The 72,089-nt window shown below is 37.8% G+C and overlaps 1 protein-coding gene across 1 annotated transcript; it reads right to left on the reverse strand.

Annotated features, from left to right (window-relative positions):
• Nucleotides 1-14,569: 14,569 nt before the first annotated feature.
• MTPN (myotrophin) lies at nt 14,570-54,814 on the reverse strand. The gene is made up of 4 exons (XM_012744740.2): nt 54,436-54,814; nt 31,170-31,283; nt 30,170-30,253; nt 14,570-17,852 (listed from the first exon to the last, which is right to left on the reverse strand). The coding sequence occupies exons 1-4, from the start codon at nt 54,505-54,507 to the stop codon at nt 17,766-17,768; spliced, it is 357 nt and encodes a 118-aa protein (XP_012600194.1). The 5' UTR covers nt 54,508-54,814; the 3' UTR covers nt 14,570-17,765.
• Nucleotides 54,815-72,089: the final 17,275 nt, after the last annotated feature.

Below are 72,089 nucleotides of genomic sequence, written 5' to 3' on the forward strand. Positions count from 1 at the left end.
GAGACAAATTCCTGCTTCCTCTGCCTTTTGTTCTCCTGTTCAGGCCCTGGACTGGACCCTGTCTGCCCACATGGGGGAGGGAGACCTGCCTCACTGAGCCCACTGATCCAAACGCTCATCTCATCCCAAGCACCCTCATAGACAAATCCAGAAACAGTGTTTCATCTGGACACCCCATGGCTAGTCAAGTTGACATATAAGATTAACCACCAGATATGTCAAAGAAAAGCACCCATGCTCTCTCTTCTGGAGTACGGATGAGGAGTCCAGGAATGACCAGGAGAAAAGCCCAGCACATTAACAACGACCATTTGCCCGAAAGACAGAGACGAAGATTAGCTTGTGCGTGAAGAAGCGTTTTAATGAGAATGGGACGCTACGAAATGGCGCCCATGGTAGGATTATAATTATTGCAAATATTGATACATACAGATAACATTTGGAAGGGAATAAAGAAACATGAAACTAAGGAAGGTGGGTAGAGTTTATGAGTGAATATCCTACAAAACTTCCTTTCTTGATTTTGTAGTATTGTTTGATTATACTTCAATCCTTTGTGAAAGGGTTTTCCATCTTCATGGAGAACAAAATGAGCTGGAATTTTCCTGGAGGAACTGAAATCCGACATAAGGGAGAATTTGTCTGCGGGATGATTAGACTCTAGGAAGTGCTTATGGGAGAGCTGAGAAACCACCTCCAAGAATGGGATCCCTCTTTTATCACGGGGAGACCACTGGTGGCCCCTGGCGCAGGGGATACGCCAGATTGCTGCTGAAGGAGTCTCCCATCTGGAGATTCTCACATTATTCCCCTTTCACAGATGGGGGTCCCGATTCATAGATTAACTGAGATGAAAATGTAAACAGTCAGATTTATGAAGTAGGGAAAGTCCAGTTTTGGTGATGGCTCCAGATCCTAAGATGTGCTCCCCACCCCTGTCACTGATCCACGTCACACTAGCAGCCGCAGCAGTTAGGACCAGATTCCTCAATCCCTGCCCAGGGGCCGTTCTAACAGAACTTTGCAGACATGCGTGCAGTCATAAAAATCTTAAACAGCCTAAAGAACACCTCTTGGGTGCGGGGAAGACATTGGGAGCAGCTTTCTAGGGGGAAAGGGCTTTGTTGACACCCCAGGGAGGTACCACCTCTGTGCCCCCACCCAGCCGCTCTTCTGCTGCAAGTCGTGTTCTCCAACAAAAACTCCTTTTTTCCAGATAGGAAAGTTGTTGCTGCTTTGATAACTTGGATCGCACTGTGGATGTATCTGGTTTGAAACACATTACGATTGACCTTTGAACAATGCACATGGTTTAAGAGGTGCCAACCCCCTGTGTGGTAGGAAATCTGTGTATAACTTCGACTCCCACAAAACTTAACGACTAATAGCCTATTGCTGATAGGAAGCCTCACTGATAACATAGACAGTAGGTCAACACGTTTTGTACGTTGTATTACGTACTGTGTTCTTACAATAGAGCAAGCTAGGGAAAAGAAAATGTTATTAAGAAAATCATAAGGAAGAAGAAAATACATTTACAGGACCATATCGTATTCAGCAATGCCGTAAGTTTATGCTGCCTGTTTACAAGATGAATTGTCCATCTGAAATGGCAGGCAGCCGCAGCTGCACACCTCAGTATATGCTACATAGCAAGCCATTCAATTTTTTATTGTGATGTCATGACTTTTGGGGAGCACTTCCAGCATCACTGGTGGCACTTTGGATAGGTCCACTGGTGTTAGTTAAGGCTTACGGTGTGGCACTGAACACGGTGAAAAATATACGAGAACTGAGAGAGATCACTTTTTACTGATTCGTAACTTACTGGAGAGACAAACTGCTCACATGGAGATGACAAGTGTCACACAGCATTTCAAGATACAACACTTGGGCTCACTGTTACAGCAACAGGAAGTGGCTGTGCGATTATTACAGTGGTGTAGTATGTGCTACAGTTAATTTCATACAATTTTAATACTGCATCTTTGTATTTGTTGACATTTCTCTCAACTGAAATGGTGCCAGGTATGGTCTGTAAGTGTTTGTGGGCTTACATTTAGACAAATTTTAACTTTTCATAATAGATTTGTGTATATTTTATGCTAGTAAATGAGAAAATAGACTAGTTAATCTACATATATTTAATGCATTCATGACATACCTTTTTCTCAATTTCTTTCATATTTCTAGGCTATGTGGATCATCTGCAAGTTTTTTCAAATTGTCACAAATCTCCAAAAAATTTTCCAATATATTTATTGAAAAAAAAATCCACATATAATTGGACCCGTGCAGTGCAAACCAGTGTTGTTGAAGGGTCAGCTGTACTTTCCTGAGATACGAGTTTCTCTGAGAGTTAAGGGACTCTTCTCTTCCCATAAGCCACATTTGTGTAGTCGCAGGTTCATGTCTGAGCTTAGCAAACAGACCCAAGTTGAAGCTGGGTGTCACCACTTGCCGGCTCCGGGGAGACTCAGTTTTGTCCCTTGCAAAGTGAGACTGTCAATACTACATCACAGGGTTATGAAGATGAAGAGCCTTGAAAAAGTGGCCCCCTTAAACCTCAGTTGCCTTTTAAAATTTTAAATGCATGTGGTGCTCTTGCATTGCTTCCTGCACCCAGCGACTCATTCTCACTGTTGACCAGCACGCAGAAGGTGTCAAACAACAGACCTCACCAGCTCTGGAAAGCTGCCTGTGTTTTGGTGACTGGCACCCTTCACGATGACACTTGGGTTTAGCCACAGATACCACCCAGCGCTGTTTGAAAGTAGGCGAAGGGCCTTCTCCTCAGGAGCCACCGCAAATCCTCCCCACGAAACCCCGGCATCTTCTTCTTGAACGTTCCTTTTAAAATGCCATGTTCCGGCGAGCGGAGCTCCTCACGCCCTGCAGGATGCACGCGTGTCCAGGAGCCATGCCGGTGCCCGGCCAACACGCTCACAGCCACAGGACAGAGGGAGCAGTGACAACACGCTCCTCATCGGGTGATTCCAGGTGCCTGCCAGGTGCTGGGCTCTGCTCGGGTTCAGGGAACACAGCAGTGAAGTCAACAGACAAAAGAAAATCTCCATTTTCCTGGAGTTACCATATTCTGATGGCAAAAAACATAAAGTAAGAAAAATCTATGGTATATTTAAAATGACAAATCCTAGGGAGAAAAAATAAAGCGGGAAAGAGGAATATGAATATTGTGGGCATTTGAAATTGCACAGGGCGCGGTGTATTCGTTTGCTTGGGCTGCCAGAGCGGAACGCCACAGGCCGGTGGCTGAAACAACGGACACGTGCTGCCCCCACGTTCTGGAGGCCAGAATCTGAATCAAGGCGTGGCAGGGCTGGCGCTTCCTAGGCTTCTGTCCTTGGCTTGCAGGTGTCTGTCTCTCCTGTGTCTTCACCTGGTCTTCCCGTGTGCTTCCCTGCGCCCTAATCTCCTCTTCTTCCAAGGACACTACTCATACTGGATTAGGCTCCACCCACAGGACCTCATTTTGCCTTAATCACCTCTCCAAAGAGGTGTCACTTCAATACAGTGATATTCTGTGGCCTTGGGGGTTAGGATTTCAACGTGGGAATTTGGGGAGGTGGACACAGCTCAGCCCATAATAGGTAAGACCTCACTGATGAGTCACTTTTGAGTAGAGGCCTGAAGGGAGTGAGGGAGCCGGTGGGTGACGCCCTGGTGGAAGGGCATTCCAGAGGAAGAGGGGACAGCAGCAGGTGGGAAGGGCCTGAGGTGGGAGCTCGCCTGGCTCGGTCCCTAAACAGTGAAAAGGCACCGAGTGAAAAGGGAAGACAGAAGTGGGAGAAGTCATAGAGGCGGCCGGGGCAGATCATAGGGGGCCTTTGTGGGTCATCATGAGGACTTGGCCTTCTCTTCTGAGTGACACAGAAGCCAGGGCAGCGATAAGGTCTAACTCCCAGGGCCCTCTGGCTGCTGCATTGAAATAGACTGAAAACGGGGCAAGGGCGGACACGGAGCCAGTGGCCCCGGTGGCGGCGGGGCTGGTGAGAAGTGCTCAGATGCTGTGTGTACTTCGGAGGCAGAACTGCCAGGGCTGCTGCTGGGTCAGAGGGGAGTGTTGTGAGAGAGAGAAAAAGTAAAGTCAAGGATGACAGTAAGGTGTTTGGCTTGCAAATGAAAGGAGTGGCCATTTATTAAAATGGCAAGACTGGAGGAGTTTTTCTGGGGGGAAGATGGGGAGCTCAGATTGGAATATGTCAGATTTGAGATGCTTATTAAAATTCCAGCTGGAGATACTGAGGAAACAGGTGAATATTGAAGCCTGGATTTCAGGCGAAAGGTTCTGGTGTGGGGAAATGCATTTGGAAGCCATCAGCATATAGGTGTTATTTAAACCATGAGACTGGAGGAGATAACAAAGGAGAGAGTAAATAGAAAAGATGAGGGATTCCTTAAGGGCGAATCCCCAGGGTCCTCCTGACATTTATAGAAAAAAATCCAGATTAAAGAAGGCTCTAGATCTCACTCCTCTGGGGCCTCTAAGTTGTCAGCTTTAGCTGAGGCACTTATTGTTATAAGTCAGTCCAGGAGTGACTGTTTTGTTTCTTGTTGACCTAGAAACACATCTCCTTGGACCTCTCCTTGGTCTCCTGGCAGCCAGACCGTGCCATACCTGTCTCATGGCTGGAGTGGGTCATGGACGGCACACGGGGCATGCGACAGGGGCTCTTGGGTCTGAGATCTGGCTTAGCCTTGCCAGAGAACATGCTGAGCACGGGATTAATATTTATGACATTGCCCATCTCAGTCAGGGTCCAGCAAATCTTCAGTCTCTGGAGGCCAGTCCCCATGATTGTATCAACACAGAGGAAAACCACAAGTGTGGCTAGAGGCCCGGAGAGGACCCTGAAGCTACGATTTACATGTCACCCGAACCCTGCCAGGGAAAGGGCCTGCGGAGGCCACTCCAAGGTAACATTTGAATATCTTGCAGGTGCAGAGAGGGGGTTAAAGCAAGCCCTGTTTGGGGCCCCTAAGAGGAAACCTGCCCTTTTGCAGGAAGGTTTAACAGCTTTGAAGAGCAGAGAAGGGCAGGTTTTAAAAAGCAAAATAGGGTTGAGTGATCCTATCTGATCTTTGCTGTTGGCCTCGGGAGGTCTCAAAGCGCCTAGTGCTTTTCTCTACAGAGACACAGGCCACCTTGTTGTTCCCAAGACTGTCTAGGGAGTGGGACATGGCCTCTGCCTGTCCTTTCAGTGCAGCGTTTCCAAGACGAGGAGCGGGTGGAATGGCCGGGGGCGTGGGGTGTAGGTGGTGCGCTGAGGTGGCATTACATAATGTTGACTCATACAGACAATTAGTCCTTTCAAATCTCGATCTTTCTGATTACATCAGAAGGCATACCAGGCAGTGCTGGTCTCTGACACCTCTCTTCTCCTTGCTAATCCTCCTGCGTGAGACAGAGAAAGCAGGCTCTGGGCTCAGAGCTTTGGGAAGCCATCAGGAGCCAGCAAGAACTGGATATCATTATTGTATTTTATTTATTTTACTTTATTTTATATTTTCACAGTTACTTTCTATTGATCACAAGGGATAACTGGTTTTCCATAGTGAATTCCGTAACTAATTTATTTAAGTAAAAAAAGACTCAATTTGAGACAAAAGTTAATAAAAATAGTATTAGTGTTCTATGGATATGGCAAAAATCTTCACGGTGACACGTGAATGCCTGAAGCTTTGGGGAACCTGCTCTAGTGACATTTCACATCTGAGTGCGTGGAGTACAAGTGCCTTTAATAATAGTAGAGATTTCTAGGTTGGAAATCATTGTCCCTAAGAATTTTGAAGACACTGATCCATGGTCTCCCAGCTTCCAGAGTTGCTGGGGAGAAGTCAGAAGTCACCCCGAACCCTGACCCTATGTCAGCAATTTTGTTTTCCTCTCTGAAAGCTTGTGGCATCTTCCACGATGACACGCCTTGGCACGGGCCTGCCTTCATCCTTCCTGCTGGACACTCGTGAGCTGTTTCTCATGTGCATCTGCTCTGGGACATTTTCTTGAGTGTCATAATAATTTATTTTCTGTTATTATTTTTCTGTTTTTAAAAAATTATTTAAATCAATAGAACTTCTATTTGTATGGTCTCTGGTAATCCACTTCAGTGTCTGTCTCTGTTTCTCTTCTCTTGTCCCTCTGGTTTTACATCTCTTTGTCTTAATTTCTATTTTGTATATAATTTCCTCAATTTTTAACAATTTATTTATTGAGCTTTTTATTTCTGCTCTCATATATTGATTTCAGTGCGAGTTTCACCAAACCTGCTATTCTCAGTATGGCCAGCACTTTCACCCATGCCTGGCGTCCTCTGGTCCAGAGACCTTCTGCCTTACCTTCTCCGGAACACACACTTACAGGCTGCCCCAGGCGAGGGGGTGGGGGGACCCCTGGCTGTGCAGAGGGGAAGGCACCTGAGGTCCAAGTGCTTCCTAAACTGACTTTGAAGCATTCCTCCTGTCTTCAGACCTTTCTCCATCCTCACTTCCTACAATGTTCAGATCTATTGTCCTGAAATAAAAACCAGGCTGCTTCCCAGCTGTCCCCACTGCAACTTAAGATTCAGATTTTTGTGAATCTATATACATATATATTTAAATTTTGTCGTTTTGATGAGACATAATTTCTTTTCTTTTTTTTTTTTTTTTTTTTTTTTTTTTGAGACAGAGTCTCACTTTGTTGCCCAGGCTAGAGTGAGTGCCGTGGCGTCAGCCTCGCTCACAGCAACCTCAAACTCCTGGGCTCAAGTGATCCTTCTGCCTCAGCCTCCCGGGTAGCTGGGACTACAGGCATGTGCCACCATGCCCGGCTAATTTTTTTATATATATATCAGTTGGCCAATTAATTTCTTTTCTATTTATAGTAGAGACGGGGTCTCGCTCTTGCTCAGGCTGGTTTCGAACTCTGACCTTGAGCAATCCGCCCGCCTCGGCCTCCCAAGAGCTAGGATTACAGGCGTGAGCCACAGCGCCCGGCCAAGACATAATTTCTTTAACCCACAACTTATATGTGGGTTAAACCACATTAAGTTTAAAACAATCTTTTAATAGCTGTTTTCTAATTTTATTGCATTGTGGCCAAAGATGTGATATCTATAGCCTCTGAGATTTCAGGAAACTTGTTTTGTGATCTACTGCATGCTCATCTTTTGTTGAATTGTATAATTGACTTTGTAAGAAGGCAAGATGGGATTATTATCCCCATATCATAAGTATTATAGGCAGCTAATCAGGGGCCCAGAGAATGTTTAAGATTTTCCCAAAGACCCATGGTGAAGCTGAGCCAGAGCTGAGGAACATGGAAGAAAGTACAGTGTAATGTTAAGAGCATGGACTCAGCCCAGTTACTGGGTTGGCATCTAGTCATGCCATTTGCCAGGCACCTGACAGCTGGAGATGGTAATCGTTACTACTTGATACAGTTGTTGGGAGGTTTGCATAAATGGCATACAGCAAACACTCAGAGTCTGTTATTATTCCTATTTTTATGATGCATCTTGTATAGAGGGGTCATTTCATCAAAGATTATGTCTTTAGACATGTCTTTGCTACTCCTCAGCCCTCCAATTTATATTATATCCTGGCCACTGTGTGCAAGAGAGATGATGGCCATAAATGACACCATCTAAACATACAAAAGCTTCCTGGAAATAATCCGTAGAAAGAACATTCAAGTCAATTTGGCAAGCTCTGTACTGAGGGCCTCTGTGTGTCAGTGCTCCATTCTTATCCAAGAGTCATTTTGTCTTTGGGGGCCCATTTACGGCCTTTAACAATGTATATGCTCAAAAACATTTTGGGTAATAAACAAAAACAACAAAAATACTTAGAGAAAATGTTAAAGGTGGGTGGAAGAGTTATCTGGGCTGGCCAGACGGTTGGGTGCTAATCCCTACAAAGCTCTCCAAGCCACAGAACTCACCAGCTGGAGGGAGCACAGCCAGTGTAGATGTCCATCGGGCTGTTCGTGTTGAAGCCGAGTGCTCTTTCTTTTTTGTGAATGCAAACAGCTGACAATCTTAAAATAAAGGTGCTTTGCCTGCTTCTGAGCTGGACGCCTGGAAATAGGCCAACCCCCATCTCCCTTAATGCAGACCCTGTGTTCCACATCTGCCTCCCTGAAACTGGCTTTGAAAATCTGTCCTTCACTTTGAATCTTCCCAAGTTCTGGAACAAAAAGAAAACATAGTTGATGATTTATTTCTCTACTCTCACTACTATTTCAGGGACTGTGATATGAAAGGATATTTAAAAAAATTTTATTTTGAAATAATTTTAGACTTAGAGAAAAGGTGCAAAAATAGCACAAAGTATTTTCCTATACCTTTCACCCAGCTAATGTTAAAATCTTCTAGAACCATAGTACAATGGTCTAAATCAAGAAATTAACATTGGTATAATCCTAATAACCAAACTCTAGGCTTTATTTGGAATTCACCTGCTTTCCCATTAATGTCCCTCTTCTGTTACAGGATTCAGTCTCCTTCCCATGTTACATTTATTTGTCACATCTCCTAGTCTCCTTCAGTCTATGCCGTTTCTTAGGTCTTTCCCTATCTTTCATGACCTTGACACTTTTGAAGAGTAATGGTTAGTTGTTCTGTAGACTATCCTTCAATGTGGTGTGTCTAATGTTTTTTTCCATGGTTAATCATGGTTGTGTATTCTTGGCAAGAATATCTCAGAAGTGATGTGCCCTTCTGGGCATCATACCAGGGGGTACCTGGTTGGTATGATTCATTCCTCACTCCTGGGGCTTTTTCTTTGATCAGTGGGTTAAGGCATATCTCAAGGGGTTTTCCTCTGTAAAATTATTATGCTTCCTTTGTAATGAATAAATATCTCAGAGGAGAAACTTTTAGATTATTAGAATATTCTCTTTTCTCAATATTTTGCCAGCTAATTTTGGCATCTATTGGTGGATCTTGTCCACAAAAATGATTATGTTGAGTTCTAATGGTGATTTTATATTTCTTTCCTTTCCTCTACATTTAAATTACTTGAAATTCTTCTATAAGGAAGAACTATGTTTTATGCTCATTTTTTTATTTATTCAATTATTTATATCAGAACGGATTCATATATTTTTTATTCTATTTTATTAAAATTCAATGGTACTGTTATTTGGTTGCTAAAATTGTTTCACCTTTGGCCTTTGAGCTCTTCCAGGTTGCTTTTCTATGACCTTTCAAGATGGTCTCATCCTTTTATGAGCACTCCTCACTTTCTAGAACAAGATGTTCTAGGATCATGATGTGGTGTTCTTGCCCAACCCAGAATCAAACACTTCTTCTAGAAGCCCTCATTCCTTTTGTTGGAGAATGGTGTTTAGAAACCAAGATCTGGGTGCTGGTGCACTCATTGCTACTGGGGTGCCACTGAAAAAGGGACACTTTTTTCCTTCCAAAGATATTTCTCTTTGCTCCCACCTGTATAGTGCCTGGAATTCTGGGACTCTTAGAAACTTGTGTAATCAAAACCAAGTCACCCTGCAACACTCCAGCTACCTCAGAGATGGACTATTGAGTCCAGAAAATCGTGCAGTCCTCTGTTAGAACACACACATACCTGAACTATAGGATGATGTGATCATGGACCACTAGGTGAGAAAGTCGGTTCCCTGTGAAGGAGGCCCAGGAGTAGCCCATGGCCGAGGACAGCCATGACCTCGGGAGCAGGAGAGGACCACTGAAGGGGAAGTGGGTAGTCACCAGTGTACCAGTGGCTGTTCCAACTCACTTACCAGTACATACTTCCTTGAGGCCAAATCTACCCTTCATCCACATTTTCATGTTCCCAAAGGGAGTAGGCCTCCTTCTCTGTATCTTTTGAGAATGTGCAAAGTGTCGTGAGTATTTTGGGTGAGAAAGTTGCTGAGGACAGAATATTGGCAAAAATATCTAGGGAATCCTTCAATAACTTATTCTGAGCCACCAGAGGCCTTAACATCCATTTTCTAAAATGATTTTTCCTCTAAGTCTCCCCTAGACTTGACCGACTCCTAGAATTCTGATTCTTTAATTGATCTCTGCTCTTTTCTCCTCCAGTGCATTTGATCAACTATCAACCTTCAGATCATCCCTATTCCTGAAAGGCTTCCAACCACCTTCCAAGATTGGACTTCCCCACACTGCATCCCTAAGCCCCTGATGTTCAACAACCCACTGGATGTTCAGAGGCCATTCTAACCCTCTGAACACTCAGGGCTGGTCAGAGCATTTGTATTCTGAGGGTTTAGGTCAAAGCCAAGGAAAAACCTATATGTCTACCGGGAGGCTCACCCTGAGCTTCAGAGAATGGGAGTGGAGGGAGAGAAAGGAGGGGCAACGGCAGGCAGACAAAACTGGAACAGTAATCATCTTCTGGGCTCCTTTCCTCATTCTGATGCCCCAGAGTCACACTGTGGCCCCTGCAGGCTCCCTGGGTGCTGGCATCTTGGAGATCTGAATGGCATCCCCGCTAAGCAAAAGTCCTCCGCCCTGCTAAGGCTTGGGTTGTTTGAGAAGCACACTGCACAGCTCTCTTGCCTGGAGACTATGACATCACCTTAGTCGGTCTGACTCTGCTGGAGAAAGTTGGCACTTTGAATTATCAAGTGTCTTAATGAATAGGAGAGGGCAGGGGGCTCTCCACTTGGCATTTGTAGTGGCAAATCATGTCTTGGAAAGCTGTCAGGATTCTCAGCATTGACAATGTCCTGGGGAAAGAAGACCAGCCAGCTATCATTTATTTATGCTTTCAAAGAGCTCTGGAGGCACAGGTAACAATGGGGGTGAAGGACAAACCCTGTCATGTATGAATAAACAGGAAGCCTGGTCATCGGGAGGAAGGCTCTCCTTTAGATGGGTCACAGGGACTAATAAGGTTCCCTGAGGCTCTGGGCCTGGTCCTTCTAATGGCTTATTAGTGAGGCTACTGGAGAGAGAGAATGGCATTTCTCCCCCCTCTTCAGCCACCTTTGTCTGAAGAACTTGAAAGTAATTCATTAGCAAGTTCTTTAAAAGAAGGCAGATACTGCTTTGCCCTGGGATAGATGGGCCAGGCATTGGGACACAAGGATTAGAGTAATGGTCCTTGGCGCAGATCACAGTTCACTCAGGTATTCCAGGTCACGGGCAAAGTGTGTGCAAAGGTGACTAGATCAATTCATCTACAAGTACTTTTAGAGTATTTGTGCACTCAGGGGAGACTGAAAATAAAAAAAAAATAAGTCATAGGCCATTTCTTAAGAGGCTTACAGACTGGTAGGGAAGGCAGAAATAAACATACATGGTAGTGACACACTTTAGTGGAGACAAAGGCAGTGGGACTTTGAAGAAGGGAGAGGTAAGTGTGGGCTGGAGTTTGGAAGAGGTCATGAAGAGTGAATTTGCAAAGAAAGGGTGAGATGGGAAAGTACAGGGCCTCCAGAGCTAGGCCAGAGAATTGAACTTGTCAAGATGGGGGGAACTGAAAGTTTTAGAAAGGAAGAGGGACACATTAGTTTCCTAGGACTGCCGTAACCAGGCACCACAACCTGGGTGGCTTAGTACAATGGAAATCTATTGTCTCCCAGTTCTGGGGGCTGCGAGTAAGAAATCAAGGTGTCAGCAGGACCATGCTCCCTCCTTCCTCTCTCCTCTTCCTCCCTAGCTTCTGGAGATGGCTGGTGCTTCTTTACATTCCCCGGCTTACATTCCCCATCACTCCAATCTCTGCTATCCTGCCTGTACATCTTCTTATAAGAATGCAAGTCACACTGGATTAAGGGCCCAGCCTACTCCAGAATGACTGCTTCTTAACTAATTACATCTGCAATAATCTTATTTCCAAATAAATTCACATTCTAAGGTTCCAGTGGTGTAGGACTTTAATAGCTCCCTCTGGATGGTCCAAGATGGCCCACTCACATGTCTGGTGGTTAGCTAGGACTGTTGGCTGGGAACTGTTTTTCACATGGCCTCTTCTGAAGTATGACAAGTGTGACTCCAGACTTCGTTCCATGCTGAGACCCAACAGGGCAAGCCCCAATGAAGAGGTACTTGTCAAGTTTCTGTTGGTTTCATGTTTGATGTCCCATTTGGGCCAAGCAAGTCACGTGGCCAGACTCAAAAGTCAATGTGGAAAGTGATTATGCAAGGTTGTGGATACCCATAGGCATGACTGACTAGGATCATTAGTGTGACTATCGACCACAGAATAAAGAGAGGTGCATTATTTACAGCCTTGGCCTTTCATTTGATTTGACTAACTCATTACATTCACCCATGACTTTACTAATTTCTCTGTAACAAGCTGCTGGCCAATGCTAGAGGGTATTTCTCAACTTATGCCATCTAAACATCTATATCTGGCTTGGCAAACTTTTTCTGTGAAGGACCAGATAATACATATTTTGGGTTTCATGAACCATATTCTCTGTTACAACTAGTCACCTCTGCTGTTCAAGTGTGGAAGTGGCCATAGATAATATGTAAGTGAATGGACATGGATTGTTTCAATAAAACTTTATTTACAAAAACAGGTGGTGGGCAGATTTTGTCTGTGGGCCATAGTTTGCCGATTCTTGATTACATCATAATTTTCTAGACTGTCAAAGATTTATATATTACACTCAAGTATTGCTACTTCTCAAACTTGAAAATTAAATGTCTTTGCACCATTTGATTTCATCATGATAAATGACTGATCAATGCATGTTACACAGATTTTCCATGTAGTTGTTTAAAATCATAAACAAATCCATAAAATGTTTTTCTAAGTAATTTTCTAAAAGTCTTAGAAAAAGCTGTGTTCCTAAAAAATGTGAATTGGTTGAGTGAGAGTTGAGAGGCAATAAAATAAAGGTATAGAATGCACAAACTTTACAGCTAGACTGCCTGGCTCTACCAATAACTAGTTGTGTGACTACAGGCAAATTACTGAACTTCTCTGAGTTTAGTTTCCTTATCTGAAAACAGGGATGACAATATTAACCACCTCAGAGGGTTATTATGAAGATCTAATAATAAGTCAGTTCCCATAAAATACTTAGAATGGTCCCCAGATCATAGTAAATGCTCATTAAAATAGTGAAACAAACACCAAATGTCACAAAACTCTAACTCCCTTAAATGAGAATTTTTCATATGAATGGGAATATGATAGTTTCCAGGTTCATACTGTGGTGTCATTACAAGAACTTTTAATTAAAAAATTAACAAATTGGTTTATATCTGAATGCTTTCAAGCCTACTAAAATTTGACTAGCAAATCACAACCCATGGCAATATGGTTAGATTTGGCAGCCTGCTGTAGGGGATGTGCATAAACTTATGGATTACTAGATATCAGGAAGAGAACATATAAGTATATATTTTCAGATTTGTAAGTAAATTAGAAAAATACAGCTTCTTTAAAAAATTTTTTGGTTATCTAGTAGTATCCTCAAGTCCAGCATCTGGTGGCTAGGAATCGTCTATGTATTATTTTCCTTTGTGTGACAAGATGCTGTTGCTATCAATGTTGTCAGACGTGTGACCCATTGTTTCATCTGAACAGTGTAAATAAGACCATCCTTGCTGCTGCAGCTGCTGAATGCATAGAAGCTGCTAGGGTGGCCAGACAATCCTTTGTTTTGCTCCACCATTTCCAGCTATGCTTTAGTATATGCCACAATGGCTCACAGTGACCTGCATGTGACCTCATGGTCAGCATTTCCTCAATGAATTGTTGGGACTCTGTGATATTTGTCTTCCCCTCATTGATTTGGGCTTGCAATCAATATCAACGGTACTTGTGAGGCTACCTGGCTAATATTTGGGTACACTGACACTCAGGTAGCCTCATAATTCTAATAGCCAGTCTTTACTTGAGTAGGAGTTACTGAATCAAAGCTGCACCCTCATTTTACTGTATAATGGTTTGACTTTGACATCAGTAGTTCAGAACATAAACAGTACATGTCCATCATGGGTCAGGTGCTATTAAAGATGCTGCTAAATTCTCTTCTCAATCAGTAATTATATTTCAATGGAGTAAACGCTTTGAAGAAAAATACCCATGGCTGATGTGTGATGACTTGGCTAGTAGCCGTGGAAGACAATTGATCTGAAACAGGAAATGGTTAGGTGGCACAGCCTAAAAAGTGCTTGTGGTCAAGTGAGTTTGGGAATTGTAGATCTCCAAGAAATGTGTAGCAACTTAAACGAGCAATGAAAAAAATCAGAGGTTTACCATGACTGTTTTCTTCAACCCCTCCGAAGATCCTGATGTCGGGATGTATTAGCCACACCTTGCGCCTAGTTGGCCATGAGGGTTACTGAAGAAGTTATATTAAAACAATTTGTATCAGGAGATTAATACAAAAGCAAAACCTTCCAATGACTAGTCTGATTTATCTCAATTAAATTTTTGACATTTTATTTTTCCACTCATTTTTAAAAGAATTAATAAAAATTAATCAACCTAAATAAAGTAATCTAGGTTAATTAAAAGTTTGAGTCAATCAAGATTCTGGTATAGTTGCAGAGAAGACTGAAAAAGGAAGGTGATCATAACGGAGGGTGAAAGATACTGCTGACACATTAGCTGTAGCACAATTCAAGTTTATTCCATTTGTTCTTGCAACACAAAACTTAAACACGGTATTATTTAGCATTCGGATGTACATGAACTAGGATACTTATGAGAAACCCAATTGTGTCAAAAATATGACATTGTGGAAAAATGAACTCAAATATATCAAAATGCACAAAGCACTAGTCTTCCTCCATTACTGCTTAGAAAGATATGATTGTTTCTCCATTTACAAAATAGAATCAGGACAATTTAAATTTTTTAAATTTTGCATGCAAAACACTGCAATTGCTTATTTATGTAGGAGGGCACTCTCACCAGCTTCTTCTATACACAAATGAGTATATAATATTGCATGGAAGAAAACAGCAGCTCAGTTTAAGTTTTAGAAAAAAAAATCAAATAGGTACATATAGATTTGAAATCCATTATTTGGGGAAAGAAATCAATGAATAAAGGGCCACTTGTTTGCAGCTTCCATACACTGCGCCAACCTATTATCTCTCCTTCATGTCCAACTGGGTGTAGAAAGATGAGCTATGCATAGAAGAACTACTTGGGATATTCAGGTACTGTTTGAACTATAAGTCTATAGATACCAGTCTGAAGCTGCAAGGGAGAATTTGTTAGTTCACTACTTTAAACAGGTAAACCACCTGTTTGTACTTGATATGGTGCATAAGAAATGACTGATTTAATATAAAACTACAGAACATGCAAGATTTTCTCTGAGATGTTAAATATTACTTCAGTGGAGAACAACTTAACCTTTTGCTAATGCATGTGGTACCAAAAAGCAGACATAGTTTTAGCTTTCTTTACTCAAAATATGAACATTAAGTGTTGTGAATTTCTCTGCCAAGTGGTTCAGAAATACATTATAAATAACCTAGTTAAAAAAGAAACTGTAAACCATCTTGGTCAGTCTATTCTATTCTATGTTTATATGTTATTTTCTCAAGCAATCGCTTCATAATCATGGAGTTTACAAAATGGCTGAGAAAGAATAGGGAAGGCGCAATAGCCTCTACTGCATTACAAGGAACATCAGGATAAACTGTACAAAGAATCACATGGTTTCTCTACCATAATGACTGTAGAAAGCAGACCAGGTTTAGGAAAGATAGGACAATGCACTCTCTGCAATAGCCAACTACAACAAAACACTTTGAAAGTAAAGGTGAAAATTGTTTAAAGAGAAAATTCACGCCTTTTAAATAGCATTATGCCAAGAGGTGAAAACAAAGATATCAAAACACCCTGTTGCACTACGTTGTTAGTTATAGACTGATAGAGTGCCCTCCATTTTCAATGAGGATGTCTCTGTATTTTAGTTCAGTGATGTAATAAAGTACTGATTACTGGCTTTTAATCCAACTCTAACAGGCTGCATTAAGACAGCAGAATTAGCCAAATATAACAAAGTATTCAAACCACAACTTTGTGATTGTTTTCTTGGACACAGGAAAATTAGAGGGTTAGGCTAGTTTTAAGTGAAAAAGCCACAGGATAAAAAAAGGGTTCACAGGGAAAGATATATACACGCACGCACGCACACACGCACGCACGCATGCACACACGCACGCACACACACACACACACACAAACCCACACGCCAACCAATCAGCAACTGATCAATAAAACTTGTTATTAGCCAGGGCAACTGTTCTTGATAATCATTTCACCCTGCTGTAGAATGCTACAATGCCTTCAAAAACCATCATTAATTCTTTATTATCCACAATCTAAATACCAGTCCCTAACCCACCCTCCGCTTCCTCCCTCTTTAAAAATTTGAGGTACATTCAATTATTGCATGACTTGGCTGAGAAAAAAACCCTAATATTTTTAGTAAGCTTATATAGATGGCAAGTCAAAGGAATCTTAATATTTTATCAAATTTAAAATTATGTTTTAATTAGTTGTACTGCTCATGAAATAAACATTTAGAGAAGTATCTAGATATTTTCTGTAGGTCATACGAATACCATTTTAGGGCACTGTATTCTAAGAACACAGAGTATATTTTGAAGTTGTCACACTTTATGCAATGCATGATTTATAAAAGAAACAAAAATATATTACACAGGTGGGTTGGCATATGTTCAGCAGAAGCATATCAACAATGCAGGGAAACCTGGTAACAAGCATATTTTAAAAGGAATGAGGCTAAATTCGTCCAACTAGTAAATCTCACCCCACTGATAGCTTTGGTGCAATAAGTAATCAGCATCCAAGATGGGTCTGAGAGAAGCATTCCAAAGAATGTTCCTTGATTCTTCCAACATAACAAGTCTATCCGTTCAAATAGAAAATAAAGAAAATTCATAGGTACTAAGACAACTGTTCTCTCTTTATATGATACTAACAGGCTTATGGCTATGATTCTATTTTTAAATCCCCTTTTACTACCAGCAGGAGTTTGAAAGTGTTTCAATGTTATATAAATGTCTGAATCTAGAGGAGAAAAAAATATGCATACTGGAATGATTTCTCCTTTAGATTTCCAAAATTTAAGATTTTATAAATAAAACTAGTCAGTTTTATCTAAGCAAACATGAAATCCATGTGAAAGGGGAGAGAAAATCCAAAGTTCAGCCATCCAGCAATTTAGGAGTGTGCCCCTCCTCACCTTAACTAAGCTTCACATAGAGCTTAAAGTCACTGAGGAAAGATTTGGTCACCAACCACAGGCAGCGCTCTTAACTATGCCAGGAAACCCCCAGTAGAGTGCATTCTTAAGGCAGAAAGGCTAGAGCTAATTGCTTATCTCAGCACCCTAAGTTTACATCGCAGTAGCCACTACTGCTCGCAGTTAGGGCTACCAAATATGTAGAGTTGGCCTTTGTAGAATCGGACCTTCAACACAATCTAATGAATAAATTAGCTGGGGAGCTGTAAAGGTCAAATGTTACTGGTATATTTTGTCTTTGCTCTCCCTTGGGTATAAGCTGTATATTTTATAAGAAACAGGAAAGAGGCTGACTTGATCAGGAATCCCAGTAAAAGCCTGATCATGTTTTTTCCCCTCTCCTCTAAAATATTGTTTTTTTTTCTGGTAGTCTGATTTGTTATGAATTTCTCTCTCCCCTCACCCCTCTTTAAGTATTTAGCTGAAGAAGCTGGCAGATAGAGAGTGACAGACAGACAGGCAGCAGTGTGAGGCCACAGGAGAGTCATTCTTCCCGAGTTATCAGTCCATCCACCCATCACTGGAGAAGAGCTTTGATTGCCTGGTTGTCAGTGGCTTCCAAGGCGGTCAGTCCATCTGGACCTTTCACAGTCTTATCAGCACCCTGGAAAAGAGAGCAAAGGGCCCTTATCATTAAATGAGCTCACTATGGGAGAAGAGAACACAAGACTACATTGCATGGCGTAGGTTAATGTTTACATTGAGAATTAAAAATTCCTTTACTGACAGCCCATTTTACTATAAAAAAAAGAAACGAATAAAAAAGTTGCCAAGGTTATGGATTAAAGTTGTAAAAATGCCACATTATTTTCCAGGCACTAGAAATTGTAAGCTACAAAATTAACAGAGGCAATGATTGGCTTTTATTTATACTATCATATATTTACCCAATTAATTAAGCTTTAAAAGATAACATCCCTATTTGCAGTATGAAATGGAAAAAAGGTAATACTTTCACTAAAGAAGTATTCTTGTGACAAATTTTTCTTTTTTCTTCTCTGCAACATCTTTTGTAGAGTGCACAGTAGGACATGTATAGTACTGGTCACTTTACTTGTAAAAACTTAGCAGTAAATGCGTGTGATACAGGTAGTTCCCTGCTACACTCTATGGAAATCTTTGGCGCAGACACTAGATTGCTCTGAATACTTAACCTGGAGAGTGGTGTCCTGGAACATTTAATATGCAACGTGGCATTTTAGTTGTGAGAATTTGTATGCGTACTTTCATGTCTTTATGTTGCTTTATTTGTCTGCCCTTTATTAGAGTGAAAGTTCCAAGCATATAGGAATGTTACTCACCACTGTATTCCCAGCACCTAGACAAGTACCTACTGTGTGTAGATGAATTTGCTCTCAAAGCAGTTCTGACCCTTTTAACTCCCAGAGACAAGAATATTTTGCCATCTGGGGTTCTCTTCGTTAGCTCCAGCCCAGCCAGCATTTATTCACCACACAGCCTCTTGCAGCCCTCTCTGCTTTCCTTGCCAAATCTCTCATTCTTCTGCAATCCTGAGGCCTACAGAACTGTCTAAGCTTGGCACAAATGGTCCTCCAGAGTCAAACACTGGTCAAATTTACCAGTTTTTTCTTTCCATGCTCTAAATCCACAGAGTTTCTCACCAGTTCCTGAACATGCCATGTGTCATGTCTTGATACATGCAGGGCTCTATGTGGAATGCCTTACCCCCTTTCTAATTTCTTACACCACTACTCCACATCTGTCTGCATGATCTTTCTAAAATGGCAAGTCTGATCATACTACTCACCTATCTAAAAGCATCTTCACAAAAGAGATGAAGATAAATAACATGACACACAAATGCATAATCTGTTCACTACTTATACCTCTGTAGACATATTTCTTGCTAAATCCTTTCTATCATACATGTAGCTATGCTGAACAAGCTACCATACCCAAATATATCACAGTCTCTATTTCTTGTCCCTGTGACTTCTCTCATTATTTCTTCTGCTTGGAATGGTACCCTGATTCCTTACCAAACTCTTAGACACTAAGTTTCTAAGGTTTGGCTCAAGTGTGAACTGCTTTATGAAGTTACCATGGTACCTGAAGCTGTAACGACATCTTCATTCATAAATACAACTACCTTCTTGACTCCCAAGACCACATGTGCCCTCTTTTTCCCTCAGATCCTAATGTATTATATATAACTCCTGTCACAGCAACCACAATGCTTGATGTACTGGTTGTTTTACATATTTGTTTCCCTTTACTAAAGATGTTGATGGCAGCAACCAGGCTTATTAGTCTTTGCATTCCCAAGGCCTTGAAAAGGGCAAAGAAGAGGCAATCAATAAAAGTTTATGAAATTATTTAATATAGACAGGAACTAAAAATATGTACTTAGGGATTATAGTATTATCCATTAAAGACACACTGCTGTGAATAGATCAACAACCTATTCCATTGTGAACAGGTTGCCAACTAGCACACAATATAAAATATTTAACTTATTTTCAGGTAATTTTAACACTGAAGACCCTTTAGTTTTGACATCTGATTAGAAACAGGTCTAGGTTCATTTGCCTATATTTAGAGCATGATTCAGAGCATAAAGTTTTCTGGAGGAAGAAAAAGTTGCTATGGTCATGTTAAAGTGGCCCAGATAGACAGACAGGCTGTTTGTCATTCTAGGAAGTACAAGTTTTAAGGCACTCCAACAAGTAGTTCATTGATTTTTAGAAGTCACGCTTTTAGATTATCAAGTAATATTTGATAGCATGTGGTAGAATATGTGGAATGTTAAAAAAAAAAAATTTCAAGTCTTGCTACCTCTGCCCATGAATAGTTTAAAGCCTAGCTGGAAAGATAAAATATACAAGCATGAAACAACAAGAGTATATCTTTACCTACTTGTTACTTTTATCTACTCCTTATTTCAGATAGCCTAATTCCACTGTATACTATCAGTTCTCAACATGTACAAATAGGCCAAAAAAATTAGATTAGTAACACTTTAAGAATGAAACTCTTAAACTTCTACTGAGGTTATCTGACATTATCTTGACAAAAGGCTTTTGTCAAGGTTTTGAAGATGCTGATTATAGTTATACTCATCTGACTGTCAACATAACAAGAAGCTTTGTTTCAATAAAAATTTATAAAATTAGTCAAAAAATTAGGACTTGAATTTATACACACAGCTGTCCCTTGGTATCGGAGGGGAACTGACGCCCCACCTTGGGTACCCAAGTTACTGATATAAAATGGTGTAGTATTTGCATAAAAGCTATGTACACCCTCTCGTACACTTTAAATCATTTCTAGATTACTTATAGTACCTGATACAATCCAAATGATACATAAATACGGTTGACTCTGCAACATGAGTTTGAACAGTGTGGGTCCAATTACACACAAATTTTTTTCAATAAAATTTACAGCAGTGTGCCTGCTTCTCCTGCCTCCCCTTCTAACTTCCTCCACTTCGTCCACCTCTGCCACCCACCCCTGAGACAGCAAGACCCACCCCTCTTCTTCCTCCTCTTCCTTAACGTGACAACAATGAGGATAAGGACCTTTATGACGATCTACTTCCACCTAATGAACAGTAAATACAATTTCTCTTCCTTATAATTTTCTTAATAATTTTTCTCTAGCTTACTTTTTGTAATACTATAGTACAAAATACATATAACATACAAAATGTATTAATCAACTGGTAATCAGTAAGGCTTCCAGTCAACAGGAAGCTATTAGTTATGTTTTTGGGGAGTCAAAAGTTGTATGTGAATTTCTGACTGTGTGTGGGGGTCAAGACCCCTAACCTCACATTGTTTAAGGCTCATGTGCAGTTATATATATACTGTATTGCTTTTTTTACTGATATTTTTAAAATCATTGTATTATTTTTTATTTATTTTTCCTCCAAATATTTCTGATTCACGGTTGAATCCGTGGAAGTGAAACCCATGGCTATGGAGGGCTGACTGTGTATGTGTGTAATGCGTGTATATGCATCTACCTCTTTATATAGTCACACTCCCTTAGAATATAACCAATTACTTAAAAAATTTTTTTTAGCAATCATGGTTAGGAAAAGTTAGTTCACTTTGGAAAAAAAGCAGTTTCAATTCAAATACAAAATGATTGTCTGAAAGGACTAAGACTGCAGTTTAAGCCAATTCAAGGAACATTCACAATGTTTCTAGTTTAACATTTTATGACAGATACTTATCGGGTCAGGATTCCAGCAAGCTCATGTTGATGTGAACTGATAGGAAGTGAATCTAAAACTTTTACAAACCATTGAAACAGTTTTCCAGAGTTAATAATAACCTCTTTATTATTCCACAGAAGCAAGCTGAGGTCCTTACTCAGAAATTTATAATTCAAACATGGATTCTCTCAGTCCAAATAAAATCAGAAATAGAAAACAGAAAAGGAGAGAAGGCTTACTGAAGATGGTCACACTAACAGCAGTAACATATGACAAGAGCAAGAAAGTAATTGAGATGGAACCACTACTAAGCTTAGCAGTGAACTAGTTATTAAGTGTAAGGACAATTAACCCAACACTTCAACAGAGCCTAGAGTGTTTGACACTGATTAAGTTTTCAAGAAAAGGTTTACCCATGTCTTGTTTATTCTGCTTAAGAGAAAAGTATGTAATACCCTAAGAAATTTTGTATTCAAAATAGTTAAAATGTTGTTATCCTTACAGAGGTTTCTTATTTTTTTTCACAGTACTTGTTACTACCTGAAATTAAATTACATTTAGTTGTGTATTTGTTTACCCTGTCTTCCCTCTAGAAAATGAGATCTCTAAGGGCAGAAGACTTGTTTATCTTGTTCACTCATATATCCCCAATATTTAAATGAATACAATATACTTCTCCTTTTATTTGATATTAAATATCCCATAAGGACTCTAAAAAATATAAAGGAATAAAGAAATTCTTTGTTCTTTCCCTCTACCCACCCAATCGTTACATTCTCCTAGAAGCCCTTCTGGAATTTCCCAAGCAGCTGGTTCCTCCTTCTCCTTCTCAACCTGCTGTGAATCCTGAGTAGGTAGATCCTGTAGCTTGGCTCACTCAGTGCTCAGTGCAACCCCCTTTTCCCTTGCTTTCCTCTACAACAGAGGTTGTAAAAGAAATGGAATCCTCAGATTCCCTCCTTAAAGCTGACATAATTTTGGCCTCTTCCTGTGGAGGGCTCTCCTCTTGCAGGAAAGCCATGGGAGGAGAATGTCCTTAGCTCTTTCCCCTTCATCCTGTTCTAAACATACAAACAATGCCCAAAGGTTTAGGAGTCATCTTGTGACCATAGGACTGGGAGAAATGGGGGGTGGGAGCATGAAGTGTGGGACACTAAGGATATACATAGTGGAGCCAGTCATTCAGCTCTGGACTGCACACCTTCAGACATCTTGTTAGGAGCCACTCTCTTATTCAAATCACTGCATTAGGGGTTTTTGTTACTAATGGCTGGATTCTACTTGTCTCATAGCATTTACCCTGGTCTGTAATTATCTGTTAACAGATTCGTCTTCTCCAATTAGGCTGAATTCCATGAGGGCAGAGACCTTGATATAGTCTTCTCTGTACCTTTAACACCTAGGATAATGGCTGGTATGTAGTAAATGCTCAATAAATATGTTAAATAAACGAAAAAAATTCACATCTGGGTCATACTATAAATGTATATTTAGTTAATATCATATAAACCTTATTCTTAGTGAATACATGCATCCAAATTAAAAGGAAAAAGTACCTTTCTACCATCTTGTCTAAGTATGTACCACTATTTATCACTGTATTAGAAAGAACAGTGCAAAATATTTATTTTGAATTAATTTATATGCATTTTAACACAGTCTTGAGAAACTATGCTGTGCTCATAAAGAACTCCATTATCTCATGATTTGGGGGATCTGTGTTCCATGGTATTATGATAAAATGTTCAGAATATGAGAACTTTGAACAGTTTAAATATATACTTAAATATCACCATTACCATTACCATACAACTTACACATACAATTCAATTTTGGAAACTACTAAAAATAGATTTGGTATTTAGTGACATTAAAAAATTATCCAAATACCTACAATTATACATATTGTGCAATTTTATCTATGGGTGCAGGACTTCATAGCACATTTAATTTCATGTTTAATTTACACATTGATACAGGGGACAAAGTAAAAATAAGATATTCCACAGCATCTAATATAAAACACAGTTTTATGTCACAGTTTGTTATGTCTGTTACATTTTTGTAGCAGTTTTGAGTTTTTAACATAATACTGCAGATACATAATCTTATTTTTTCTCACAGCAGCCATGTGAAGTTGGCACTGTTAACTCTATTTTACAGATAGAGGTTCTCAAGCTCAGAGACATTAAGAAACTTGCCCAAGGTCATTCAGCAAATTATAGAAACTAGAACCTTCTGATTCCAAATCTCGTGTTCCATGGTGTCTTTAATTGAAAATTATCTATAGCCTTTCCCTCAAAAATGTTAGGAGAAGACCCAGATTTTAGAATTCATTATTACCTTTAGATATCTGCAACTGCCTCTTATAGAAACTGAAGAACTTTGTGGAATGGCACAAATACAACATGTCATCTGTGGAGCACTTTGACGTTAGAGAACATTTTCACAGACATTCAATTTATAAGATAATTCAACAAATATTTACTGAGTATCTATTAAGTGCCAGATGTAGTTTTGGTAAATAAAATTTTACTGGAACACAATCTCACTCATTCACTTACATGTTGTTTATGCTCCTTTTGTATATGACAACAAAGATGAGATGCTATGACAGAGACCATATGGCACGCAAAGCCCCAAACATTTACTACCTGACTGTTACAGAAACTATTTGTTCACCACTGTTCTGGGCCATTAGGGAGAATGAGAAACAAGTTCTCACTGTTTCACAATCCAGCTGGCACAGAGGAAGGGATCACATACGTAAATATTATCAGTGTGGCAAACACTAAAAATAGAGGGACAGACCATAACCTTTTTTGATCCTCAGAATAATCCTGAGATATAAATACCAATAATCCCATCAAGTTCAGATGTAAAGTGATTTACTGGCTATTAAGTTATAGAGCCAGGCCTTACAGGTTTTCTCATTGCCAAGCTCTTCTATCTGTACCATTCTGCCTCAAACAATGTGCTAACTATGCAATGGGAAATGACATATATGAACTATAGCATTTGCTGAGAACTTTAATTTACCTGGTGGGCTAAGAATTGTTGTTGATTGGTCTCTTTTACTGTTTTAAAAATTCGATTCTTACAATCTCAATGAACCCTAAAGAGACACGTACTTCAAAACTTTTCCAACTTACTCATATAACAAATGAGACCCACATGTATAAATGGGAAATTAGACATATTTTTATTTCATTTTATTCTTTATTTGGATATAGTGACTAAAGTTCATTTTCAGCTGCATATATAATGGTTTTGGATTTGTTCTTATGTTACCCCTAGAAAAAATATGATTTAACATCTCTAATGCAATCATATTCAGCCAAGAATAGAAAGATCATTTCAAGGTTTCAGAGAAAAATTCATCATAGAAATAACAGGACAGGGTTAAGAACTGAGCCTTCAAATTATTCCTCTCCAAGGACATTCAGATATTGAGCTGTTATATTACTGATAAGGTGGTACATCATAAGTTTTAGATGAAAAAGTTTGTCTACACTTGAAACAGAGTTATTTTCATAAAGCTTATTTTTTTTTCCAGGAACCCTCATTCCTGTAGTAAGTCTTCCCTTTTCTGAAAAATACATCAATCCTAACTAGTCTTGGTACTTGCAGAGAATTTATAATGTGCTGGGCATTGCCACAGTGGCTTATACACATTATCTCATTTAATAACTCCTTGGCTATACTGACAGGCAGTATAATGTAGTGGTTATAGACACAGGCTCTGGAGGCAGACTGACTGGTTTTTGGATTCTAATTCCCCTTCTTACCGGCTGTGTGATCTGGGAAAATTTCCTATTTGCTCTGTGCCTCAGTTTCCCCAATGATAAAGTGGGGGATAAAAATCATACCTACTTCATGGGATTACTGTGATGATTAGATGAGTTAATACACATAAAGCACTTAAAACAGGATTTGTACATGAGACTTGTCATTTAGCTGTGAGTTATTTTATCCTCTTATCTACTCTATGTGATAAGTACTGGCCCATGATACAGAAGAGAAAACTTAGGCTGATATATTAAGGAACTTGCTCAAAGCCACGAAGCTTTTATGAAGAACTGAGAACTAAATTTGGAGTGTGGTGTATGGTGCCACAGAGTACAGTCACTAACAGAAACTATATAAAGTAATGATGTACTCTAGTCTAAAAGAGCTAAATGGTTAAAACAAGGAACTTACAATAGGCATGCTTGTGTTATGATATTTTTGAAACCTATCAAAACCATGCTGGTATTCAACTTCTTCTTCTGGTTCTTCAGTTATTTATGGGGTAAGTTTTGTAGTTCTATCATTCTGCTAGGCCCTTTATAATGCAGTTTCTTCCTAAAATAAGGTAATTTGGTAAAGCAATTCTGAGTTCTTTGAGGATCACCAGTCCTATATTTTTTGAAACTCAACTTGTCCATATTATATAGAATGGAATTTTAGTGGTTTTGAATAATCATAAATGTGTGCTTGAGACTATCTGAAGCTATTTAGATTTTACTGAAGGGAGTGTAGTAATTTGAGTAACAAATGTTGCTTCTACCTGCAAGTACGCTTATTTGCTTATGCTGAAAGGGGCTGACTCCCAGGACTAATAGCTTACGTATCTGATTCTCAATTCAAGCAGCAAATTCTGCACCACAGACATTTCCCTGAGGACTTGACAGTGCTGATACTTGAGACGGGCATTCAAATTTTATTAACTGGCTACTTGATTAAAAACAAAAGAAAACCACAGAAAATACATTTATCAAAAACATCAATATTATCAAAAAAGATGGTTTTCTATATTTTCTAACAGACTGATCTTTGGTATTTTTTTACTCTCTATAAACAATTATATTAATAAATAATATATTAAGCATTTTAACGTCCTTTTTTAAAAAAGAACTCAGTTTAGTAAACCTTTGTTTTGTATTTCCCTCTTTTATCCTACTCAACACACCATGAACAGTTAACTTAGAGAGTGGTCTGAAACACCTATGAGTCATTAAAATTAGTGCTGCACAATAATCGGTATTTTTTAATATATATGTATAGTATATGTGTGTGTGTGTGTGTGTATATAGTTGTAAGGTTAGAATAGACCTCCTAAAGAGACAAATTCTTTGATACATTGTGAAACAGAGAAAGAAAAGAAAACAAAAAAGCCAAGTTTCTTTTGGACTTCCTCCTCTCAGATATAGTTTAGTATGCTAAATATCACTAGTCATGTAATGACAGTTTATAATAACAAATTAAGAATGCTGTCAGTTTATTTTGTAATCTAAGAATAAAACAGTAATTATAATGTTTTTAAATTTTAATTAAATTCTTAATTCATTTTGATTCTCTCATGCTGGGGTTCAACTTTTTCTGTTTATTTCAAAGAATTCCTATTCCAATAGGTGGTTGAGGTCATTTTTAATAGTAGTATATACCACGTAAGGGATGGAGTGTGAACACACACTGGGGTAAATGACTTTAGCTTATCTGTCTAAATTCTAAATTATAGCAAATGTAACCTCCTTAAAAGATTGATAAAGTAAGTGAATATTCAGGATAATTCCCCATAATACCCATACCGGATTATTTAGAAATGCTTTTCCTTAGGATTAGTGAGCAAGGATACTGGACTTCTTAAAATCCTTTATTATCAGTTATATAAATTATAAGAGATTACATATAAGGAATTTTAATGAGTACTATTGAAGAAAATGGAACATATATTAAACATATAGTTTTGATACAATAAAAATATACAACATGGCAGTGTATTAATGGGACAGGCAAACTACTATTTCTCTTAGAGAATTGTTTTTTTCAACCACAATACCAGATTAACAAATCAAATTATATGTAACTTAAAATAACTTCTCTATCATAGATGCCTGTTTCACACGCTCACTTCAGCTGCTTCTTTTTCACACTCACACTCCTCTGCTGCTGCTAAATCTCCAAGGATGCCTCTTTAGTCTGCATCATCTGCCTCCTTTCCCTTGTCTCTTCTTGCCAGTTTACCAATATTTGTCATGTACTCTGGATTCGGTCAAAGTACTTGGAGGTTTGATCATCCTCCTTCCATCTTGGGTGTTATTATTTACCAATTCTTTGGTTCTAGCTTTTTTTTTTTTTTTCATTTAGCATGTGTTTTGTATTTTAATTTTTTGCTTAGAGTTATTCACATATTAATTTACTGCTTATGATTCCTTTTTGCATCTCAGTCTTTTTTGGGGGGTTTGCTTCTTCCTGAAGCATCCAACTTATCACTCTGTCTGTTGCTCAGGGGTACTGGGCACCTCTGGCTTGGGTCAACACTAGCTCCTACCTTTTGCAAAAATACTCTTGCTCATATGTGAAAATGTATTTTTCTTTGACCCTATCCTGCCCGATTTCTGTGTTTCATGTATTCCTTATAATTTCCTGTTTTAACAATTAAAGATTTTTTAAAGAGCATAATTAATTTCCAAAAAAAAAAAAATCTGGCTAACAAAACTACAGTCTATCTATTATAGAAGCTTATGCAAAATAAAATCAAAGTAATTAATTTTGAAAAAGGAGAAGTGAAATTTACCATGCTGCTTTCAAAAAGGTAAAAAGAAAAATCTCTTTCTCTGATACAAAACAAATAACAGCTCTACATGATTACAACTGTTCTGCCATAAATATAGCTATCTCTAAATGTCTCTTATTTGGCTACAAAAATCAAGGCTCAAGTGAAAGAAAAATATGGGCACAAGTAAAAGAAAAAAACAAACTAGTAAATGTAAGAACTCAGCACAATGAATAATTTGGCAACACAGTATATATTTACAGAGAATCTTCTGGAATAACATATTAGGTAAGAATAATTATATCCTGTTTTGTTTTTCCTAGAAGCAATGAGAGGCCTATCAGAAAGAAAAACTGTTCTGATCTATAGTTTGAGATATGGCTAAAAGGAAAGAGAAAGCCTGGGGCAGCTCATTTAGTAAATGGCCAGAGCCCTAAGCTAAAAAGGATCCCATGGAGATTTTTATTTTCAGAGAACAAAACCCTTGACTGGGTAGAAGAGGTCAGGGAAAAGGGGGAAAGGAAGGCTAAGGAAGGTATCATTCATTTATTTTACTGTACACTTAGCCAGCAGATAGGTGAAGCCAAGGGAATTAAGTCAACACTGAGGAAGAGAGCTGAGAGAGACACAAACAGAAATTAGATTCTGGTCACGCGGCTTAAGCCCAGGGTCAAGCTATGCCTAAACCCTACAGTTAGAGAGTCAATAAGATCTCTCTACTGTTTAAGCCAGTCTGAGCTGGGTTTAGTTGCTTGCATTATGATGAGTCCTAACTAATACGATACCTGAATTACATAAATCTTCCATGAACTGTGAATCAGTATTTGTAGGATGTGGCAACCAGTGTTTGATAAAGTAAGCAAAAATATTCCCCAGGGATGAAATTATCTAGCAGTTTTCAAAGGTACTCTGTATGTTTTCACGGATGTGGGCTAGGGATGGATAATAAAGGGAAGGACATAGTGACTGGAAATCTCTGTAAGCATACCCCATCAAAGATGCTGGACCCACTACAATGGCAAAGAATAATATTTCCATTTATTTTGGCTTTTTGAGAACTGCATCATTCACATCAGTATGATGTGAAGTATCTGAAGACCGCTGTTGATATACAACCAAAAAACAAAACAACAAAACCATATTTAAAGAAATCCAGTAACTGTGGGTAACATAAAGCTATGGGTAGAAAAAGAACTTAGTTTTAGAGAAGCCTAATTAACTACTTTCAGAACCATGTCTTTAAAAATTTGTCAACAAAGTGTTAAGAGATAAATGTGCTACCTTCTTTCCCAATATTCTCCATATCTTATTGAAACTGACTCTATGAAGCATAAAATCCTCTAATAAATAAAGCTAGTTATAAAAAAGGCTATGTATTGAGTGCTTACATGTCAGGAACTGTGGCAAAATGCTTTATGTATATTTATTCATTTAATTTCTATTTCTTCCTTGCTTCTTTTAGCAGGCTTATTTTAAAATCCCAAATGAAGTATTATGAACAGCACTTTCCAGAGTATGGTTATGAAATGACAAGCTTGGGATTAATATTGGTGCCCCATTTTATGAAGATTTCTTGCTTTCCAGCATTTGTAGGCTCCATGTAATATAGCTACAATGGCTGCAACTAATTGGTTAATTCCTGAGACTGGATTTTGATTCCATCTAAGGCCTTATAATAGTAAAGAGAGAAGACATTGGAAAACTCCAAATTTACCACTATCTCCATCACATCAAGAAACCAGATGCCTTGGAGAGCCGTTACTTACAGAAAACTACCTCTAACAATCTTGCTCAGTATGCAATGAAGAAAATGGAGCTTACAAATTTCAAACCAGTGCTACTCAAAGTGTGGTTTGTGAACCTGATGCCAGTCTACAAGTTGTTACTGGCCCACAAAGACTTTTATATCACTAAATATGATGCTTAGTTCAGCTAACATTTTTTTCATAAAAAGATTTGCTTAATAAAGGAGATTATGTTGATTTATATTCTAGCCCAAGCTCCTTACTCATCATGAACTGGTAACAGTTTGTGGACCAGCTATTTGGAGTAATTCCATTCAAGATTTCAATTCTGGATACTGCTTCTGGTTTTCTGTCCCTGCTGCCACACAAAATTCAAATAAATTAATAATCAAACACCTAGCTTAAACAGTTACACAGCAGTGGGAAAAGCAATAAAAATTAGCAATTGACCTCACCTTTGAGAGAAGCAATTTCACACAGGAAACATGACCCTCATAGACAGCAGACAGAAGAGGGGTAATATGATGTTTATCTGGAGCCTATGAAATAATAAACAAAGAGATAAGCTTATACATTTTTGACGTTTTCCTTGTTTCTAGATCTAATTAGGGAACTCCTGTAAATATTTCAAAATCAGTGTTTACCTATTTGTTTTTCTACATGAAATCGTTCCACAGAGACAAGTTTCTAGTGTCTCAGTGAGCTACCAGAGGCCCAAGCCCACAGCAACGTCTCTCCTTGGAAGTTAGTGTAGTAAGGTAGAGGGAGATGGTTTTGAGCTCAAATCTTGGCTCTGCCACTTAACGAGGGATTAATTATTTAGTCTCTCTGAGCCTCAATTCCCTACTACTGTGGAAATGCCAAAGTGGTCCAGTAAGGGAAGAAAGGGGTAGAACACAGCTGATAAGGAGGTAAAAGAAGATTGTCACAGCTGGGCCAGATGAGGTGGTGTTCCCTGGGAAGTGAAAAGTTCATCTCACTTGCTGTTACAGTTATTTGAACACTTTGTAAAACTCTGAAATATAGAAGCTACAAAAATCTAGAACCAGAAGATGACTGCTCTTGTCTGACCACTTACCCACTGACCTTTGTCCAACAGTCCAGTTTACATTTATCCCGTGACTGCATAGTCCTGTGCTCTATTATGTCACAGTCATTTGCCACCTACAGATAGTGCTAACTTCCCAAGTTTTAGAAGTTGAAAAGCAATAGCCAAGCGGGAAACATCCTAACCCAAGGTTTTATCAGCTTTAAAAAAAGTCAGTTTTTTTGGCTTATTTTTTAAAATCCCAACTATATATTTCAAAGTTACAGGAAATGTGAGATATCACATCTTAGATTGTATTTGTATTTACACTGAGGTTCCTACAAATAACTATCTTATAATCTCTAGAAAACAATTACCCAAAGCATACAACAGAAATTTTTTCTAGAATGACAACATTCTCTACATACATTAATATCTGCTCCTTTCAGCAACAGAAATTCCAGGATTTCAAGCTGCCCACAATCTGCTGCATAATGAAGAGGCTTCCTTCCACCTTCTAGTGTCCGGTTGACATCTTCTCCCTTATAAGAAAAGCCAAACAAAAACAATATTGATATGGATGGAAGACTGAAGAAGAGAAACGAGGCACCTGATATTTTTATTCTTATAGCCATAAAAGAATTTCATGAAACAATTACATTTCTTGCAAAGTGAAATAAATAGCCAAAAACTTGAAATGAAATTCTGCACAATCATTAACATACAGTATGTCAGTAATTCAAGTCATGATTAGTCCAGCTGAAAACAATATACAATGATAAATGTAATGCAATATGTTACTGTGCTCCATTTCTAAAGAGTTCAATCAGCACAGTATCAACATGTGACCACAAAAGACTGGTAAGTTCAAGAACTCAGATTTTTTTTTTTTTTTTTTTTTTTTGAGACAGAGTCTCGCTTGTTGCCCAGGCTAGAGTGAGTGCCATGGCGTCAGCCTAGCTCACAGCAACCTCAATCTCCTGGGCTCAAGCAATCCTTCTGCCTCAGCCTCCCAAGTAGCTGGGACTACAGGCATGTGCCACCATGCCCAGCTAATTTTATATATATATTAGTTGGCCAATTAATTTCTTTCTATTTATAGTAGAGACAGGGTCTCGCTCTTGCTCAGGCTGGTTTCGAACTTCTGACCTCGAGCAATCCGCCCGCCTCAGCCTCCCAGAGTGCTAGGATTACAGGCGTGAGCCACTGCGCCCGGCTAGGAACTCAGATTTTATATAGTTCATATGACATGTACCTTAATTTGTCAAAGAAAGCAGCCCTATTTTGATGTGTAGCCATCATTATCACCAGGTAATTTCAGTATTAGTTATTAAGAATTCATTACATTCATTCAATATTTACTAAAGCCCTACTGTATAGCAGGCACTGTGCTAGGCAGTGGGGAGACACAGACAGGGTTCCCTACTACACAGAGCTTACCATCTAGTTGGGGGCAGATGTTAATAAAATAACCTAGTAAGTAAATATAAAATTTCAAAATATAACTGCTATTAAAAAAAGAAACACAGGGCTACACAAATACTTATCAGGAGGACATGATAATCTTAATTATGGATGGGAGTGTAGTGTCAGAAAATAAACTTAAGGCCTCAAAAGGTAGTTTTCATTCATTGAAAATTAACAGTGACTCTAACAATAACAACTACAACTACCCTCTCTACTGACCAGCTACTACATTTGACACTGTGTTGTATGTGTTATTTCTAATCTTCAAACCACCCTAACAGGAGAAGATCTCCATTTAATATATACAAAGTCTGAAGCTAAAAGAGGTTAAATAACTTTTTAAAGTGGTTTAGTTAATAAAAGAGTAGATATCTAAACCTATTCTCTTCCTATACCACCATGCTGCTTTTAATTCACATTTGCCCCTTCCCTCTTAGGAGACTTCAGATTTTACAGAGTACCAAAATGTCTAAAAGAGTTTATTTTCTCAACACTTCTGTCATTCACTTAGCATAGTTTGGTCAACTCATCAAGCCATTCCCCAAATTAAGATGTTCAGAGCCCTATCATTTTATAGCCATTACCAGCTGTTCTTTCAACCACACATACACTAAATTCCCCTTTTCACTTATGCTTGTTTTTGCCTTCTTTCCCATTAATTTAAATAATATAGGTTCTCCAAGTTCCAACCAAATTCAAGATTTACCTCATCTATGAAATCTTCCATGGTTATGGTGAGCTGTCCCTCCCTTAAAACTCACAGGAATCAGTTAGTATTTAAATAAATAGTGCCCTTGCAACTTTTCATGTGCATATGCCTTCTTTCCCAATGGATTGCAAATTCCTTGAGTGTACAAATTATATGTTTTCTTCTTTATATCCTCCTACAATATAATGTGGAGGTTAAGAGCAGGAGCTCCATCACCATTAAACCTTCAGCAAATTACTTGCTCTTTGTGTATGAGTTTTCTTAACTGTAAAATGGAGATAACAATACCTATATCTCATGAAATTGTGGGGATTAAATTAGATGATCCATGTATAAAGCACTTAAATAACACATTAGCTAATATTAATAGAAACCTGATTAGCTATTATAAGTGTATTTATGTACATAATAGGTATACTCAATACCGAATTAAATCCATTACTTAGTCGTAAGCATTCTGAGGCGTGATATCACCTGTCTACCACAGCAATCAATGGAGGCACTGGAGCATTAAGTCAGGGAACTAAATTATACAATATTCTTGAGTTGTAGCCCAGATGTCTGTTTCAAATATATTGTTTTTTGGGAGGATCAAGAGTTTCAACGGAAACAATTTTCTTCTGAATTACTAGATGATAAAACAAGGCAGGTTTCTGCATAATGACTGAAATAAGAATAATTAAAGATATAATTTAATATACTGTATATTTAAAAACATTTAAATAGTAAGGGTGAATTGGCATACCAAATTAGTCTTTATTCACAACTATAAACGTGAGGCTTTGAGGCAATGAGAGATACTGTTTAAACAATCCACAAATAAAACTTGTTTTTCTTTCATTATTAATATTAACTGGACAGGTCTTCACAGTGAGACAAAGCAAATAAATACTTGCAGTAAGTAACTGATAAGATGGCTTTGTCAAAGATATTTCCCTGAATCAAAATGCTACATTCTCCCATGCACTAGCACAAAATGTACAAGGAATAGAGAGAGTTGTGAGTTTAAACTTTCTTCTTTATCCCTTCAGACCTTTCCATTACAATTCTTAGTTTAGCAGACAAAAAACCGACAATACTAGAAATGCTTTGTGTGACTGACAGAAAAGTTCCTCGTCTTCAGGGCCCTAACAAAATAGTATGAATGGAGAAACTTATAGCACTAAATGCCTGCATTGAAAAAGTAGAAGGATTTCAAATTAACAATTTTCGTACTTCTACCAAAAGAAACTAGAAAAAAGCAAATTAAACCTAAAGTAAGCAGGAGGACAGAATAAAGATCAGAGCAGAAATCAAACAGAAAACAGAAAAATAAGAGAAATCAAAAGTTGATTCCTCAAGAAGATAAATATGATCAATAAACCACTAGCAAGAGTGATCAGAAAAAGAATAGTGAAGACACAAAGTGCCAATACTGACTCTATAGATTACTTTCCCACAAAGAAATCTCCAGGATCCAGATGGCACCACTAGTAAATTCTACCAAATATTATATTTAAGGAAGAAGTAATACCAGTTCTACCTATTCCTTCAAAATGGAATAGATGAGAAGGCATCCCAACTCATTCTATGAGGTTGGCATTACTCTGACTTTGAAACGAGACAAAGATATTAATATTACAAGAAAATAACACTACTGGCCAATATTCCTCATGAACACAGAAAAATTCTAAAGAGTATTTTAGCAAATTGAATCTAACATTACATAAAAGGATAATATACCATGACCAAGCACAGTTTATCCCAGGAATGTAAGGTTGGTTTAATATCTGAAAAGCCAGTCAATATAATTCATTATTTTAAAACACTAAAAAAGAAACTATATAACTGATCATCTCAATATTAAAAAACATCTGATAAAACTCAATATCCATTCCTCCTAAAAATTTAACAAACTAGGACAAGAAGGAAACTTACTTGGCCTAATAAGGGGCATCTACACAAAACCTACATCTAAGACCATAGTTAAACGGTGAAGGACTGAATGCTTTCCCCCTAAGATCAGGAACAAGACAAGGATGTTTGCTTTTACCACTTCAATGTTGTACTGAAGCTCTAACCAGCACAATCAGGCAAGAAAATAAATGAAAGGCATCCATGTTGAAAAGGAAGAAGTAAATCTGCAGATCACATGGTCTGGGGATTTGAGTGTCACATTTCACCAGGTTTTCAGCAGTCTTTTTATTTTTTTGAGACAGAATCTCACTCTGTTGCCCAGGCTAGAGTGCCGTGGCATCAGCCTAGCTCACAGCAACCTCAAACTCCTGGGCTCAAGCGATCCTCCTGCCTCAGCCTGCAGAGTAGCTGGGACAACAGGCATGCACCACCATGCCTGGCTAATTTTTTCTAAATATTTTTAGTTGGCCAATTAATTTCTTTCTATTTTTAGTAGAGACAGGGTCTCGCTCTTGCTGAGGCTGATTTCAAACTCCTGACCTTGAGCGATCCTCCCACCTAGGCCTCCCAGAGTGCTAGGTCAGCAGTCTTGATAGCTGGTAGCTTCCACAGTGGTGGTGACACAGGGAAGGAAGATAGTGCTCAGTCTAATTCCGTTCTTCCCACCTTCCAGCCCATACTCTAGGCATCAGTGACATCACTGGAGAGAAAGTAAGACACCTACTCTGTAATCTTGACTCTAACTTCATGAAACATTACAAGCTACAGAGAAAAATCAAATTCTAATTTTATCTTCTAGATTCTGGGGATGGAAGAGAGAGAAGCACAATCTTAACAGGTCCGTTACTTTACATGGTAATTTTAGCTTGTTTCCCTTTTTATCTTGCTCTTCCACTTTTTATAGACTTCAGATTTTTCTATCTCCTCCCTCCCACCCCTTTATTCTCAGCAGATGACCCTATATCCTTCTTTACACAGAAGACTGCCCTCAGATATGACCTCCCTCAGGAACTCCTCTGCACCACACCTTCCAGCAACTGACCCATCCTCTCCTCCTAGCAAAACCCAATCCTTCACCTAAGGTTTGTATATCATCGTTTCTTGGGTTTTGTTGGAAAACTAACCGCTTGTATGTCACTTTTCTTGACTGTGTTTTCAACCTCTTGCTCTACTGACTCCTTATTAGCATATGCCACTCACAGCTATTCCACTAAAACTGTGGTCCCCAACTCCCCTCCCCGGCCGCAGACATGCACTGGTCTGTGGCCTGCTAGGAACTGGGCTACACGGCAGGAGGTGAGTGGTCATGAGTGAGAAGAGCTTTATCTGTATTGACAGCTGCTCCCCACCGCTCACATCACTGCATAAGCTCCGCCTCCTGTCAGTTCAGCTGCGGTATTAGATTCTCATAGAAGCATGAACCCTACTGCAAACTGCACATGTGAAGGATCTAGGTTGCACACTCCTTATAAGAATCTAATGCCTGATGATCTGAGGTGGAGCTGAGGCGGTGATGCTAGCACTGGGGAGCAGCTGCAAATACAGATTATTATTAGCAGAGAGGTTTGACTGCACAATAAATGTAATGCGCTTGAATCATCCCCAAACCATTCTCCCCAACCCCTCAGTCTGTCAAAAAACTGTCTTCCATGAAACTGGTCCCTGTTGCCAAAAAGGTTTGGGACGGCTGCACTAAAAAACAAACAGCAGCACAAAAACTTCTCCTTGGATCTAACATCTACCCTTTAGTTACTGTTCTGTCTCCTTTCTTCCATGGCTGAACTTCCCCAAAGCACTGTCTATATTTGCTAGCTCCAGTGTTTACTTCCCACTCTGATCTGGCTTCCACCCTCAACATTATACCATAACTGTTTCTACTGAGATCAAGGACATCTCTATTGCAAAATTCAAAGGTTATCTCTTAGTCCCTGCCTTAATGACCTCCCAACAGTACACACTGATCACTCCTTCCTTTCTTAAATACTCTCTTCTTGTGGCTTCAGTGATACTGCATTATGATAGTTTCCTTCCTACCTCTCTGACTACTACTCCATTTCCTCTCCTGACTCATCCATTTCTGCCAGATGTTTAAAATATATTTTTGGGATCTTGATTATGATTTCAGATTGTCATTATATAGAATTCAAACAGTTGATAAATTTGGCTATACTCATATAGTCTCGAAGTAGTATCTATATAGAAAATCTTCATCATAGAACTTTTTGCCATGGTGACTGGGGGAAAAGCTACTTAGGAGTTGATTATGTGCTTTGTATAAACACTAACCATCATTGCCTGTGCTTGGCTTTGCTGTCAAAACTTATACATGAGTAGGTCAAGATGTTAGAATGTCAAGTACAGAATTAGATTAAGCTGAATTTGAAGAACATGAAATGGTGAAATTCACTGAATTGGCCTGCTGATATTATTCTCATAAAAATTTGGTAAGTGTGCCATCAATTATTTTTAATCCAGAAAATCAACAGAAATTAAATATTAAATAGAACGTGTCTCAGATCTAATTTGTAAAAGAGATGCTATTTGCTATGCTCTCTAGAGTTCAATATATACAACTGATTATCATTGAGTCAGTTATTTGCTTATTTAACAGTAATACCAGCAAGAGAAGACTTTTCAAGTTTGTCAGTATTATTCTGGGGAAATATCCACTTTTCTTAAGATCAAGATAAGCTCAGTTTATTGCTTTCTTTTTGCCTTACTGTAACAGGATGAAATTAAACTAATCTGGTATAATTTCCTCTTCACAATGCCAAGTTGTTTTTTCCTTCTAATGTTTACTGCTTTTCTAGGTATTAGATGGTTTATTTAATATTATAATATTTTCCCAAAGATACCAATTTTGTTAATCATTCAATGAACCATTTACCAACAGCTTATAAAGTTTCAGGCATTGTAGTAAACATATGAAATAGTGATGAAAAAGGAGCCACTCCCCACAAGGAGTTTGTAGTCATAAAGGGCAAGACAACAAGCAAACCATTCATATCACATAATTAAATTATATCATGTGATAAAGCTACGATACAGGCTATAAGTCTACTTTGAGAAAAGAGAAAAAAAGATCTAGCTCAGCTTGGGAAGGGTCTGGTAAAGCTATCAAGAAGAGAAAAAGAGTTGAGTCTAACATTATTTTCTTTTAGGAAGAGTCTCTTTTCCAGTCTTCATGATTTCATATTTTCAACAATGTAATGAAGGTATGTCTTAGAACAAGTAGAAAATATATAAAAGATCTCACATCAGGCCAACGAAGCCACCAGCACTAGGATTCTTCTAGTACATATGCAGATTATAAGTGTGGTCAGGAGCAATCCAAACATGCTAACTGTTGGAACACCCTGAATCTGGATAGCATCTCCCCTTTAAAGGATAAGTAAAGAAAAAAACCAATATGGGGGTATAAAAACTAATATGACAAGAGAAAAGAAATAATATATTGAACTCTAAGAAAGAATATACCTCTAAAATGATTTAATATAAGAAACTTAACTTTAGAAAACATCTACAGAGTAATCAAAATCTAAAAGACATGGTCTCTAATAAAAAGGATATATATCTTAAGAGAACAGGTAAACATTCAAAGCAAACAAACTGAGGTACAGGCTGGTAGAAAAAGGGAGCTGCTGAGAAAGTGAATTATAGCAAGGAAATTAAAACTGCAATTACAAAATTAAAATTTACACCAAAACTAGTTAGAGTTGGGAAACATTACTCAAAAATTAAGAAAACTCAATTAAGTAAACCCTTGAGAACAAGCTTAAGAAATTCTCCCAGAATACTGAGGTGATAAAGAAGTAAAAATGTTTTTTTAAAAGATGATTAGCATAAAGAATATAAAGTTCTAACCTATAAGAAAGACCTAAGCCTACAGATTCTAAGAGCTCACTGTATTACAGGCAAAAATTTAGTAGATTCCCTCCCCCCCCCAAATTAGTACAGTTATGCATTCTGTTTCATAAGGATTAAGGAAAAAACAAACAAACAAAGACAAAAAATAAAAAAGTCAAAAACACATCAATGCCCCCCAAAATTATGTTAGATTTCTCTCAACTTTCTGACCTCCCTACATCACTGAATTCCAGAGGACTATAAGCTATCTATAGTAATGATATTTGGAGAGGGTTTGGGGATCATGTGTAGTCTTTTGAGGAGACCTATAAACACTAATACAGATGGGAGATGTGTGAGGTATCCATTAAATATGCTGGGGGTAGGCAGAAGGTTGAGAATCTATGATCTACAGTTTGGAGAGAATTAATTATGATTCAGGCACATTCCATACCAACAGCAAATCAATATTCATGTGTAAAGGCAGTCTTAGGTATCAGTAAATCAGAAAACATACAACTCATGCTCCCTTGCGGGTAGGGAAAATTGGGGAGAAGTAAATCAAGACTTCTAGTGCAGCAGTTCTCCAACATTTTGATCTCAGGATCCCAAAGGTTTTTGTTTATATAGGTTATATCTACTGATATGTATCAAATTAGAAATTAGAGTGGAAAACCAAAATGTTTATTAATTTAGAGATAACAAAAAGAAACACATTACATGTTAACATAAATGAGAATATTAAAAATAAAAATAACAGTACTTTTTTAAAAAGTGAAAAGAATGGCACTATATTACATTTTTTTGCAAACCTTCAGATGTTTGTTTTAACAGAAGGTAGCTGGATTTTCATATTTATTTCTACATTCAATCTGTTTTGATAAATTGTTTTGGCTGAAATACATGAAGAAAATTTTGCCTACCACAAATAATATAGCTGAAAAAGTAAAGAGTTTTTAACAGCCTTTTCTGTTAATTATGAATATTCTTCTCTGATACTATACTAAAACAAATAGCTTATTAAAGGTTATTTGCAACATGGAATCTGAAACTGTATCAATGAACTTCATATTTTGTTACTTTTATTCATTTGTGATTTTATAACATCAGTCACTTAAAAAATATCTATTCACTACATTATGTAGATTTTCCAAACATTGCCACATTTCTTTATACAGTATAAAAAATTCATTGATATCACTTCCAACATTATCAAAAATCTTTAAGCACTGGAAAGCCTCAAGCTCAAAATGGCAAATATAAGTGTTTCAAAATTCAAATTTTCTCTTGAAGCCTTGAATTTTTACCATTGGCAATAAAAAAACTATTAACTGTTTCTCCTTAAACTGAGAATCAATTCATTTGCAAGAAAATGTCTGTCATATATCCAAGTCTAATTAAACAAATTTATAATCTTTCAGTTGTTTTTCCAAATAAAAATGATCTCCCCATGAGAAAAGCAACTAGTTCAGGTAACAACTACAACAGCTGTAGAAGTGCTTTATGAGCATTTTCCACTTCCTCACATGGAATATTAAAAAAAGTACATTCCATAATTGAGATTTAATAAAAGTGCACTTTTACTGCTTCATCAAAGGTATTCACAAGTGTTACTGGCATTTTTTTTTCACTGTGCATGAGTGGTGGTAAAGTTCACAATAATTAGTTTGGTGCCAATGCCTTGATTCATGCAGCAATTTTACTCAGCTTTGCTTATGGTACATCAGTAAAAGTATCATCACAATGAAAAGAGCAAATAAATCTTAATATTAAGATGAAAATAGTTTTGACTTCATGGACTTCTTGAAAAGGTCTCAAGTATCCTCAGAGTTCCATGATACTTTAGGAACTCTTGCTCTAGTGAAATTAAAGAAATGTATTCAGAATTAGGAAAAAGTATGTCCTCGAGTTTTGGTATAAACGAATTAATGATGAAAAGTAAAGCCAATTAAGCCCTTACTTTAAGTACATATGGTTAAAAACTAGATGTAGACGTCAAAAACAAGTCTGAAAGAGAAGATACACAATTTAACAAGTATATATAATCCCACACTTATATAAAATAAATAGAAGGTAGGTGGAGAAATAAAGAACCTCATCAAGTGACAGGTTCACAATTAAATGTTGCAAACGGGAAGTTTGTTAAATAAATGATGGCATAACATGTGAAATACTACGTAGAATCATTTAAAATCAAAATGAAAATAGTTTACACTCCTTGAATGCTTACCACACATGTGCCAGACAACGTTACGAGTCCTGTACAGGCATTCGTACACTTAACTATCACAAAACTCTGAGGCTAGTACTCCTATTCTGGCATAAGGAAACCGAGGTGCAGAGAAGGTAACTTGCTTGTGCTCTGTATTGTTGACGTGGGAAGATGACCGTGTTATTAAGCAAATAAAGTAGGTTACAGATAATGATGAACAGTAAGAACACCTTTACCTTAAAACTTAGAATGAGTATATGCTTACATATAATCATAAATCTCACAGAATATATAACAAATTTATTAGCAGACATTCTTAGAGAACAGGTTTATGAGGATACTCTCACTTTCTCAATTTCCATGATCTTTACATTTTTAAAAAATGGGTATGTGTTACTCTTATAATCAATGAAAGCAAAACAGATATTTTTTTTTTCTTTTTTCTTTAGCTAACTACAGTGAAAATGAATAAACAGATATTTTCATTTTGAAAAACTAAAACAAACCAAAAGCTACAACTTATTTGATGACTTAGCAAAATTTAGACTCAAACTTGTTTTTTGATGAAATTTAAGTTCCAGGAGAACTAAAAAAAGATATATACCTTTCTAGTCAGTCCTAGAAGAAAAAGAAGCCAATAAAATAAGTCCCTATGGCTAAAAGAAAAAAAGGCAAAATGAAAGTAAGTCTAAATAAAGTAAATTCAAAGCCTAAAAAACAGAAAGCTTAAATTTAACAGTTATGACAATAGATTTTATTTTAAGAGACAGCAGTCTTGCTATATTGCTCAGACTGTTTTCAAACTTCTGTGCTCACACAATCCTCCTACTTTAGCCTCTCCAGTAGCTGGGACAACAGGTGCATGCCACCACACTCAGCTTTTAACTGTCAAATTTAAAGATAAAAAATGAATCTTTAATTTTGTTAAACAACAATGACTAAACAAATTTCCAACCGGAAGCTGCTACTGAGAGACAACTAAAAGAAAATATAAAAAATATTTTAAAAATGAACAAAAATATATCAGGCACATAAATCTAAAAAACTAGGAAGAGTAATAAAGTAGAATTCAATGCATAAAAAAGTAAATGGGAAATAGATGTTTATTTTACATTTAAAAATGTATAAGCTAGTCATGACTCTTTTACTTGAAGAATAGGAAGAAAACAACTGGAAAAAACAGCACTGTAGTGACACACTGTCATAATAATTTCAGTCTTTGGCAAGTGAGGACATAACAGGCCTGATAAATGAGATTGAATTAATGTATATCAAACTTTGTACTCTATGGAAACTATACCTTCTACTTCCATTGAATATTAACAAAACTTGATTATAAGAGACCAAAGAAAATCTCAATACATTCTAAGGCTTAAAAATTTATAGAACCCATTCTTTAATCCCAATGCAATAAAGCAAAACTAATACCATAAGCTCTAGCACACACAAAATAGAAAATAAATGAACAAAAATAACACCACACACACACACACAACCAAACCAATGCTAAATGTCCTAAATTGCTAATGCAAAGAGGAACTCAATACTAGAATTACAGACTATTTTGAAAATAGAGGTTAAAATATTAAGTTATTATATTAAAGGCAAGAATATTACTTACAGACAGAACCCAAAATGCAGAAAACCAAGTGAGTTTTTGTGAGGTAGATAATTTAACGTGAAATAATACTGGCTTTTTTCAATCTTTGCCTCCCCTACTCTCTTAACTGGTTTTTAATACAGAATATAAACACATTAACAAATATGTGGTATATTTTTAATAGTTTTACATTTCCTCTTTAACAGCAAAATCTTTTATATGCATCTCAAATGTGTGGTTTGGTGGAGATTATTTACTAGATTCGATACTTCTTATAGGCCCCTATTACACAGTATTAGATTCATTTGAATAATAAACATTAAGTTGAAATATCATTCTTCATTTCTATTGAAATGAATTTCTAAATGAAATGACCACGTGATTCCTGCTGAGAACTTTTTTAGGCCTTTCTTCAGGCGAAAAGAAACAATCCTGTTCCTTTGACCTCTAAGATATGTACACACTGCTGCAACTGAGTTCTAAAGTGTAAGTACATAGTGTACTGTCACAAGGGACCAGTGTCCCTAAAAGCTATGTAACAAACAGTAAACCAAATTAGCATATGTGTGACCATTTTGTAGCACAGCATGTAAATTAATACTGGACACTTGGCTGACAGTAGAAAGCAATAAAACTATTACATTTACCAAATTCTATATAGTTGAGCCATGTCCCCAATAATTCAGTTATAGTTAAGTACTACCCGTCCCCACTTAGAATTCAGAATTGCTTAAGATTGCAGTGTTTAGTATTTGTAAAATGACAGATCTCTTTGAGATGAATATTATGGTCTCTCTCCTTTCCTACCTCCCCTCACTCTTCCTCTGTTCTCTTCCTTAACCTCCCCCTACCCCCAGGTTAAAAGTCCTTATCTTAGGATATAATTCTGCAAAAAAGAATCATACCGCACTGAGACATTATTGATTAGTGTGTAAAACAATACCAGAATTATAAATTATTATGTATCAATGGATTCAAATGTAAAATCTACCACTGAGGGGCAAAGCAAATAAAAAAGGTCACAACAAAAAGAAAGGTCTGGAAAGGATAGAATCAATCTGTTTTTACTCAACATATTTTCTAAAAATTAACAGGAAATGTTTAACACATCAAATGCATCAAACTTTCTGATATCACCCTCCCAAATGCATCAAATTTTTAATGTTATAAGCGGACCCTGACCAAAGTGATCACCTTCTACAATCTAAAAGATCAGTCACCTAGGACTACAGTCCCCAACCCCTGGGCTGCAGAGCTCGTCCCCCAACCTCCCAAACCTACCCCACTACCGTGGAAAAATTGTCTTCCATGAAACTGGTGCCTGGTACCAAAAAGGTTGGGGACTGTTGACCTAGGACCTGTCTCTAATGAGGAGCATTTTCACTGCCAAATTACTACAAGGCATATTTCAATGGTAGTGATGGCTGAGAATCCTACCAAAAATGTTGTTCACAGTAAAAAACAAAACATATATACCTTGCTAAAGAAGAGAACTACACAGTAAAACCAAGTCCTGTGTTTTTAACACAGTTGTACACATAACTCTGGGATTCTTCCCCTAGGACTAGTCATGATTCTGGAAGTATACATTCAAATGACAGGCTTGTTTTCATTCACTTACTTCTCAGTTCATACAGAACTAATGGAAGTCAAAGAAATAAAATGTGAACTAGAAAAAATTTTAAGTGCATATGAAATGCATTACTTTTTAAAAAACAATTATGGGTACATAATAGTTGTATATCTTTATAGGATACATGGAATGTTTTGATATAGCCATATAATGTGAATTAATCAAATCAGGGTAACTGAGGTATCCATCACCTCAGGCACTTATCATTTCTTTGTGTTAGGAACATGCCAATTCCACCTGTAGTTATTTTAAAGTATACCCTAACTTATTGTTGATTATAGCCATTGTGTTGTTAACGTTATCAAATATTGTTCATTCTATCTATATTTTTGCACCTATTAACCACTGAAATGTATAACTCTTGACAAGTATTTTTCACCAATAAAAAATGTTAAGCATCTACCTTTCTTATTAAAAAAAGGGGTTTTAAATGGAAGCCAATGAGACTTAGGGACTTTAATGCTTAAGACCCTGAATCTTATAGTATATTTCTCCACCTATACATTTATTTGGCATCTTTAACTTAAGCATTTTTTATTCAAAATGATTATTTCAGTCATTTAAATTATAGAAACTTCAGTTTTATACAGCTGATTTACTTACTAAATACACACTTTATTTTTCTTCTTTGGAAGGTTTAAAGGAAATTAGACATTCAGACATTTTCTAATTGAAAATAGAGAAGTATTTTTAAAAATGTTTATTTGTGGTATAAATTTAAATTTTAATAACAAAATTCATGTCTTTATTTAAAGAAAGACTATCAAAATTAAAAAATCCATTCAAAACATTATGGTACTATCTCAATTTGGAAAAAAGACTGATATAATCAAAAGTAGCTTCAATTGTAAGATACTAATTCATGGCTCCACATTGAAATTTATCCCTAAAATCTTATGTAGCCTGAGAAATTACTTAGTATCCTGATTCAATTGTTTATATTCCAAAAAGCTTTATTTGTAAATAAACGCATGATGGGGAGAGGAGGAATAGAACAGGGGAGACAGGAAAGAAAAGAGGTGACACGAGGGGAGAAAGAGATAAAAATTGAATACCTGAAGTTTCAAGGTATGTTATCTATAGAAATTTTATTGAGTGGGAAGAATAATACAAATTTTCTTAGGATTATTTTTCTGTTGTCATTACACATGAATGACAACTTGAATAGAAACATATTTTTTCATATTTCTTATTCCTGGCAGAACTGCTTGTTTCACTGTTTTCTGGTACTATCAGAAAAAAATCTAAAGCTAAGTTGATTTTACCCTCTTAAAATGAATGTTATTATTCTGTCCAGTTTACAGATTTAAAACAACATTTTGGGTAAACATTTTAGCTAGTATGTGTCTTGCTCCTCATTTGTGTTTATTAATTTTGCATAGAAGTGTGGGTAGCCTTACAATGTCAGGTCTTCCTTCATTTCTGAAAATTTCTACTTCTATTTTTTACTTTAAACTTGTATGCTACTATTCCCTATTACTTGCTGGTTCAATCTTAATGCTTTATTTCCTGGAATACTCCATTTTCAATTTTTTCCATCTATGTATTTCATTTGTAGTTCTAAAATGTTTTGGTGCAAAATGATGAGAAAGGAATAGGAATACTCTTTGAGAATGAGTCAGATCAGAGTTCCAATTTTGTCTTTCCACTTATTAGCTGTAGGATCTCAGGCAAGTTACTTAATTTCCATTTCTCTAACTATAAAATGAGGATAAGGCCTCCCTGGGTAGTTGTGGGAACTGAATAACATGTATATTTATATGTATATTATAATGTAGAATGTACCTGGAATAGAGTAAGCACTCAAAGAGAAGGCATTCTGTTCTCATTATCTTTAATTTTGAATTTGATGTTCTACAGTGCTGATTCTCCTCTATATTGCAACCAAATATGACTTTACTCAACACAGTGTATAGTTGCTTTTTAAGTTTTATCCATATTTCATGTATTAAATAAGGGAAATAATTCATTCAGAACTCATACAACTATCTTATTTGCTGTTTGTCCTGTGCACCCTTTTAATTGAATCATCCTCAATGGCTGGCACTGTAGGTGCTCGAATGATATTTGCTGAATGAATTATGAATGAACTGCTGAAAACTGCTAACTAGCCTTCTCTTTCACTTCTGGAGCTGGAAAATCAAGCCAGGTCACGGGACTGGCACTAGGACTGGGGAGAGAATTCCAGAACAGTTTTGGTAAAGGATGACCTCTGACCATTGAAAAGATTTTGTGGAATCTTCTTTCAGCTTAAGGATCGAAATTAGTTCCTATTTGTACATTTACCAGTAATGATTCCTTAGTTTTAAAATAATTCTAGGCCTCTTAATGAAGGTTCAAATGTGCTAGAGATTCTATACTTTTTCTTTTAGAGAATTTCATTCAACCTATCTTTCTCTTTTATCTATCCACATGTGGCTTTCTATGCCTTGCTTTCCCAGTTCAATAACTTTCAACCATTAATAATTCTGAATCATTTTTGGAAAAGTTGATCCCTAAAATAAGTTTTATATTTTATTGTACATTTTAATCTTTTTAGACCTTAAAAAACTTGAGGAGAAAGAAGTGAAATTTGGTTTATTAGAGGAACTAGTTTTTCTAACTTCAGTGTTAATGGAGGTGTGAGTAACCTATGGCTCATGGGCCAAATCTAGCCTGCTGCCTCCGTTTTTGTAAATAATGTTTTACTGGAACTCAGATATACTCCTTCGTTTACATATAATCTATGGCTGCTTTTGCACAGCAGCAATGATGAAGTTGTAATAGAGACTATGTGACTGCCAAGGCCTAAAATATTTACCAGATAGCCCTTGACAAAAAACGTTTGCCAACTCCTGCTATAAAGCCTTGGTCTCTCTAAGTCTCCTCTTAGGAAAGGACCTATACAGACAACACCATAAATAGCAAAGACTTACTATAGAGTTACAATGTGTGAGGTATTGTTTTGTGAATTTTACATTTGCTATCTCTTTTAAAGCTTGAACAGAACATGAATTAAGTACCATTATAATCCCCATTTACAGATGAGAAAGCTGAGGGTTTTTGGTGTGATCACAGTTCACTGCAGCCTCATTCTCCTGGGCTCAAGTGATCCTCCTACTTCAGCCTCCTAAGTAACTGAAACTACAGGTGTGAGCCACTGAGCCCAGTGAGGTTGGATGAAATTAAATAACTTGGTCAAGGTTAATAAGTGGTAGGGTTAGGAATCAAACCCAGGTCTACTGAAATCCAAAGTGAAAGTATGATTACTCTCTTACAGAGAGCTTCAAAATAATAAACAACAAAGAATGTTTTCAAAGTACCTAGTTTGTAGCTAGAAAGCTTTCCAATTTTATTGGTTTGAGGGTCCATATGCGTCTATAGTTACAATCAATGTGGCATTAAATATAGGTTTTAATATTTATTAATAGCAATGAAAAAGTACTGATGATTTTTGTTTTTTCACAAGGGAACAAGCACAAACACTATCTTTCCTTTTGTCAAACTGTATGGTTTTAAAAATTCTTAATTGAAATTCTAAAGTAATGGTCATGACAGGCTACAAGTAGAACTTGGTGTTATATCAATACAAGTATTGTCAATACAATAGTGTGGAAAATTGGACAGAGTTCATTGAGTTAAAACAAAAAAGAGCTTGAAAACTCAGAGCTATTTCTAAGAGATGAAAGAACATCATTTACACTAAGAACATCTGTTACAAAGAAGTACATGGTAAACCAACTTAGAAAATAACAAGGGAAGGGCTAGTTTCTGCAAATACCAATTCAACACAAATTTAACTAAACATGTATGGCAGATAATAAGCAATGTGATAATTATTGAGAATACAAAGATAATCTCTATCTTCAATGAACCCATACACAGCACAAGAGGGATGATCAGGAGGTAAAAATTAATATGGGGTTCTTAATTTTAAGCAAGAGAAACCAGTTCAGGCTGATTAATAGAAATGTTAACACATTAAACATATTCAAAGTAGCTCCAGAACTGCTGGGAAGATGAATAACCAAGCTCAGTAAATGGGCAGGAAACAAGGAAGCTTAAAAGTAAGAAATATAAATGCTTAGACTTACAATGGGGTTACATCCTGATGAACTTTGTAAGTTGAAAATATTGTTAAAATGCCTTTAATACAACTAACCTCCCTTCATACCCTAGCCAATACTTACATTACAGCTGGGCAAAATCACCTGGCAACACAGTACACTGCAGAGGACAGGTGGTTTACCCTCATGATTGCGAAGCTGACTGGGAGCTGTGACTCCCTGCACGCAGAGAATATCACATTGCATATTGCTAGCCCAGCAAAACATTAAAATTCAAAGTATGGTTTCTACTACATGCATTTTACTTTCGCATCAGCGTAAAGTTGAAAAATTTTAAGTTGAATCGTTGTAAGTTGGGGGACATCTGTAAAATCAAAATCTGTCATAAGAACCACCTGGGCACAGAAGAGATGCCACAACTGGCACATTACTATTTCTGCTGTTTTTGGAAAATGGATGTTTCATTGCTGCCATTACATCCTTTTTTTTTTTTTTTATCATGTCTGAGGTCTTTGTATCAGCTCCAGACAGAAGCATCCAATTAATCATATTTGGGTTATGAGTCCATTTCTCATGTGGGCAGGAAAAAGCAATTTATTTGTCGTTTTTGGCTTTTTTGTTGTAGGCACCAGGACTTACATTTCATCAAGATTCATATTGAATAGTAGGGAACTCCTCAAGCACAGGAAAGGGTATCAAATTTTAAGTGGGGAAAGAGATTAAGTGAATTTCCAATGTTTTTCTGAAATTAGTTACATGAGCTTGTTAATAATGGCAAACTTTGTTCACAGGAATTGGGAAGGGGGAAGCCTTTACCCTTTTAGTTCTGTTGGATTTTTAAATCTATACCTAAATTAATTTAATTTTACTTTTTTAAAAGCTAGTGGGAGCTACCTAAGTAAAATTTGAGGCCAATTTTTGTCTTCATTGTACTTTTTTATCTTAAAAATATCTAATAAATTTTATATTTTAAAGAAAGAAACCACCTGGGTAGGGGGTCTAGGCAATGAGATACTTTGTTTTAGGTTATTCTATTCAGCACAGCTTTATATTTCAGCACAGCTTTATATTTTAAAATGATAAACCCATATTATTTTTTATAAATTAAATCAGCTTTAATTCATTAAACTTTTAATTATTTCCACCAATGGAAGGAAAATGTTTAAAATCTCAAAACAAAATATTTTACACAGCCTATGGACATATGAATGAACACTTTTGTTCCAATGTAAAAAAAGATCTTCCTTTATTTTACATTTAAAGAAAGAAGACTAAAAGCATATTTCTAAAGAAAAATAGCTATATTAAACTTTTTGTATCTACTGAGGGAATTTATATCTTATATAAGCTGATATTTGCTTTCTGAATGGGTAATGAACCCTGCTGTACAAAGGGCAACAAATACTGATACATTTTTATGATAAGAAAGAAACTGATAATTATAAAAAAGGAAGCTGTCTAAAACTAAAAAATACAAGATAGACTGAATCAGGGCCTCTTTTAAATTGGCTAATTTATTAGGAAGGTGAAAAGTGACCTCAATAAGTCTTAACAATTTCTAAAGACTAGAGTTGTTGATACCTTTCTCAGGTTCTAAAGATCCTATCTTCTCATGTGGTACACAATTGTTGCTTTTCAAACCTATTAAGAGTGTCAAAGGCAGATGTAATTAGAATGGGGGTTGGAGAGGGAAAGGAAACCACAGAGAAAGGGAAGTTAGAGACCAGGCTTCTATTTCACAGCAAGTGAAACAGAAGTACATGTAAACAAGAGTACATGTATCAGACCTGCTAGAGATTTTATGGGGGTACTTATCAATACAACTCACAAACATTCACCTATAGCAGTGCTGGATTCTCAAAATCTTCCACAAAGCTCACCTCTAAGAAGTCTCAATGGATAATTACCATCCTGTTGTGATTATTTTAAACACTTACATACTCAATAATATAGTATTCCCCAAGCTATCTTGCATTACTGAGAAATAAGGTCAAGAGTACACTTAAGTAGTTAAATAACAAGGGACTTTGAAGCTCTTCATAATCCAAGGAACATTACTCAAGAACTTTGTGATCTTGGGCAAGTTATTTAATCTTTGTTTATAAAATTTCTAAAATGGGACTAACATTATTAACAATGCTCATGGCTTAATGTCAATAATGAAATAATACCTATTATTATATACCTAGCAATGCTCAAATACATAAAGTTTTATGAACATAGTCTTTTTTTAAAGTGTTATTTAATTTAAATCATTCTGAATAGAAATCTCAATAATTTAGTTATTTTTGTTTCTTCCTAAGGCAAAGATTTAACTTTTTCTGGCCTGTATAGGATCAAAATTAGAAATAGAAATTGTAAGGTAAGGTTATGTGTGACCATGAATACAAAAAAGTTTCCACAAACGATCAGTATCTTTTACAGATACATCTGAGAATTTTAATTTACAAAGATGTTTTGCCTCTATGTTAATTATTTCTAAATTGTTACAAACTACAAATGGTTATTATTATATAACTAATGAAGTATGTTGAAATTATAGCTAAGTTAAGAATAAAAAGAATTCCTTACTAGGAATATATGCTTTTAATGTATGAAATGCCGTGGCTCTCACTATACTGGAGACACAAAGATAAAAAAGAATATAGTATCTACCCTCCTGAAGCTCAGAGCTTAATGAAGATAGACACGTAAACCAAATCACAGCAATTTGATAAGTGAAACATTAAAAGAAGCAGCGCTCCATTTGAAGTCAAAATGTTTTTCTGGAAGAGGTGATCTTTACCCTAAGATGATAAAGAGTAGTTCACCAGGTTGGAGGTTAGGGATTTAGGTGAGCAGAGGTGATCAAGGAGGCTAGAAGAGCACATGTAAAGTAAAACAGCATGGCAGGGTCTGGAGCAGAGTGCTTGCAGAGAGGCAAATTTAGAAAGGCAGGGATGGACAACATCAGAATGGCCTAGTTCGCCATACTGAGGAGGAGTCAGCCCTTTTTAAATAAGTTAAGGAGGAATCACAGAAGTATTTTAAGAGCAGTGAAGGAGGTTGGCTGAAAAAGATAACATGCTTCCATTCACATTATAGAGAGATCCCTCCACCTAAACTCTGTAAATTGATCAGGAAGGGGGGATTATCGCCAAGGAAAATATAGGCCAGAGTGGAAAGCAGCAGCAGCTAATCTAAAGTAGTGGTGATAAGAGTGGAGAATAAAGAATGGATGAGAGAGACTAAGAAGGTAGTCTTAATAACCCTCAGAGATCTAGGAAAATTTCACAATTTCTAGTTTTGGCGAATGGCTGGACCATAATGGAAGACAAAGGCAAAAATAATGTCACCTAGAGGAAGCATATAGATCAAAAATGGGTAATTTGTATACTACTTTAAAGGTCCGAAAGTTTTTTCACATAGGTCGGCTAACTATAGTTGCTTAAGTTTCCTGGGCATTGTGTCCAACTTCTTTACTATCATCCCAGGCCTAGTAAGTGTTTGGGACCTGAAAGATGCCCAATAAAAATGGATGAATTAACTAACTGTGGTCCTTAGGTCAGTCAAGAAGCCAAAATACAGCACCGAAAGACTTTAAAATTGCTTAAGATACCATTTTAAAGTTACAGATGAACTCTATATACTGCCTTTTCCATTTAGAAACACAATTTTCAGTGGAGTGGGAACTGTGAACTGACTTTTTGGCAGAGTTCAAGAATTCACCTAAAACCAGTAATTTATGGCTATCTGTGCTTCAAATTTCAATAGAGAATTCAGAAGCAGGTAGAAAAGTGTAATTATGGATTTTTAAAAATATTTTAAAAAGGGAAAATATTAAAAATGCTTCCCTTATAGGTACATTCTTACATTAACAACATGAGAAATCTACACAGGAATACTGAACAGAGTATTTTAAAAGGATTCTCACTCCTGAGTATGAATACTAGGCAAGTCCAAATGTTTTCTTAGTACTTTCTTTGTACATACCTACTCAGATAAATGCACATTACATAAACTCAGACAATAATGAGTGTTCATAAATTGGTGAATGAAAAAGGTGAATCAATGAATAAGCAAGGATGGCTGCTGAGCAGATCCTTGCAGAAGAAACCATGTAATAAGAACCTGAGAGTCTGAAGAGGCACAATAAGAGAGCTTAGTCAGTAAAACTGGAGTGCTAGTTTTGCTGTTTGTTTTCTATTTCTTACTAACAAAGTAAAAGATATCTTAAGAAACCCACCTTATTCAATAAAAACTAAGAAAGGAAAAAGCTCAATAGTCTGTACATAGGATCACATTACAGTCAAATCTTTTTGCATAGACCACTTCTCAATTATTTCCTTTTGCCTTTCTTTGAATGTCTACCCTCCCTCTTGTTCACACTTTTTATGTTAATGAAGAATAGACAAAATGGTAGTAACAAGGGGAAAAAAAAATCAAACTGAACATAATGACCTAATTTTAAAACTACCTGAAAATAAATTAATCTACCTTTACTGGTACTTATTTCTACATAAATATTTCTGTGTAATTGAGAATTCTTTATGCACAATTTATCTGCCTGAACATAGACCTTGGGAATGTCCTATTAGAAATCTTGGTATTATATGGTTTCACAGTTAAATCTTAGATTGACAGAGACTGCATGGAGCAGTTAAAGAGTTTCAGTTAGACCCAGCAGTTTAGTTCTCGTTTCACCATTTAATCTCTCTATAACTTTGGATTCTTTTCTTAAGTACCCTGCATCTCAGTAATTTGTAAAATGGGACTAATAATAGAACTTACGGATTATATAAAATAATGTATCAGGAAGATACTATATAAACTGTGTTATTTTTGTAGCTGTAAGTTCAGGTAGTACTTATCAACTTTTTGTATTTCAAGTATATCAAGTAACCTAGTTTCCACTGTGACAGGTAAACAAAAAGCCCACTCACTTCCAGAGTACTACAGTACTCTACCACTGGTAAGTATACCAAAGTAATTTCTTCCCTTTAACTTTATATTGAAATAGTAAGTCAGGGTTTCAGTTTGCTACCAGCTGAGAAAGCAAGGAATAGAAGATAGCCTGTCCTAAAAATCCACTTCAAATAACAACTAAGCAAATAAGCTGCATCCAAAAAGTCTAAATTGTAATGGTATTACAAAGTATATTACAGAGTATAAAAACCATCAGCAGCCTGCCTTGCACAATCCTGCAAATTTTAAGAAACTCTGCTTCTGCTTACTTGCTTCCTAACATAGCTCTTTTCAACAACAAAAAAAGCAGCATACCAGTGGTCATATCCTTTGAAAAATCAAAATCTAGACCAGGTTTAGAATGTAAGTAAGATGCCTCCATGGTTATGTCATAAAATTATACTTTTGTTTTGGAAGACTTCTTTTTAGATTATCACCATATTAAAATCACACAGAAGTTTTCATAATTACAAAAGGCACAGTTTCAGGTCCAAAGGCAGGCTAGCTTGGAATTTTATGTTTCCTACTCAGCCACAATGTGGATTCAGTTTTATTTTGGGGCTTAGGTTTGAGTTTGGGTTTCTTTATCATGACTTTACCCCCAAATATACTGTGACTAAACTGCATTACTATTTATTACACATGTAAGATTTCAGATGGAATCAAAGAGAAGGATGGAGTAACTAAAGTTAACATGCTTGTTTAAAAACTAGTCAGACATCTTAAGCACTCCCAGATGCCAGTAGACAACCTTACCACTTGAAGCAAATATGTATTTGTTGTGGTAGGGGAGAGGAAAAAGGCCACACCCAAAGCTAAGACTCACAGTGAAGTGATACCAAGTTTCAGAATTTTAACTAATGCTATTTTTGGTACTCTTTCACGGTCAATGAATTCTTTAAATTCATACCAGGCCCAACGTTAAAGGAAATGTTCCTCTGATCCTAATTACTTAGGTAACTTATTCAGTAATGGGCAAGTACACGATGAAGAATTACCTCATTCAAAGAAAGATTTAAGTAATCTGGTGTAGAAGAGGGCCAAACTCAAATGATCAGCTCTCAGAAGAGACTCTCAAAGAGCCAGATACCACTCTTCCCCTCCCCCAAGGGGTTAGGAAGGCCAGAAGAACCTATCAACACAGCAGTTACCTAACACAGAACGCTATCAAGCTACCTGGACCGACCTTTCAAAGTCTAGACACCCTTGTCCCCTGGTGCCACCTCCATTCAGGAAGTCTCTCCTCCTGCCCACCCCACCCCCGCCAGTCCAGCTCCCACCAGCTTCCTCAGCCTCATCTCCATCCCACCTCCATGCTCTCGCCCACTCATCCCCGCTTACCTTGGCCACATAATCTTTCACTTCATCCAGGTCTCCGTTTTTCAGGGCCCACATGAACTCCTTGTCGCACATCACTGCAGCGGGGCAGGCCGGTTGGCCGGGCAGAAGAGGAGGCGGCGGTGGCAGCAGCAAGCGGATACCGCCGGACAAGAGGGAGACAGGGCCGCGCGAAGCCGGAGAGAAGAAGAGAAGGCGGGTTACGCTGCCAGGCGGGCTAGGCAGTTGGCCGCGGTAACTGTTCAGGCGGGAGGAAGAAAGTTCTTTTGCGGCTACTGGGCCCAGCAGAGCAGGTTCCGCCTGGCCGAAAAGCAGGAGCGTTTACGCTTCCGGTTCACTCCCCGCTAGGACCCTCCTCCAACTTCCTCTTCCTCTTCCTCTCCACGCTACGTCGGGCTTTGGACCCCGCCTTTACAGCTAGAGGCTGGCTACTGGTGCGCAGGCGCAGTGGCTAGGTAGGCCGGAGCCAGGATGGAGGGGAGGAGCTGGAGATGAGTGGGCGGGGCTGAGGGAAAGAGGGCCGAGGGTCCAGGGGAGGTCTGGAAGGGTAGAGAGCTAGTGGAGGCAGAGTTAAAGTATTTCCGGTGGGACTAGGACATTTCCATACAACTATAAATAGGAAAAATTTTTTTGTGTGTGTATAAAACATGATCTTGGAGGGCATCTTGCTCACCTTCTAAAAATGTCCAGTAGGAGAGTTTGATTTGAATTCCTTTATTTTTTTCCTTCCTTTTTTCCATCCCTCCTCTCCTCTTTCCCTTCCTCCCTCCCTTCGTCCTTCCTCTTTTCCCTCCTTCCCTTTCTCTTTCTGTCTCTCTTTCTCTCCCTCCCTCTGCCATCCTATTTGGTATTGCTGGGCTCGTACTACTACATGACAGACTGCTAGACACCGAGAATATATTCTAGGAAAAAACAATGGAAAAGCAATTTCTACTCTCAATGAAATCTTTAACATTTAAAACAACCATATAAATTCAATGTGTTAATACTATATATAATGTTCTCTGGAGAGAAATCTTTAGTTTGTGGTAGGGGAAAAAATTAACTCATCTCCCTGACTAGCAAATGGCATACAAACTGATGCCACAAAGCAGAGCAAACCAAACTGTCTGGTACAATTTCCAATTTTTAAAATGTTGTGTTTATTTTTAATGGTTTGAAGCTTCAGGGCCATTCTAGTGAAGCCAGTTCTGTTCTTCATAGGGTTTGGCTGTAGTGCCATAGGGCACACCACCAATAAATTGTACCTCACAACCCTAACGATCCAGACATGCACACATGAACACATAGAGCTCCAATAAAAACTCTTATTGGAACTATTATAAATATAAAGTCTATTATTTATGACCCACTAAATAAATAAACCAAGCCACTTTGGAACCTGCAGCCTTGGGGCCACATATAGCCTTCTGGATCCTGAGTGTGGCCTTTTGAGTGAATCCAAATTTTACAGAACAAATCCATAATTTGTTCTGTGAATTTTGGATTTGGTGGAGGGGCCAGACTTGGGGAGCTGTAGGGCCACACCTGGCCTTGAGGTTGCAGATTCCCTACCCCTGCTAGGGTTCATAAACACAGACTCTGGAGTCTGGTTGTTTAATTTTCAATACATGAGCCACCCCTTATTAATTTTATGTCATCCTGGGCAAGTTACTAACCCATCTCCACTTCAGTTTTCCACATATGTAAAATGGGGGATAACAATAGTGTTTAATAAATATATTTTTTGCTCTCATTTAGAAATAATAAATAGGTTTCAAAGCAAAAGAAAAACCTCTACATATTAACAGCTGCATAGATTGTTACCCGTTAATTTTACTTCCTGACAATTAGAAATACAAATCCACGTACCCAACAATGACACATTTCCAAGAACAAATATCAACGAGGAATTTGTTAGGCAAATCCTGAAGTCCCCATCTCTTCTCCAACCCACATTCCTGCCTGTGTGATCTGAGTGACATCATGCTGAGAGCTCTTGATTTATGTCTTTAATCCAGACTTTTCCTATGGGATCCATTCTTATATTTAATTTTTTACCCATTTGAATGTCTCAACATGTCCAAAATAGGATCTGGTTGCCTATAGATTCTAAACCTAGGTGTTCTCTTTACTTCCTGGTTCCTGTAAATTATAACACTAACCACTCTGTCACTAGAACAAAAAACGTGGGAGTCATTCCAAACTTTTCTTATTCAATCCATTAGTAAGTCCTTCAAAATATCTTAAATTTGTTCACTTCTTGCCATATTCAGTACTGAGCCCTGCCCCTACCCCACACCGCAGCCACTGCCATCTCTGTCTGCACTGCTGTGATACAGCCTAGAGATGCGGTCCCCAACCCTGGGGCGGTGGACCAGTACTAGTTGGTGGCCTGTTAGGAACTGGGCCACAGAGCTCCTCCCTTCCCCCCATGGAAAAATTGTCTTCCATGAAACTGGTGCCAAAAAAGTTAGGGACCACCATCCTAAAGGGTCTCCCATTTTCACTCTTATTTGTTTCCAGGTAATTTCCCACATAGAGAATTACTTTTTTAAAATATAAATCAAACTTGCACTTCTTGTCCTAAGACCTTTCAATGGCTTTCTATTGCAGGTAGAATAAAAGCCTAATTTTTATTTATTTATTTTTATTTTTTTATTTTAGCATATTATGGGGGTACAAGTGTTAAGGTTACTTATATTGCCCATGCCCCCCTTGAGTAAGAGCTTAAAGCATGTCCATCCCCCAAACGTTGCACATCTTACTCGTTGTGATTGTATATACCCCTCCCCCCTACCCCCTCCCACCTTCCGGACACCCGATAAATGTTACTCCTATATGTCCACTTAGGTGTTGATCTGTTAATACCAATTTGCTGGTGAGTACATGTGGTGCTGGTTTTTCCATTCTTGAGATACTTCACTTAGTAGAATGGGTTCCAGCTGTATCCAGGAATATACAAGAAGTGCTATATCACCGTTGTTTCCTAAAGCTGAGTAGTATTCCATGGTATACATATACCACATTTTATTAATCCATTCATGAATTGATGGGCACTTGGGTTGTTTCCATAGCTTTGCAATTATGAATTGTGCTGAAAAGCCTAATTTTTTGCTATGGCCTTCAGGGCCCTCCGTGATCTGACCCTTGGCAGTATCACCTATCTCATGACACACCCTCCTACCCACATTGCTTCTTTGATTCTAAACTATCCTGTCTTCTGTAAGTTTCAGGAATACCAAGCTCATTCCACCCTCGGGCCTTTAGGCTTGTTGTTTACTGTCTGGAATGTTCTTTTAATTCCTACTCATGCCTTCTGACCTTTGAGGTCTCTATGCACAGGTTGCCTCTTCAGAGAAGCCTTTCAGACCATCCATGTTAAATAGGCCCCTCTGTTACTTCTGTTGGACAGCACAGTTTCCACTCCCTTCACTGTACTTATCACAAATATTTTAATTATCTTTCTCATTTATCTGTATATTTTGGTAGGTATTTATGGTGTTAAATAAATCCTTTTGTCTGTCATTCTGGGCACAGGAGGGAATTGCTCTTTCTGGCTTCCTCATAGTTTGGTAATGTCATATAACTAATTTTGGCCTATTAGTTATGAGCAGAAGCAATATGAGTCACTTCCAAGCTTGCCAAAGCAAGACTCCTCAGAACTCTTTTTTCCTTTTGCTACAGCAACCAGCAACATTCAAGATAGTGGCTACAAAATCAGTTTGGATTCCCAAGTGACTACAATGAACAGAGCTCCCCCACCATCTCATAATGGATATGTAGTGTGAATTGGAATTAAACTTTCATTCTTTTAAGCCACTGAGATTTTAGTGTTTATTACTGGAGGAACACTGAACCAATCTTGAATATAGAAATTATTGCCAGCATGGGGATGTTCTATTAATAGAACAAAAATTTTAAATAAATAGCATTGACTCAGGGGCTAGGTAGTACACAAGAAAGAAAGTGATATGAGAAGCCATAGGGATGGTGATTCATATTCACAGGAGTGAAACATTTGGCAAAACATGGAAGACAGATAATGTACCCTATAAACTTGTAGCTCTGGGGGAAGAGGCTGGAAAATGGAAAGCTGGTGGCATGTGTTGGTAACTATTGGGTACATAAAACACTGCAGGAAAAGATGAGTTCAGAAAATAAATTTCTATCCTGCAATTAGGAATGAAAGTGATTATAGGGAGCCAGAAATGTGAAGCCTTAGACAATTGGAAGATACAAATGATTCTCATCCTTATCCATTAAAAAAACAAAACTGAGATGAGCAAGAAAGGCTGATTAGAACTTAACCTTGTGGCAAGGATCAAATTAAAGACATGACTGCCATACCCATGACTAAAACCTCTGCATAAAGTGGTACCCACTGAATACTTCCAGTTGGACAGAGTGGTACAGGTCTTCCCATGACGAAGCCTTATAGGCTCAAGATACCTACAAGAAACAAGAGAGAAAGTTCTGTCCCAGAAAGTATGGCGGCTGTGACTATGACACAAAGTTGACTTGAATCAAATCTGGAAGCTGACTAAATTTTTGAGAGAGGTGCCAGAATATCAGTTAAGGGCTCAAGGAAACTATAAATGGACTTGAAGTGACCCTGGCACCTCAACCTTCTGTGGGCAGGAAGTAGTCTGAGAAGGCTGCTCAAACTCCAAGCAAACATGTTCTCTAATACTCATTAAGAAAAGGACAAGAGGGGTCATGGAAAAGAAAAAGCCCACTGCAAGGTGGGCCTAAGAACCACAGAAAACACTGCACTGGGCGAGAGCGGTACCATGGATCAAAACTGGGGCCTCATCAAGGAACATCCCCAACCCTAGTGGAAAGAATCCTTGCAATGTCTGCCGGGCAAGGTCCCAGAAGTCCCACAGACTAATGGTTGCTATCTGTATTCTGTTCTTTCCCTTTTCCAATGGGAGTGCTTATAGAGGTTATCCTGGGTGAATTCTATCAGCATAATTAAAGACTTTAATTAACCAAGAGTCATGCCTGAATAAACAGTCTCCTCACCTTTGCATGGTTCTAACCTTTGCAAACAGGGTCTATATATTCTACCAAAGGAAAGACTTTTGAGGTCTGCTTCACAATGCCAACAAAAAAGAATGAATTTAAAGATGGCCATGACAGTTTTAACAGGGATCGTGTTATTTTGTTTCCATATAAATTAATGTATGCTCACTTTTTAAAAATTTAAGAAAACATCATTGTATATAGAGTAAAAAGTGAAAATATCCTTTATTGCAGTCCCTAATCTCTTCTTTACACAACCCATAGATAACATACTCCACCATAGATAATCACTGAAAGCATTCTGCAGAACTGGTGAACCATGGCATATACTTTTAATTGGAGACAGAAAAAACATAAAATGGTTTTATAAGTGCATTGTGTATATGTGTGTACATATATACTTAGAAAAGTACAAGAAGGAATCAAGTATTAATCATGGTATTATCCAGATTGTGGCATTATGGTTGATTTCTTGCTTTCTTCTCTATACTTTTCTGCATTTTCTAATTCTCTATTAAAAGTACTGATTTAATATCTATGTAGAGCAGGATTTATGTCCAATTCAATTGAAGGAGTTTCAAGTCTTTGCGGTAAGAAGTTTACAAAAATCAAGTGAAAAGAAAGAGTAATGTGGTTAGTGTAGCTCTTGTAGGTAGTCAACATAATGGAAATTTACAACAAATATTTTAATAAATATTTATTTTGTTCCAACAATGTTTTAGGAGTTGAGAATAAAGTGGTAACTAAGACAGATAAGATCCCTTTTCTCATGGAGATATTCTAGTGCAGGAGGCCGATAATGAATGATTATCTTACATTAATAAGGTAATTGAATTGAATTACCTTACATTAATAAGATAATTCAGGTAATATTTAATGCTATTAAGAAACTAAAGAATGTCGTGGTAATAGTGAATATTATTGTTGGTGAGAAACACTAGCTAGACAGGGCAGTCAAAGAAGGCCTCTCCAGGACTGTCTGAGCTGAGACTTGGAGCGAGCCTCTCAGCTCTCTGCGGGCAAAGCCCCCCAGGCAGAAGGAACAGCAGTTGCAAGTGCCTAGGCAGGTATAGGCTTGCTTGAGCCTCAGCTATAATAGTACAAACGTGTGCTGAGAAGTCAGGGCAAGTCCCGATAATAATATGGACTTGCTGAATGTGTTATAAGGGTTTTCTTGGGGTGGGGGGAAGTACTACTTATAAAATGTTACTGACAAACTTGTCAAATGTGGTAAGAATAATTGCAGTCCTAAAATGGTGTTAAAACCACAGAGAAAGGCTACATGAGTATAAAATTCAGTTTTGCATTTTTTTGCTTCTCTCAAATTCTCATTTAGATTATGTATCTCATGTAGACTCAATGCCATGAACAGTTAAGACCCTTATAGTTAAACAATTTCGAGATAATGCCTCAAGGAACCCTATTCTTCATGCTGATTAAGCCCTCTAAAAGTGACGTATGGTGTTGGCACCAAGTTCTAGGCAGCAGGCACTGAGTCGGTGAGTTGGGTCAGAGGGACAGCACACAGGCCATGTTGGTTGTGTGTGCATGTGTTTGGTGGTGGGGGTGGCTGTGAATCTGGGAGACCACAGTGTTTGGGCTGGACATACAACTGGAATGATTGAGCTGCTTAGGCAACTCTGCTTCAGAGGATCCAGATTCATTTTTAGAATGAGAGCAGGCTGTGCTTAAACAGCCTCAGCTGTGGAAGGTGAAGACTGGCAGGGCCCCGAAGTACAGTTCTGATCTTTCAGAAACTCCCTACCAAGAATTGGGTAGCGATCGCAGCAGCAGACTCAGAGTTTGGCTGGCTTAGCTGAGAGAAGACGAGCCATTTGGGGAAGATGGTAAGTAAGCTTGACCAAACAGAGAGGTTTAGTTCAGAGATAAAGGGAGATCCTGACTTACTGCAGAAGTTTATTTGTGAGTAGAACATTACTGAAATGTTTGTATTTCTTCTTTTTTCTAATTTATATTTTACTTTTTTGGTCTTTAAAATTTTTAAATTAGGTGGTGGTATTCTCCAGGGATTAGGGGGTTGGGGGGGGTAGACTCACAACTGAGGGATGCAGTGAGCATTGTGGAGGGAAAGGGCATACCTCTAACTCTTGCTAGGGAGAGGCAAAGATATAAAATGTAACCACAATATTTGCACTTTCATATTTTCCTGAAATTAAAAAAATATATAAAATTTTTTAAATGAATGCATAATATTTGTACAGATTTATGGGTTACATGTGATATTTTGATACATGCATACAATATATAATGATCAAATCAGGGTATTTAGGCTATCACCTGGAACATTTATCATTTCTTATTAGAGAATAATTTATTGTTATTGCCTTGGTTTATAGAAACAAATGTATTAATACAGACTAAATATAATCAATTGGAAAATATGCTATTTTTCCTTTTATTAACCACACCTATGTGGATTCTGGTGCTAGGCACTACTGCTTCCCTTTAACAGTTCCTGAATTTTAGGGCACATCCCTGGTTCAGATGAATAGTCTTTGATATGTTAGCTTTGCATTCCCAAACACAAAGTAGGAAAGGCAAATGTTAAGCTGCCACAGGTGACAGTAGTTGCTGAAATGGACTCTGGAGGATAAAGGCAATAGAGAACTAAAGTTCTCTGGGAAAGCTTCAGATGTTTAGATCCTATAGTGAACTCTGTTGACTAAAGGTCTCAATATTGCAAGGTCATCCAAGGGAGATGGAAAGAGATTGAGTGTTTTTGCTAGCTTAAGGGAAAAATAAGACAACAATTCAAAGTTCCATGAGCTTTATTTTTATAAAACATCAACTAAGTCATCAATCTAAAAGTCTTATAAACATTAAGACTAGGCAGGGGCAGAGCAAGATGGCTGAATAGAAAATTCCAGCAATTATCCTTCTGCAGGTACACCAAATTAAAAAATGACATGATTGTGGGACTTTGCATTGAAACCCAGTGCCACCCTGGCATGGGGAACACAGCACAGGGCAGAATTCTGCCTGTGCCCATAGCCCATGGAAGGAACATTTAGACCAGGTCTGCCAGAGAGAAATCCACCCCCTGGCTGACACCAGCTAGCTCCACCAGCTCCACCCCTGGCTGACAAAAAGAAAGCAGCATGGGGCCTGGACTAAATTCAGATGGCAGTGAGGCCACAAAAGCTGCAGTTGTTGGACAGTTCCTGCAGCTGGGCTGTGCTGCCTCAGACCCAGTGGACTTGGGGTGCATGTGACTGAGTGAGACACCAGCGGTGGGAGACAAGCCAATGTCTCTGTCACTCCTTCCTCCAACTATAGACAGCACAGCTTAGGGAATCTTCTAATACTTGCAGAAGGGGAAGGGAAAAGTTAAGAGGACTTTATTTTGCAACTTGGGTACCAGCTCAGCCAAAGTAAAATAAAGTATCAAGCAGACTCCTGAAGTTCCTGAGTCCAGGCGTTGGTTCCTAGAACGCATTTATGGACCCATCCTGGTCCAGAAAGAAACATGCTGCCCTGAAGAGAAGGACCCAGTCCTGGAAGAGTTCACCAACCTGCTGACTAAAGAGCCTTTGGGCTTTGAATACATACCAGAGGCAGGTAGGCAACAGTCACCACTCATTTGGTGAGACTGAGCTGGCTTCAGATGTGACCTAACTCTGGTGGCCACTAGGGAGTGTCCACATCATGCCTACCCCAATGCTAGCAGCCCAGCTAGAGGGAGGGAAGAGAGTGAGAGTCTTTGCCTGGCAATCCAGGGAATTCTCCTGTATCTTACCCTAGTCCACCAAGGCAGTACCACCAGGAGTCTGTCAGAATCATTACTGGGCTTGGGGTATCCCCAGTGCTGATATATTACTAGCTGCAGTGACCAAAGACTTAGGTCACAACATTCAATTCCCTTTTAATACATGGAAGGCCTTCTCAAGAAGGACAGGCTCAAACAAGCCCAGACTGTGAAAATTAAAATAAATACCTAACTCTTCAATGTCCAAACATCTATGAACATCCACAAGCATCAAGAATATCCAGGAATGCTGGGTGCGGTGGCTCACAACTGTAATCCTAGTACTCTGGGAGGCTGAGGCGGGTGAATCATTTGAGCTCAGGAGTTCAAGACCAACCTGAGCAAGAGCGAGACCCTGTCTCTACTAAAAATAGAAATAAATTACTTGGACAGCTAAAATATATATAAAAAATTAGCTGGGCATGGTGGCACATGCCTGTAGTCCCAGCTACTCAGGAGGCTGAGGCAGAAGGATTGCTTGAGCCCAGGAGTTTGAGGTTGCTGTGAGCTAGGCTGACGCCATGGCACTCTAGCCTGGGTAGCAAAGTGAGACTGTGTCTCAAAAGAAAAGAAAGAAAAGAAAAGAAAAGAGAAAAGAAAAAGAATATCCAGGAAAATATGATCTTACCAAACAAACTAAATAAGGTGCCAGTGATTAATTAATCTTGGAGCAATGGAGATATGTGACCTTTCAGACAAAGAATTCAAAATAGGCATCCTGAAGAATCTCAATGAACTTTAAGACAACACAGAGAAGGAATTCAGAAGCCTATCAGAGAAATTTAACACAGAAATTGGACTAATTAAAAAAAATCAAAATTCTGGAGCTTAAGAATTCAATTGACAAACTGAGAAATGCATCAGAGTCTCTCAGAAGAATTGACCAAACAGAAGAAATAATTAGTGAGCTTGAATATAGGCTATTTGAAAATACACAGTCAGAAAAGGAAAAAGAATAAAAAAGAATGAGGAATGCCTACAAGATCTAGAAAATAGCCTCAAAGGGCAAATCTAAGAGTTATTGGCCTTACAGAGGAGGTAGATAAAGAGATTGGGGTAGAAAGTTTGTTGAAAGAATACTAGAGAACTTTCCAAACCCAGAGAAAGCTATCAACATTCAGGTACAAGAAGATCATAGAACACCAAGCAGATTTAACCCAAGATTACCTCAAGGCATTTAATAATCAAGCTCCCAGAGGTCACAGATAAAGAAAAGGTCCTAAGAGAAGCTAGAATAAAGAAAAAAATAACATATGAAGGAGCTCTGGTATATCTGGCATTAGACTTCTCAGTGGAAATCTTACAGGCCAAGAGATAGTGGCATGACATATTCAAAGTGCTGAAGGAAAAAAAACCTTTACCCTAGAATATTATATCCAGCAAAGACATACTTCAAACATGAAGGAGAAATGAAGACTTTCCCAGGAAACAAAAGTTGAGGTATTTATTTCATCAACATCAGACCTGTCCTATAAGAAGTGCTAAAAGGAGTTCTCCAGTCTGAAAGAAAAGAATGTTAATGAGCAGTAAGGAATCATCTGAAGGCATACAACTAACTGGTAGCAGTAAGTACACAAATACAAAATTCTCTATTGCTGTAACTGTGGTGCATAAAACATATCTTGAAAGGGAAGCCTAAAAGACAAATCTATCAAAAATAATTACAACAACTTTTTGAAAGATAGTATAAAAAGATATGGGTAGAAACAACAAAAAGTTAAAAAGCAGGGGGAAGAGGATGGAGTTAAAAGGTAGAATTTCGGTTAGATTTCTCTTTGCTTGTTTATTTGTAAGCAGAGTTATCATATGCTTAAAATAATTGGTTTTATAAAATGTTTTCCACAAGCGTCATGGTAACCTCAGATCAAAAAAACCTACAACAGATACACAAAAAATAAAAAGCAAGAAATTAAAACAAAATTCCAGAGAAAATCACTTTTAACAAAGGAAGACAAGTAGTAAGAAAGAAAGAAAGAGAGGACCACAAAACAGCAAGAAATCAAATAATAATAAGGCAGTAGTAAGTCCTTACTTATCAATATTAACATTGAATATGAATTGACTAAACTCTCCAATCCAAAGACATAGTGTGGCTGAATGGATCAAGAAATGAGAGCCAAGCATATGTTGTGTGCAAGAGACACACTTCACCTATAAAGATACACATAGACCGAAAGTGCGATGGAAAAAGATATTTTATGCAAATGGAAACAAAAAAGAACAGGAATAGCTATACTTCTATCAGATAAAATATATTTCAGGACAAAAACTATGAAAAGAGATAGGGAAGGTCCTTACATAATGATAAAGGGGTTATTTCAGTAAGAGAATAGTTCTAAATATATATGCACCCAACATTGGAGTACCCAGATATCTAAAGCAAATATTATAAGAGAGAAAAAGAGAGATAGACCCCAATACAATAATCATTGGAGACCTTAACACTCTACTTTCAGCATTGGACAGATCATCCAGACAGAAAATCAACAAGGAAACATTGGACTTACCCTGTACTATAGATCGAATGGATCTAATAGATATTTACAGAATGGTGACTGCAGAATACACATTCTTCTCCTCAGCTCATGGATCGTTCTCAAGGATAGACCATATGTTAGGCGACAAAACAAGTCTTACAAAATAAAACTAGAAATCAATACCAAGAGGAACGTTGGAAACTATACAAACATGTGGAAATTAAACAACATGCTCCAGAATGTCAGTGAGTAAATTAAGAGATTAAGAAGGAAATTAAAAAATTTCTCAAAACATATGAAAATACAACATATCAAAGCCTGTGGGATACAGAAAAGCAGTAATAAGAGGAAAGTTAATAGCAATAAATGCCCACACCATGAAAGTAGGAAATCTTCAAATAAACAACCTAATGACACATCTCAACTAGAAAATCAAGAGCAAACTGAACCTAAAATTAGTAGAAGAAAAGAAATAATAAAGATAAGAGAAGAAATAAATGAAATTGAAACAAAAAATTATAAAACATCAATGAACTAAACCCCTTTTTCAAAATAAACAAAATTGACACACCCTTTGGTTAGGCTGACAAAAAAAAAAAAAAAAAAAAAGAGAGAGGACCCAAATCAGAGATGAAAAAGGAGACATTACAACTGATACTGCAGAAATCCAAGGGATCGTTAGAGAATACTGTGAGCAACTATATGCCAATAAATTGGAAAACCTAGAAGAAATGGATAAAGTCCTAGACATATACTGCCAAGATTGAACCAGGATAAAACCTGAATAAACCAATAACAGGTAACAAGATAGAAGCAGTAATAAAAAGGTTCTCATCAAAGAAAAACCCAAGACCAATGGTTTCACTGCCGACGTCTACCAAGCCTTCAAAGAAGAATTAATACCATTTCTCCTTGAACTATTCCAAAAAATCGAGGAGGAGGGAATACTCCCAAACTCATTCTACGAGGCTTGTATCACCAATACAAATAACCAGACAAAGACACAACAACAACAAAAAAACTATAGACCAATATCTGTGATGAACATAGATGCAAAAATCCTCAAAAAATACGAACAAACCGAATTCAACAACACACTAAAAAGAGTATTCATCATGATCAAGTGAGATTCATCCCAGGGATGCAAGGATGGTTCAACATATGCAAATCAATGAACGTGATACAACATATCAACAGAACAAAGGTCAAAAACCATAAGATCATTTCAATTGATACTGACAAAGAATTTGATAAAATTCAATATCCCTTCATGATAAAAAAAACTCTCCAAAAACTGGGTGTAGAAGTTAGGATATACTTTAAAATAACTACAAGAGTTGAATTGGAATGTTCCTAACACAAAGAAATGATAAATGCTTGAGGTGATGGATACCCTAGTTACCCTGATTTGATTAATTCACATTGTATTCCTGCTTCAAAACATCAGATGTACCTTATAAAGATATACAACTATTATGTAGTAGTTCAAAGAAAAGCTAACAAAAATATCAAGTATCAATAGGTACAGCATATTTATGTTGATTGTATATGGCTTGGAGTATACTACTTCTGTTTTAAAGGTTATAGAAGTTTGTTTTCTGTTTGTTCTTTCTTTGATCTATTTGATATCAAATGTTTGTTAAACCATAAATCAAAAGCTTGTTTTTAAGCTTTTAAGGATAAAAGTTTGATGCTTTTATCCTTAGGGACCATATAGTGAAAATTCTGAATCACTTATCATTTTTTTTCTGGTAAATTTGGGGAAAGTTCAATTGCAGTATAGCTAGCTCTTTCTCTAATGTTTGAAATATGTGACTGTGCAGATTCACTGTCTATATGGGTAAGAGCAAATGTAATAAATATGCATGTATAGATATGCTGATTTTTTAGTTAAAAGCAAATGCATGACTGTCATGCCATGTGACATCTTTGTCATGGAGGCCTAGACATATTAGCCACAGGGGAGTGAGGTATGGAAAGGAGTTGGGGAGGAAAGAATAATGGTGAAAACAAACATTCTAATGTTTTATAGATTGTCAAATGCTTTTGCTTTATTTCTTATGAACATCAAACCTACCCTATGAAGTTGGTTTCATTGCTATGTCATTTTGCAGTGTGGAAATGAAGCAGGGAGAGATTCTGTGCCTTTCCAAGCCCACATATGCTGTAGGTGGAGGAGTTGAATGTCCACTGTGGCTTGAAAGCTATACTGTTTAGAAAAACTGGGGGGCAGGCATGCATGGTGTGGTGAGGACAGGAGTTGAATTCCTTAAGGTCCCAGGTTCCAATGCACGTAATTAAGTAAAAGTGTCTAGAATTTTAGAAGAAATCAGTATATGCCTTCATTTTCCACAGTCCAGGCTTGAGGATGAGGTTAGAATCTTGTTTCTTTAAAGATCTGACAGCTAGAAAAGATGTCATTAGGCCAGGAAGGGGAAGAGTTTTGGAGTCAGGCAGGAAGACTGGAAATGCCTATGAAAGTCATTATGTTCCCATCAGGGTTGCTAAACCTCAGCGTTATTGACATTTTGGGTGGGATAATTTGGAGAGCTGTTCTGGAACATTTATCATTATATGGTGTTGAGCAACAGCCCTAGCTTTTACATACTAGATGCCAGTAGCATTGCCGCTCCTCATCCCCAGTTGTGTCAATCAGAAATGTCTCCAGACATTGCAAGATGTCCCCTAAGGGGCAAAGTCACCCATGTTTGAGAACCATTGTTTAAGGTGAATCAGACTGAATTAAGTAACCAAGATTGTATGCGTCAAGTTTACCTCCTGGCACATGGGTTATATCTCAATATTTTTTCCCTCACGCTATCATAAAGTATTTTTTAAACCAATGCAATCAACTTGTCAAAGGCATGCTTATTGGACAACCCTCTACAGATGTGTAGCATCGGGGAAAAATAAGAGGGGAAATTGTGGTCTTAAGGAAAAAGACTTTGGGGAAAAATTCCAAATTCTTGACATACTGGCAATAGAATATTACCAGAAGCAGAAACTTCCTGAGGCTCGTGCGTTTCCATCATAGCTGTCGGTAGGCATGTAAAACAGTGCAATCCTTTTGAAGACCATTTTCCTTGACCCTGGTATCGGGCTCCTTCTCTAGGGTGTGGAGAAGCCTCTACTTCATGTCAAGCTCACTGGTGCCAATTACAAAGGCCCAGAGCCACCCATTCTGAAGTTTCTGATGTGAGAAACTCTCCTGATTATCTCCTAGAAAAATAAAATAAAAATACCACGAGCGGTAAGATTTTGAACCTCCTCCAAGGAGGTCATGAATAGAGACAACTTAATTTTTAAAGGGCAAGAGGCTTGTAATATTGTAGCTTCTGAGTGCTGAAAGGGCACAAGGCTTAATGGAGAAATATAATATGCAATTAATGGTTTGCTGGTGAAGGAAAATCCATAGGTGAAAAAACAAGAACACTAAATAAGTCAGACAACTCGTATTTTGACCCATTTTTTTATTCTGGCTCCAAAATGACCACTTGGACCCAGAAAGGAATATAATGAAAGATGTAAATCCTTGAGAGAACTTCTCTGCAGGAACTTACTGCATTTTTTAATTCACGGATTAAAACAATCATGCTTGTGAAGGAGAAATCATTCATGGCCACACTAGTGGACAGTTGCCTTTAGAATTATTTTGGCTGCCCAGCCCTGGAACGCTCATCCTATGTTTTGGAAATTCCCCTGCTAAGGAGTCTTGGAAGAAAGCAGGCTTGTCTATAACCAAAGAAGAGGAAAATGCCAAATACTTGCTGATCTAGCATCTCTCTGAGACTTAGCCTCATCAGTCTGATGGAGCCACCCGAGAACCCAGAGCCAGCGATGTGCAGACTGTGAAAATCACATTCTGTGGGAGCAGCAGCTGGAGGAAGACTGAGTCTTGTGACAATTGTCCTTGTGCAGCATCTGTGACTTAGGGGTGTTGGCGGAGCAAGCCAGGGCTTCTAAGGTTCAGAGGTGGTGGTGGCGGCCTTGGGAACGGAGGGGACAAGGGATTCTACCTTGTGATTTTGGATGTTATCAGCTAACTGTACAGCACCCTGCCAGTTTTCTAGTTCTTCCGGAGCCACCCACTGTATTTTTAGTAGGTTCCATTTCTTTTTTGTTGCCTAAGTCAGCTGGAGTTGGTTTTTCTTGCCTAAAACTAAGAACCCAGAGTGATGCAATCATTTTAGCTTGTAAGAATTACATTAACAGCAATAGAAGCAGAAAATTTGTTTTCAAAACAGAATTCAGTCGCCATTGTGCTAATAGTTACAATAATAGCTAACACTTCTGGAGTGCTTACTCTGTGCCAGGTACACAGATAATAAACATTCACCACGTTTATTAACTCTTTAAGTTCTGACAACAGCTTTATGAGCAAACTGAGGCACAGAGAAGGTATGTACACAACTGGTAAAAATGCAGAGTTGTGCTTTGAACCTGAGCATTTTGACTCTAAGAACCATGCTCCAAACCAGGCGTCCTCAAACTATGACCTGCAGGCCACATGCGGGTGATTTTGCCCGTTTGTTTTTTTACTTCAAAATAAGATATGTGCAGTGTGTATAGGAATTTGTTCATAGTTTTTTTGTAAACTATAGTCTGGCCCTCCAATGATCTGAGGGACAGTGAACTGGCCCCCTGTTTAAAAAGTTTGAGGACCCCTGCTCTAAATTAAATAAGGCTCTGTCTACTTTGCTAAGGAACTTCCTTTTTCACTGCTCTTTTAATTTTTCAGATTTCATCAAGGAAAAATCCTCTATTTCTTCCTTGATAATTTCTAACACAAGAGACTTTACCTTCCACAGTGAGGAACAAAGGTGCTATACTGGCATAACTACTCAGCCAGGGTAGAAGAGTGTCTTTTTCCATTCACTCATTCATCCACTCAGCAAATGTTTAATCACTGCCCATGGTAGGCAGACTCCTAAAACAGCTCTCATGATCTCTGCCTTCTGGTATTCATGCCCTTGCGCAATCCTCTGCCCTTGAGTGTGAGCTGGCCTGATGACTTGTTTCTAACCAATAGAACGCAGCAAAGGTGATGAGATGGCACTTCCATGCTTACTTTGTCTAAGGTTACTTCCATGCTTACTTTGTCTAACTTCTTTCCTGCTAACAAACTCTTTCACCATTGCCTTCTTGGCTTGCATTGCTTGATAATGCAAGTTGCTGTGAAATGAGCTGCCCTGTTGGGGTGGTGAGGGACAAAAGGCAGCTTCCAGCCAACAGCCAGCTAGAAACTGAAGACTCATTCTGATAGGTCCTTGAAGAACTGACCTCTGCCAACAACCACATCAGCTTGGAAGCAGATCCTTCCCCAGTCGAGCTTTCAGATGAAACTCCAGCTCTGGCCAACAGCTTGATTGCAGACCTGGGAGAATCACTGGGACAGAGCACACAGCTGGGATTCCTGACCCACAAAAAGTGTGAGATAAATGGGTGGTGTTTTAAGCTGCTAAATTTGTAGTGATTTGTCATGCAGAAATAGATAACCTATATAATATCTTTTGTGTGTCTAGCACTTTTTCTAGATAGACTAGGTGCCTGTCCTCATGGAGCTTTTAAAAGAAATAAACACGATAGCTTTAGCTAGTTATTAGCATTCTGAGCAGAATAAAATATGGTAATGCTATAAAGCTGTCCTGTCCAATAGGGTAGTCCCTATCTATACATGGGACTATTTAAATTAAAATTAATTAAAATGAAATAAAATTAGAAATTCATTTTCTCAGCCACAGCAGCCACATTTTAAAGAGCTCAGTAGTCACATGTGCTGGCTCATGGCTGCTGTATGGAACAGCACTGATTAGAGAACATTTCCATCATCACAGGAAGTTCTACTGGGCAGTGCTATGGCCGAGGATGACTGGGGGAATGAGGAGCTTCTTTAAAGTGAGAAGCTGGAGAAGGCTTCTCTGAGGGGGAAGTATTTGAGGGGAACAAGGAGCTTCTTTAAAATGAGAAGCTAGAGAAGGCTTCCCTGAGGGGGAAGTATTTGAGGCAAGACCTAAAGGATGAGGAAAAGCCAGACCTGCAAAGATCTGGGGACAGGATGTACTCAGCAGTGGGAACAAGATGCATGAAGACATAAGGCGGAAACTCTTGTGGTGTTTGAAGACAGTGTGGCTCAAGCTGAGCGATACAGCAGAAGAGGAATGGCAGTGAGATTGGAGAGGGAGGCTAGGGTCTCGTGGTCTAGGGTAAGGGGCTTGGATTGTGTTCTATGTACAGTGGGAAGCCACTGGAGGCTTTAAGCAAGGAATAACATATTAATATGATTTATATTCATGTTCTTAAGACATTAGTTTGTCTAGCATGTGAGTAGATTGTTGGATTTAAACAATCAATAAACAATTTATTTTGGGGGGAAATAGGTAAATCATTTAGAAGACTATTTCAGTAGC

Source organism: Microcebus murinus, chromosome 9, assembly GCF_040939455.1.
Source record: "Microcebus murinus isolate Inina chromosome 9, M.murinus_Inina_mat1.0, whole genome shotgun sequence".
Classification (NCBI taxonomy): domain Eukaryota; kingdom Metazoa; phylum Chordata; class Mammalia; order Primates; family Cheirogaleidae; genus Microcebus; species Microcebus murinus.

Bases quoted from the DNA above. Each gene is read 5' to 3' on its own strand.
- MTPN (XM_012744740.2), bottom strand. From the start codon at position 54,507: ATGTGCGACAAGGAGTTCATGTGGGCCCTGAAAAACGGAGACCTGGAT. The intron at 31,284-54,435 runs GTAAGCGGGGAT...TTTTCTTATAAG, and splicing joins TGAAAGATTATGTGGCCAAG to GGAGAAGATGTCAACCGGAC. The intron at 17,853-30,169 runs GTGAGGTCAATT...TCTCTTTTCCAG, and splicing joins TGAAATTGCTTCTCTCAAAG to GGTGCTGATAAGACTGTGAA.